Genomic DNA, 72,089 nt, shown 5'->3' with positions numbered 1-72,089 from the left:
ATTTCATTTGTAGCAAAATATATAATGTTACTATTTGCTCTGTTTTTAAAACAAGACTCTTCAAAGTTAATTTGCGCCAATTAGTATCAGTGGGAGGTGAATTAATTTTATTCAGGAACTACTTCTGTCATTTTATTGTTTGAAGTAATGCATCATATTTTATATCACATGAATAAAAAGTATACTTTGAATGAATTCAAAAATTTTTTATCAATGTAAGTATTGCAAGGGGCTTAACGTCCTATGGTAATGGTGAAAATTGCTGGTTATTTATGTCAGTAATTTTGATGCCCCAGTTTTTCTCAAGTTTCCACCACCTCAAGTAGGAAATCTAATGGTGAACCATCCCTCCCCCTCACTCCCTTATCACCCCCAACCAAACTCAAAGTCCCACCTTTTTCCCCTTTCAGTCTTCTCTTCCTAGGGACTGGGTCAGAGAACTGTGTCCGAACTTTCCACAAAAGAAATATTCTATGCCTGAACCTTTGCCCCCTGCTATTAGGACACATTTTCATTCATCAAGTGGCTTTGCACATTTCTGCTGCTATACAATATTTCACGAATACAGCAGATCACGACACGTCAGGAAACTGGGGACTTTCAATATCAGTATTCCTCGTCCTTTCAGCTTCTGCCCTTTGCAAAGACAGAAGAAACAGGTACGATCTTGGGTGAGCGAGGTACTAGTTTCTAAATGCATGTTCCTGAAAATGCATCAATAATTGCCCATCACGCTGGTCAGATTCCAAACACAGTGAAATCTAGTATTGATAACTAATTGATGGTCACCATTTTCACCATTTAGTTAACCCAGGTATAGGAAAAATGTGGTTAAAGTAGACAGAGTACCAAAAAAAAACTGACAATGTTGCCAGGACTAGAGTGCCCAGGTTACGGGGAGAGGTTGGCCATCAATTCCTGGAATGGAGGAGAATGAGAGACATCCTTAAAATCATGAGACAATTATTGGCCACCATTCTCTGATATCCTATCTGTAATTTCTTTTCAAATCAATTAACAGCTATTTCTTCCTTCTCTATCCCTAGAAAACTCTTCTGGCACTATTATCTTGAGAGAAATTTGTGCTTCTCTATATCAATGGCAACCATATCTTCAGTGACCAAGGCCTAAACTCTGGAACATGCTGCCCAAACATTTCTGCCTCCCTGTATCTCCAAATGCAAAAGCCTACCTCTCCAACTGAACTTTTGGTCAGTTATCCTAATATTTATATATGTGGTTTGGAGTCAATTTTAGTTTTTGTAGTTTCCCTGTGAAGCCCTTTTGGATGCTTTATTGTATTAAAGGCATTAGATAAATGAAGTTTGTTGTCTGAAACCCTATTATCCACAGATAGCAAACTTGAATCTAAAGACAGAAATCATGTGCTTGAAGTCCCAGTTAATTGAATGTTTAACGGTATGTCTATCACCTTGCTCTGGACTCATATTCTCTACTAGGTGAAACTCAGACCTGAAGTCTCATTCTGTACCAATACTACTTGGGATTTACAGTATTGACAATAAAGACTAGTTTAAAACAAAGCTAAACCAAGAATTCAGATGCAGACAGATCAGTGTATAAGGCACAGACAGATCACTCTAAACTCAGCTCAGCACTCACAATTCCAACCATTCCCTCAGGTCAAGACTCAATAATACACTTCAAATGGAACAACTGAAATTACGAAAAATCAACAAGCCAATTAGACTGATCCACTCTTCTGTGACACCATTCAGTTAGATCTTCTTTATAAATAGTATTTTTATTCCTTTTAAACTGAGATTGCAGTCTCTTTTTCCATGTTCATTTGCAGTGAAGCATCCTGTGGTCACTGCTCTTAGCTGAAGACCCTTCTTACTGCATCTTTATCCATAGATAGGTTACTTTGTCAAACAGTTAGGAAGACCGTTTTCTCCAAATGTCTAAACAAAGTTTCCTTAACCTGTAGCTCTTCTTTCTGTCGAACCCACTTCCTAATGCCGTTTCTGGCTCTGCCAAAAAAAATTAGCCCCATACTGATTCTATTCCTTAAGCTCCTCCATTTGCGCCCTTAGTCTCCACTCTTCCTCACTCTCTAACATTCATCTTTCTCCCATTCACGTGAAATCTTCAATTCCTGCTCTGCTGTCACTCAAGTCCCCTGTTAGGAACTATTTCACTTTACTTCTCAGCCATACACATTTCCCCACCTATACCTCAATTCCCTCCAGTCCATTTCAATATCTTCTAGAATACTGCTATATCTTTGTTCCATATGCATCCCCCATCTCCTCACCAATGCCCCACTAAACCCCAATCATGTTTCTGGTTACCACTCAGAAAGCTCCAGCACTCTGCAGTGACAGAAGTTGATATCACTGAACCAGATGTCTGCCCTTATTGGACCTATAACAGCGAAGAATGAGAAGAATTTGAGTCAGAAGAAGTTCTGCAGCAAGAAAATTAAAGATCAAAGTTCTCCCCAGTTTCTGGTCTCCATTTCCTAGAATGGCCTTTCTTTCTAGGAAACTTCCAAAGAAACTAGGAGTTTAGCAGTCTCCCACTGAACAGAGACCAGAGTAGGATATCCTTCAGAGTGATAGTCTGCAAATGCCTGGTGCCCTAATTTACACTGATTCCAGACCCTGTGCCTCTGAATGCATATCTATCATTAGGTACCTAGGAAGAAATAATGGAAAGGAAGTTATCATATTGGAGTGCTTATTCACTTATTTTTTAAGGAGTCTTAGTAATTCCCAGATACACTTTAAATGTATTGTCAATTTTTCTCTTTATTCCTTTCAGGTTTGGATATATACAGATACAAGAACGGTGCTCTTTTGACAATAGTCAAAATGGGAGTTGTTGAACCAATCTTGGGATAAGTGGTGACAGAATTGAAAAGCTGATTGTTAGCAGCCACCCATTTGCTTTTAAGTGCCCAAATCATAAACCCAAACTTGGCCATTTTGAATGAGTCTATTTGCTGTCGTGTGTGTGGTTAAAATATGTTTTAAGCTGACACATCCTGACAGCAGAGTTAAGCGGCAGATTGTCTGCAATTATTTTCCACTCTACACACTTTAAGGCATTGTTACAAGGTGTGAATGAAACAATTACTAAAAGCATAGTAGATAACTGGCCGGTGATTTCAAACTGTGATGATAGATATCGGCAACAATATATTAGCCCTAAAAGCAAAAAAAAATGTAGCTGCTGGAAATCTGAAACAAAACAAAATGCTAGCAATTTTCAGCAGATTAAATCGCTTTCATGGAGAGAGAAACAGAATCAATTTTTCAAATTAAATAGCATTATGTAAGTGTAAGATCTGGAAAAATGTGCAAATCAACATGTCCTAAGTGTGTAGAAGGAAAAATTATAGCAATGGAAATGTCACAAGTTCTGATGCAAATAGGAAAAGCTGGTTATCCAAAATTGTTGAATTCAATATTGGGTTTGTAAAGGCTGTCTTATACCTTGCTGGAAAATAAAATGTTGTTCCACAAGCTTATGCTGGGCTACATTGGCATAGATGAAAAGGACAAAGGCTTTTAAGAATGAGTGTGACAGCAAACTGGAAGCTCAGGGTTATTATTTTGATTGAATGAAGGTACTCTGCAAAGTGGCACCCAATGTGCATTTGGTGTATCAGGATGGGCAAGATAAAGGAAGCAAGGTCAGAGGATTTTGGTTATTTGGATTTTCAGAAGGCTTTTGACAAGGTACTACATAAGAGGCTGCTGAACAAAGTAAGTGCTTATGATATTGCAGGAAAGGCTTGAGCATGGGCAGAAGGTTGGTTGATTGGCAGGAGGTGAAGAGTCGAAATAAAGGGGGCCTATTCTGGTTAGCTGCCGGAGACAAGTGGTGATCCGCAGCTGTCAGAATTGGGACCACTTCTTTTCACGTTATATGTCAGTGATTTGGTGGCTTTGTGGCCAGGTTTGCAGATGATACAAAGATAGGTGCAGGGGCAGGTAGTGTTGAGGAAGCAGGGAGTCTGCAGCAGGACTTGGACAGATTGGGAGAATGGACAAAGAAGTGACAAATAGACAACTAGTAGGGAAGTGTATGGCCGTGCACTTTGGCAGAAGGAATAAAGGATTAGACTATCTTCTAACTGGGGAGAAAGTTCAAAAATCAGATGAACAAAGGAACTTGGGAGTCTTTGTGAAGGATTCCCTAAAGATTACATGCAGGTTGAGTCAGTGGTAAGGAAGGCAAACGCAATGTTATCATTCATTTTGAGAGGACTAGAACATAAGAGCAAGGATGTCATGCTGAGGCTTTATAAGGTATTGGTTCACTAGCAACTTTTATGAGTGTTGCTTTATAAGGTATTGGTCAGAATGTCAAATCTGTGAACAGTTTTGGATTCCTTGTCTGAGAAATGATGCACTGGCATTGCAGAGGGTCCAGAGGAAATTCACAAGAATTATACCAGAAATGAAAGGGTTATTGAATGAGGAGTATTTGATGGCTCTGGGCCTGTACTTACTGGACTTTAGAAGAATAAGAATGGATCTCATCAAAAACCATTGAATATTGAAAGGCCGAGACAGAGTGGATGTGGAGAAGATGTTTCCAATAGTGGGAGAGTCTAGGACCAGAGGGAACAGCCTCAGAATAAAACGATATCCCTTTAGATCCGAGATAAGAAGGTATTTCTTTAGCCAGAGGGTGGTGAATCTGTGAAATTCATTGCCACAGACAGATGTGGAGGCCAAGTCATTGAGTATATTTAAAGCAGAGGTTAATAGGTTCTTGATTAGTCAGGGCAAAGGTTACAGGGAGAAGGCTTGAGAGGGATAATAACTCTGCCGCGATGGAATGGCGGAGTGGACTCGATAGGCCAAGTGGCCCTAAATCTGCTCCTATGTCTATGGTCTCCATTTTTGAGCAGACCAGTTCATGATAACTGTAAATACACGACAGTGCAAAACTCTTGTGCATGTGTGAAAAGCATCTGTAAAGTGAAGACACTTTCAGAAATAATGAAATGAAAAGATTCTAATTATCAAAAAAAACTATAAAGAGCAGAAAACAGTAAAAAATAACTATCTCAAATCTTTACTTGGTGCAACCATCCTTTGCCTTTAAAATTGCATCAGTTCTTTTAGGTACGCTGTCGAGTAGATTTATCAGAAAATCAGCTGGTAGGTTGTTCCAAGCACCTTAGAGAACTTGCCACAGTTCTTCCGCAGACTTCGGTTGTCTCGTTTGCTTCTGTCTCTCTAGGTAATCCCTGATCAGGGCTCTGTGGAGGCTAAGCCATCTGAAACCACATAAAAAATCTAGGGTACCAAAGATTTTTGCACAGTACTGTAGCATGTTTCTATGTTGTGGACCATAAGACCGTAAGACACAGGAGCAGGATCAGATCGTTTCCTTATTCATGTCCGCTCCACCATTTAACCATGGCTAATTTAATTTCTCTCTCAAACCCATTCTCCTGTCTTCTCCCATGACCTTTGATGCCCTCACTAATCAAGAACCTACCAATATCCACTTTAAATATACCCAATGTCCTAGCCTTCACAGCTGCCTGTGGCAATGAATTCCACAGTGTCACCATGCTCTGGCTAAAGTTCCTTCTCATCTCTGTTCTAAATAGATACATTTCTATTCAGAGGCTGTGCCCTCTGGTCCTGGACTTTCTTGCTATTGAATGCATTCTCTCCAAGTTCACTCCATCCAGGTCTTCCAACCTTTGGTAGGTTTCAATGGGATGTCCCCTCACGTTTGGAGATCTATATATTGTTTTCAGGTGTTTACACTTATCTAGGTTTATGGACATCATTACCAATATCAGAACTTACATTATAAATTGATTTAATTGATTGAATTTAAACTCTTCAGCTGCCATAATGGAATTCAGACACATTGCCACATCATGAGTTCAGGCCTTCTGGATTACTAATCAAATAACAGGGTCACCTTTCTACTGTAACCTATAAATAGGAACTCAAAATGATGTCAGCAGTGATTAGAGCAAGCTTGTAAACCGAGTGCAGATAAAACAGATCTATTGAACACTCTGCACACCATGCTGCAGGATACCTGGAACTACTCTGGACACTTTGTTACACCATCGGAGCCATCAAGACAAAACAGAATATTAAAACCATTGCCAAATCAACCACCTCCAGTAAATTAAAGCACAAAATCATCGAAGTTCTATAACATTCACACTAATGGCTTAGAAAAGAGATACTGTGAGCAGCAGTTCCACAATACAGACCGTAGAGCTAATTGAAAAATGATGCCTGAAGGAGGCAACTCCTAGAAGACAAATTAGACATTGAGCTGAAGATAGGCCTTTGATTGCAGCCGAATTTCTTGTAGCTACCCCAGGCGAGATAAAAATCTTTAAAAAATAATTGAGTTGATCTCCTCTGTTTTTTTCACTGATAAGAACCTAGACGTATGTTGACTATATTAAATTTGTTGGTTATATTTCCTGCAGTTCTACTAGCCACCTGTCTGTACTGCACTGAATTCTATTTTTATAGGAAATGGAAAAAAACAATTGAATTTGGCATCACAATTCAAATTGTGTCTTTTTGCAGAGTTTTGTTTTGTACCACAAAAAAAGTAATGTTGTGCAGCCTGCTGAGTTGAACCCACTTCTATAATTGCTACCCATGGTCCCTTCATTTAAAGTTCAAAGTAAATTTATTATCAAAGTACATATATGCCACCATATACGCCACCATATACAACACTGAGATGCATTTTCTTGAGGGCATTCTCAATAAATCCAATAACCATAACAGAATCAATTAAAGACCGCACTAACTGGGTGTATGACCAGTGTGCAAGAGACAACAATCTGTACTAATACAAAAAGAAAGATATAAAAGTCAATCAATCAATCAACAATAAATATCAAGAACATGGGATGAAGAGTCCTTGAAAGTGAATCCATAGGTTGTGAAAACATTTTAATGATGAGGCAAGTGAAGTTACCCTCTTTGGTCCAAGAGCCTGATGGTTGAGGGATAATAACTGTTCCTGAAACTGGTGGTGTGAGTCCTGAGGCTCCTGTACTTTCTTCCTGAATGCAGCAGTGAGAAGAGAGCATGACCTGGGTTCATGGGGGCCCTGATGATGGATGCTGCTTTCCTATGCTCTGTGTAGATGTACTCAATGGTGAGGGCTTTGCCCATGATAGGCTGGGCCGTATCCACTACATTTTATAGGACTTTCCATTTGTGGGCATTGGTGTTTCCATACCAGGCTGTGATGCAGCCAATCAATATACACTCCACCACTCATCTCTAGGAGTTTGACAAAGTTTTAGATGTCACGCCGAATCTTGCAATTTCCTAAGAAAGTAGAGGCATTGCTATGCTTTTTTTCATAATTGCACTTACACGCTCGGTCCAGGACACGTCCTCTGAAATGATAACACCAAGGAATTTAAATTGCTGATCCACTCCATCTCTGATCCTCCAATAAGGACTGACTCAGAGACCTCTGCTTTCCTCCTGAGATCAATAATGAGCTCTTTGGTCTTGCTGTCTTTGAGTAAAAGGTGTTGTTATGGCACCGTTCAGCCAGATTTTCAATCTCCCTCCTATATGCAGACTTATCACCACCTTCGATTCGGCAAACTTGAATATGGCATTGGAGATGTGCTTGGTCACACAGGCATATGTATAAAACAAGTAAGCATTCCCATGCTGACCTGATACAGAGGGAAATCTCATGAGACAAATGTACCTGGATTCCATAGGTATGAGGCAACTCAATGAGGAATGCTCGCCTGTGAAACTGTACTGGAAATGTTGACAGTTGCAAAGGCCCCATGTCCAATCTTAACATTCATCAAAGCTGTAAATTTTAATAGCTTGTAAATGCCCCTGAGCATCATCGTGGTACTACCTCAAACATCAAGTATATTGGTTATCACCAGAACCACAGCTGATCCAACCATCACCTGCATTCCCCAACCCACTACAGTTTATCCAATCCACAAGCACCAGTGGAGCCCCAATCAACACTTGCTATCCAGTGCCACCGTTTAACCCTGTGTTTGATTTCCATCAGACCATTTAATCTCCTTTAGCGAAGGGCACCATCTGCTTTACCTCAAAATCTAACAGTTTCTGACCATCATTATATCCAACCTCACCCTCCATCTCATCCCAGACATTTTAGAGCCCCTATACATAGTAGAACATAATAGAATGATCTCAACTATTAACCCAGTTTATCCGACACCCTACCACCTCTAAAACCATCCACCAATTCACGCCTGCTCATTGATCCAGTCAACTCATGTTTCAGAAGCATGCAACATGATTTTGGGTCCCTTTGCCCACATTTTCTCCACAATCGTAGCTCTTCCCCCAGTTCATATATTCTCATTAACTGAGCTCCACTTTGAGAAGGAGATTTGCCACTCAAACACCCACGCTGGTCCCTCTATCCCCTACTGCTCTGTCAACAAAGCTGCCTGTGTAGGTTGAGCCTCACCAAAAAAATATCTCATCAAGTGCTGCAGCTAAGATATACAGGAAATTCATGAAACATTGCCTGATATCTAAACTTGGGAAAACCAGTCAAATTGGTTTCTTGAATGGCCTGGTGATTTTAAGTTTGGATCAAAAGAAGCAGTTAAACAATTCCATCTGGAACATTCTGAATTCTGCTTCTGTTTCTGCTACTATTGATCATTCACGATGTATCAAAAGTGGAATTATTCTGAAACTTCTGGTTATCCAATCATTAATTGATCATTCCATGTTTTAAAATGATGATAAGCTATCTCATATTTGAATCACAAACAGGAGAGAATCTGCAGATGCTGGAAAATCAACAACACACGCAAAATGCTGGAGGAACTCAGCAGGCCAGGCAGCATCTATGGAAAAGAGTACAGTCGACGTTTCAGGCTGAGACCCTTCAGCAGGACGTCGACTGTACTTTTTTCCATAGCTGCTGCCTGGCCTATTGAGTTCTTCCAGCATTTCGTGTGTGTTGCTTGATATTTGGATATTAAACTATGGAATTTCTCTAAAGGATACTTAATTATTCAACACATATTAAGATAACAACATGTGTACATAGATTTATTATATTTTGATAATGTAATTATTGAAATCTCTGTGCAAGGTCCTCCTATTTGTTTCTAAATGTAATTTTTTCTTGATCTTGCTTATGATAATACTTTTGTTTCAGTCAGACCCATTATAAATTGCTTTGGATTTTCCATTCCTCACGTAGTGTGACATTGCAGCCCCCTTCAACTATGCAATGTGTTCTTCCTGTCTTTTGAATGGAGTCAGAGATATTGAAAAGAACAGCACAGAAACAAGTACTTCAGCCCATCTAGTCCATGCCGAACCATTTAAACTGTCTACTCCCATTGACTTGCACTGGAAACATAGCCCCCATACCCATGTACCATCCACGTGCCAATCCAAACTTCTCTTAACCATTGAAATCGAGCTCACATGCACCACTTGTATTGGCAGCTCATTCCGCACTCTCATGGCCCTCTGAGTGAAAAATAGATTAGTAGAATGCTCAATTTCTTTGTCTTTTGATATGGTCTTCCAAAATGCCTACCACTTCCTTTCATGAGTGTCTGCAGCCAGGTAAGAGAAAGGTCCATTTACGAAGGCTGTACATTGAGAAGGTGTCAAAATGGTTGTTGTGATGCGTCTAGTGTGGTAGAGTAGTGGGGAGTGCTTGTCGCTCTGACTTTCAGCTTCCATCGCTGCCCAGCAGTCCTGCAAAAAGGAGAACTAAGTCTCTCCCTGCCAGTATACAACCTCTTCAACGGCAAGCCTCATGTATTGCCTCCTCACTAGCGACACAAAAACTGAACTCCGCTCAGACTTAGGCTGAGCTACAGAGGACGGGAGGAGGTCTGGCTCCTGTACATGTAGCACGCAGGTCCACCGGTGTGTGGACACAGTCTGGTGCTTGTGAACCAGATCCCCAGTTATGGATAAATAGCCCTACTGCCTTGTGGGCAACCTCGGGAGAGACGAAGGCTACGGAGTAAACCCAGACGGCAAATCTGGAGTGGAGCCCATAAGGCAACTGGATGTCATTGAACATCCTTCCGGCAGCTCCTGCAGCCAAGCTGGTGCCAAATGTATTGCTTCATAAGCTTTCCTTTGGTCTACATTGGTCAGGCCAAGAGGGGAATCTTGATGGCTGGGCATCTCAGGGTCTCCATACCTTCCACCCAGCCTTGTGATAATGATCATTATCCCCCATTGTTGTTCAAGACAGGTGGATGCCGGCCGCCACTACATTAATATTAATGAAACTACTGAACAACTGACTCCACCTCAGAACTGTTACATCCAAATTAAAGCTGATTTTGGCAAGTTAAAACCACTGTACCCTCTCCCCAAACTTGTTTTTTATGATGTATTTGGTTACATGCATCAATTAACCTTTAGCAATTTAATAGACAATTAATTATCCTTAAATTAGCATTTCCCATAAATGATATGGGATTTGGGTTCTGGACCTCAAGCCTTAAAGCAGCAGATATTTCAGATGCAATATTCATTTGATAATTTTCTCCCTACCACACCAGAATCCTGTTTTTAATCTGATTATATTATTTCCCTTCTCCCTTGAGGGATGAAGTTTTCATTAGAAAAGCACTGGCAAATGAAATTTTATCCACTGCCAAGTGAGCAGTACTTAAACAGCTGTTTTTCACCCATTGTCCATGCCTACACCATTGGCTCACAACATCTGGAGTGGCAAGGATCAGCATCTAAAGTAAGGTGCAACATTTTCCCTGTCCTAGTGCAGATTGCAACCTTTTTCAGATGCTTGTGCAAATCTCATCTGAAGCAACACTTTGTGTTTGGAATTGATTTACATATTAAAGCAGACCTCAGGAACTGATTTCTTGATACCGATAAAATGAAATTTCCATCACATGTTCTTTCTCTATTCTGTTCACACTTATCTGCAGGCCCCACTCCCAAACCTTCCCACCTCATCTTTTCCCTCCTCTACCTGTCTCTTCCTTTCCTCCTTTCTGTGGGTGGAAGAATATTGACTGATAATGATACGAAATGAGCAACTTTAGACCAGTAGTGCATGTTCACCTTTCCTGACATGTGTTACTGGTCAAATAACTTGTTTCGCACTACTGCATAAGAATGGATAAAAAGAGTCCAGGAAAAAGAGGCAGGCAATGAGGCAAATATGCAGGAAGGTGATTCTTCATTATCCATAATACCAATTAAAAATGAATAATAAATAGCAAATCCCTGGCAAAACTCATCACTATGAGTGATAACAACTTAAGACCAAAAAACCATTAGACATAGATGCAGAATTAGGCTATTTGACCATCAACTCTGCTCTGCCATTTTATCATGGCTGATCTATTTTCCTCTCAGCTCCAATCTCCTGCCTTTTCACCATATCCCTTCATGCCTGACCAATCAACCACTGCCTTAAATATACATACGAACAAGGCCACCACCGCTGCCTGTGGCAAAGAATTCCACAGACTCACCACTCTCTGGCTAAAGACATCTTTGCTCATCATTCCAAAAGGATACCTCTCTATTCTGAGGTTGTGTCCTCTGATCTTAGACTCTCCCACCATCAGAGACATCCTCTCCACATCCACTTTATCAAGGCCTTTCACCATTTGACAGGTTTCAATGAGGTCACCCCTCATTGTTTTGAATTCCAGTGTATACAGGCCCAAAGCCATCAAACGCTCTTTTTATGACAAAACATTCAAACCTGGAAACATTTTCGTGACCCTCCTTTAAATCTTCTCCAGTTTCAGCACATCCTTTCTAAGATAAGAAGCCCAAAACTGCTCACAATACTCCAAGTGAGGCCTCATCAGTGCTTTATAAAGTCTCAACTTTACATTCTTGCTTTTAAATTCTAGTCCTCTTGAAATGAATACTAAGATTGCATTTGCCTTCCTTAACCTTTAGGAATCCTGTACTAGGATTCCCAGGTTCCTTTGCACCTCAGTTTTTAGTATTTTCTCTCCATTTAGAAAATAGTCAACTCTTTCATTTCCTCTACCAAAGTGCATGACATACACTTCCTGATACTGTATTCCATCTGCCAATGAGACTACACGTCTCATTACACGTCTCATTAGCGGGACAGAAGCATGGTCGCATTGTTTATTCCAGGGACCAGCTGCTTGCGCTTATGCCGGCCGGTTTAGCGAGAAGAGCGGCAGACACCCCTGCTGAAATCTGGAGGAAAACACACAGAGGATGCAGAGGGGGATCACAAAGTCGAGGAAAGAGGACTGGGTTGAGACAACAGAGACTTATGGAGAAGAGGATTTCGGTGGGTAATAAAATGGATGCGTTCACGGCACTAGCCAGGCGTCAGAGAACATTTCAGGAGTGCAATGTTATGTGTTTCACAGGAACGGGGCTGCACGAGGACATATCCGATCAAAACTTTTCCATGGACGGCTTCCAGACCGTTCGGGCTGACCGGAAGTGCACTGAGAGCGGTAAGCGTAAAGGAGTTGGGTGCTTACTGTTCTGGTTATCAACAGGTGGTGCAATCTGGGTCATATTACGATCAAGGAACGGTTTTGTAGACCGGATATCGAACTTTTTACTGTTGAACTTCGGCCATATTCCATCGAGATACAACACTGGGCAGCACGGGAGGTCGTTCCTGCCTGTGGCCATCGAACTTTGCAGCTCCTACCATGGAGGGTCAGACACCCTGAGCCAATAGACTGGTCCTGGACTTACTTTCCATCTGGCATTGTTTTGCATTTTGTTGTTTGATTGTTTGTGGTTTTTGTATTGCTATATTTATGCTCTATTCTTGGTTGGTGCGGCTGTAACGAAATCCAATTTCCCTCGGGATCAATAAAGTATATCTAACTATCTATCTATCTATCTATTTCTTGGCCCATTTTCCTAATCTGTCTCTGTCCTTCTGTAGTCTTTCTACTTCCCCAAAACTACCTGCATTTCCACCTACCGTTGTATCATCTCCAAACTTTGCAATAATGCCATCCATTTCTTCATCAAAAATCACAAAAACACAATGTAAAAAGAATAAATCCCTGTGGAACACCAGCTGTCACTGGCAGCCAAACATTCTCACAATTTACATCCTGCCAGTCAGCCACTGTTTTATCCATGCTAGAATCTTTCCTGTAATACCATTGGCACGTAACTTGTTAAGCAGCCTCATGTGTGGCACCTTGACAAAGGGCTTCTGAAAATCCAAATACACAACATCAACTGATTTTCTTTTGTCTATCCTACTCATTATTTCTTCAAAGAATTCCAACAGATCTATCAGGCAAGAGTTTTCTTGGGGAAATCATGCTGACTATGATCTACTTTTTCATGTGCCCCCAAGTACTTCGAAACCACATCCATAACAATTGACTCCAACATTTTCCAAACCACTGAGGTCAGACTAACTAGCCTATAATTTATTTTCTTCTGCCTCTCTCCCTTCTTGAAGAGTAGAGTGAGATTTGCAGCTAGCCAGTCTTCCAGAACCATTCCAGGATCCGGTGATGTTTGAAAGATCATTGGTAATACCTCCACAATCTCTTCAGCCACCTCTTTCAGAATGCAGGGGTATGCACCAACTGATCCATGTGACTTATCTCCATTCAGACCTTTCAGTTTTCCAAGAACCTTCTCTCTAGTTATGACTTCTGACCCCCAGAAATTCCATCATATTGCTAGTGTCTTCCACAGCGAAGACTGATGCGAAATACTTACTCAGTTCATCTGCTATTTCCTTATCCCCCCCATTACTATCTCTCCAGCAGTCTGATATCCACTCTCACCTCTCTTTTACACTTTATGTATCTGAAGAAACTTCTGGTATCCTTTTTGGTATTACTGGCTAGCTTACTTTTGTATTCCACCTTTACCTTCCTAATGACTTCTTTAGTTGCCTGCTGTTGGCTTTTAAAAGCTTCCCAACCCTCTAACTTGCCACTGTTTTTCTTCTCTCTATTATATGCCCTCTCTTTGGCTTTTATGTTGGTTTTGACTTCTCTTGTTAGCCATGATTGTGTCATCTTGCCCTTATGATACTTATTCCTCTTTAGGATGCCTATACCCTGCGCCTTCTGAATTGCTTCCAGAAATTCCAGCCCATAAACCATACATAAAATGCTGGAGAAACTTATCAAACCAGGCAGCATCTATGGAAAGGAGTAAACAGACATGCTTCTATGTGCTATTGTGAGTGGTAGGCAAGAAAAGCAAACTAGAATTCCCAAAGTGACATATTTCTTCAGTTATCATTCTTCCTTTTCCCATCACCAGAGTGTTTCTTTTCACTTAACCCATAAAAGCTACAACCAAACCAATTGATATGCAATGTAAATCAAAACCAGAGAATAACTGAAGTTTTCTCTGAGTGTTCCTTCTCTATGACATCATCTGCTCTAATTGGTCTAACCAATGCATGATGCCAATCTGATGAATTAATCCCAATTTGCAGTGGAATTGGCTTCTGATTGAATAGAGTAAATTTAGCAATTAATTGGCCAGACCTCAGGCTGCAACATCTTGCCTTGAGGGGCAGCAGAATGGATTAACTGGCTAACAGACAACTGTAAGGCCAAAAATTGCAATTGGTGAGAGTACAAATGGTTCTTCCTATTGATATTCCACACAAGCCTTGCCACTCATAAGGGTTGGTGTGTCGGATAGCTTAGCAATCAGCTGGAGGATACGTTGGCACGACACTGTTGGTAGCTGCCAACAGTGGACTTCAGAGCTCTGATAACAGGAGTCTGAATTTCCAGGCAGTGGCTTAGACAGTATGACATTGTATGAGAGAAGACAAAAATCTAATGCAATTGCCATGTATCAGCTGGCTGCTAACTTGTGCTGCAAGAACAATGGCTGAGATAAAGCTGGTGAATGTTTCCATGCTAGAAATGACAGGCTTTCTGCTCCCCACAGTAAGTTGTACAGAGTTGAAACTAAATTCTGATGTCCCCAGACATCTCATTCACATTCCATGCAATTCTGTGCACTTAATCACGCCTGCCAATGAAAATCTCCATCACAGAGCAGAAGAGAACTGCCAACAGAAAAGGGATCTGGGAACTCAGGTCCATAATACATTGAATGTGGTATCACAGGTAGATAGGGTCGTTAAAAAAGCTTTTGGCAAATTGGCCTTCATAAATCAATGTACTGAGTGTTGTTATGTTGAAGTTTTATAAGACATTGGTGAAGCCTAATTTGGAGTATTGTGTGCAGCTTTGGTCACCTACGTACAGCAAAGAAGTCAACAAACTTAAAAGAGTGCAGAAAAAATTTACAAGGAGGTTGCCGAGTCTGGGGGGCCTGAATTATAAGGAAAGATTGAACAAGTTAGGACTGTATTCTCGAGAATGTGGAAGATTAACATGAGATTTGATAGAGGTGTGCAAAATTATGAGGGTTATAGATAGGATAAATGCAAGCAGGCTTTTTCCACTGAGGTTTGGTGAGTCTATAACCAAAGTTTATTTGTTAAGGGTAAAGGATGAGAAGTTTGAGGGAAACATGAGGGGAAACTACCTCACTCAGAGGGCTGTGAGAGTGTGGAATGAGCTGCCAGCACAAGTAGTGCATGCAAGCCCAATTTCAACGCATAAGAGAAGTTTGGATAGGGACATGGATGGTAGGGATATGGGGGGCCATGGTCTCAATGCAGGTCAATAGGAATAGGTAGTTTAAATGATTTCTGCATGGAGAAGATGGGCTGAAGGGCCTACTTCTGTGCTGTACTTCTCTATGACTCTATGGGTCTATAAGAGATAAAAGAACATGAGAAATAGAACCAGTAAACTTTACAACTTAAATTATGGCACATTTAATAATAGCTGCAACTCACTTCTCTTTCCCTTCTCCATGATCCTTAATACACCCAAGTTCAAAACGTTTGTCAGATTCAAACACGAAGAATTTCAATGACCTAAACCTCTACAACTCTTTCAGGAAGAGAATTCCAAAGATTCGGGAACCTCTGGGAAGAGAAATCTACTCATCTCCATCCTAAAGGATACCCACAAATTCTAGATTCTCAAATAAGGGGAAGATCTTCCCACCATTACCCTTGTTATACTTGCTTAGAATTTTATTTAGCCATTCCTCATTTTATGAATGGGTTGCTTTCCTGGAAAATGTTTTATGAAGCAAGATTTTGTCAAATAAAAGCATGTGATTAATGCTGGAGAAGGTGCAGAAAAGGTACATAAGAATGATGCCTGAAGTTATAATAAGAGATGAATCATCTGAGAGAATCTTCCCTGGAGTGAAAAAGGCTGAAGGATGACTTTATAGAGGTTTATAAAACTATAAGCAACATACATAGAGCAGGTAGTCTTAGTCTATGTCCCAGTGTGGGGGATTCTAAAACCAATGAATTCCATTTGTTCAACGCAAAATGGGGAAAATTTAAAGGGAATCCGAGAGGTAAATCTATCTCATAGGATGGTTGGTGTATGGACAAACTGTCTGGGTAGGTGGTAGAGACAGGCACATTTGCAAAGCTTAGAACCTTTGGACAAAATAGGACAGGTTTGGAAGGATATTGTCCAAACACAGGCAAATGGGATCAGTGTGCATCTTTTTTCAACATAGATATGTTGGGTCAAAAGGCCTGTTTCTGCATTGTATATCTCTATGAATGGGGGCATAATTTTAAGATGAAAGTATAGGGTGGTTGTCAGAGGTATGTACTTTACACAGAGGATGGTGGGTGCAAGGAACACCCTGCCAGGGGTGGTTGTAGAGGTAGATACATTGGGGACATTTAAGAAACTCTTAGATAGGCACTTGGATGGCAGAAAAATGGAGGACTATGTAGAAGGAAAGGTTAGATTGATGTTAGAGTAGGTTAAGTAACAGCAAAACATTGTGGGCCCAAGTGCCTGTACTTTGCTGTAATGTTCTACGTTCATTGTTCTAATGTATGGATCTATGATGAATGTAAAAAATTATTTCAGGTTTTTTGGTATAATGCATTCAAATGGGTGGAGAATGGCTGCTCTATTCATTAACATGAAAAGTAAATATATGATTGGCATACATGGAGTTCATAGAATTAATGATGTTATGAAGAATATGTATAAACTAACTATTTGTAAATAGTATGTTTTAATAAAAACAGCACAAGTTTCACAAGCTCAACCTGCCCAACCTTTCCTCATAGTTCAATCCCTCCAGGAACAGCTTTATTATCACCGGCACGTGTCGTGAAATTTATTAATTTAGCAGCAGCAGTTCAATGCAATACATAATATAGAAGAAGAAAAAAATAATAAATAAATATACATACATTACAATATACAGATATTGAATAAATTAAAAACCGTGCCTGTCTGAGACACCACACCTTGAAGATGTTCTGGGTACTTTGTAGGTTAGTACCCAAGATGGAGCCAACTAAATTTACAACCCACTGCAGCTTCTTTCGGTCTGTATAGTAGACCTCCCACCCTTCCCCCATACCAGACAGTGATGCAGCCTGTCAGAATGCTCTCCACAGTACATCTATAGAAGTTTTTGAGTGTATTTGTTGTCATACCAAATCTCTTCAATCTCGTAATGAAGTATAGATGCTGTCTTGCCTTCTTTATAACTGCATTGATATGTTGGGACCAGGTTAAGTCCTCAGAGATCTTCACACCTAGGAACTTGAAAATGCTCACTCTCTCCACTTCTGATCCCTCTATGAGGTTTGGTATGTGTCCTTTCATCTTACCCTTCCTAAAGTCCACAATCAGCTCTTTCACCTTACTGATGTTGAGTGCAAGGTTGTTGCTGTGGCACCACTCCACTAGTTGGTATCTCTCACTCCTGTACACCCTCTCGTCTCCATCTGAGATTCTACCAACAATGTTTGTATCATCAGCAAATTTATAGATGATATTTGAGCTATGCCTAACCACACAGTCATAGGTATAGAGAGAGTAGAGCAGTGGGCTAAGCACACACCCTTGAGGTGCACCAGTGTTGATCGTCAGCGAGGAGGAGATATTATCAGTTCATTCCAAAGAGGAAGAATGATTCTGAGGAGTAAGGGGCGACCGTGGATGACAAGGGAAGTCAAGGACAGTATAAAAATAAAAGAGAGGAAGTATAACATAGCAAGGATGAGCGGGGAATCCAGAGGATTGGGAGACCTCATAAGGAGCAACAGAAGATAACTAAAAAGGCAATACTGGGGGAAGAGATGAGGTACGAAGGTAAGCTAGCCAAGAATATAAAGGAGGATAGTAAAAGCTTTTTTAGGTATGTGAAGAGGAAAAAATTATTTAAGACCAAAATTGGGCGCTTGAAGACAGAAACGGGTGAAATTATTATGGGGAACAAGGAAATGGCAGACGAGCTGAACAGGTACTTTGGATCTGTCTTCACTAGGGAAGACACAAACAATCTCCCAGATGTAATAGTGGCCAGAGGACCTAGGGTAATGGAGGAGCTGAAGGAAATTCGCATTAGGCAGAAAATGGTGTTGGGTAAACTGATGGGACTGAAGGCTGATAAATCCCCAGAGCCTGATGGTCTGCATCCCAGGGTACTTAAGGAGGTGGCTCTAGAAATCGTGGATGCATTGGCAATCATTTTCCAATGTTCTATAGATTCAAGATCAGTTCCTGCGGATTGGAGGGTAGTTAATGTTATCCCACCTTTCAAGAAAGAAGGGAGAGAGGAAACAGGCAATTATAGACCAGTTAATCTGACATGAGTGGTGGAGAAGATGCTGGAGTCAATTATAAAAGATGAAATAGCAGCATACTTGGATAGCAGTAGCAGGATAGGTCCGAGTCAGCATGGATTTACGAAGGAGAAATCATGCTTGACTAATCTTCTGGAATTTTTTGAGGGTGTAACTGTGAAAATGGACATGGGAAAGCTAGTGAGTGTGTGTAGCTAGACTTTCAGAAAGCCTTTGATAAGGTCCCACATAGGAGATTAGTGGGCAAAATTAGAGCACATGGTATTGGGGGTAGGGTACTGACATGCATAGAAAATTGGTTGGCAGACAGGAAACAAAGAGTAGGGATTAATGGGTCCTTTTCAGAATGGCGGGCAGTGACTAGTGGGGTACCGCAAGGCTCGGTGTTGGGACGGCAGCTAGTTACAGTATACATTAATGATTTAGATGAAGGGATTAAAAGTAACATTAGCAAATTTGCAGATGACACAAAGCTGGGTGACAGTGTGAAATGTGAGGAGGATGTTATGAGAATGCAGGGTGACTTGGACAGGTTGGGAGAGTGGGCAGCTGCATGGCAGATGCAGTTTAATGTGGATAAATGTGAGGTTATCCACTTTGGTGGCAAGAACAGCAAGGCAGATTACTATCTGAATGGTGTCAAGTTAGGAAAAGGGGAAGTACAACGAGATCTGAGTGTCCTTGTTCATCAGTCACTGAAAGCAAGCATACAGGTACAGCAGGCAGTGAAGAAAACTAATAGCATGTTGGCCTCCCTAACAAGGGGAGTTGAGTATAGGAGCAAAGAGGTCCTTCTGCAGTTGTACAAGGCCCTGGTGAGACCCCACCTGGAGTACTGTGTGCAGTTTTGGTCTCCGAATTTGGGGAAAGACATTGTTGCTATTGAGGGAGTGCAGTGTAGGTTCACGAGGTTAATTCCAGGAATGGCGGGAATGTCATATGTTGAAAGCTTGGAGCGACTGGGCTTGTATACACTGTATTTTAGAAGGATGAGAGGGGATCTGATTGAAACATATAAGATTATTAAGGGATTGGACACGCTAGAGGCAGGAAACGTGTTCCTGATGTTCGGGGAGTCCAGAACCAGAGGCCACAGTTTAAGAATAAGGGGTAGACCATGTAGAACGGAGTTCAGGAAAAACTTTTTCACACAGAGGGTTGTGGATCTGTGGAATGCTCTGCCTCAGAAGGCAGTGGAGGCCAATTCTCTGAATGCTTTCAAGAAAAAGTTAGATAGAGCTCTTAAAGATAGCGGAGTCAAGGGATATGGGGAGAAGGCAGAAACAGGGTACTGATTGTGGATGATCAGTTATGATCACAGTGAATGGTGGTGCTGGCTTGAAGGGCTGAATGGCCTACTCCTGCACCTATCGTCTATTGTCTATTATCACCAATCTGCACAGATTGTGGTCTTCCAGTTAGGAAGTTGAGGATCTAACTGGAGAGGGAGATACAGAGGCCCAGGTTCTGTAACTTCTCAATCAGGATTGTGGGAATGATGGTGTTAAATGCTGAGCTATAGTCGATGAACAACATCCTGACATAGGTGTTTGTGTTGTCCAGGTGGTCGAAGGCCATGTGAAGAGCCATTGAGATTACATCTGCCGTTGACATATTGCGGCAATAGACAAACTGCAGTGGGTTCAGGTCCTTACTGAGGCAGAAGTTCTGTCTAGTCATCACCAACCTCTCAAAGCATTTCATCACTGTAGATGTGAGTGCTACTGGACGATAGTCCTTAAAGCCAGCTCACATTACTCTTCTTAGTCACTGATATAATTGTTGCCTTTTTGAAGCAAGTGGGAACTTCCACCCGTAGCAGTGAGAGGATGAAAATGTCCTTGAATACTTCTGCCAGTTGGTTGGCACAAGTTTTTGGAGCTTTACCAGAGCTTTACCTCTGGGGCCTTCTGCCATGCAAGGGTTCACCCTCTTTAAAGGCAGCCTAACATTGGCCTCTGAGACCGAGATCACAGGGTCACCAGAGACTGCAGGGATCTTCACAGCTGTAGTTATATTGTCCCTTTCAAAGTGGGCATAGAAGGTATTGAATTCATCTGTAGTGAAGCATTGCTGCCATTTATGCTATTGGCTTTCACTCTGTAGGAAGTAATGTCTTGCATCCCTGCCAGAGTTGTCGTACACCCGATGTCACCTCCAACCTCATTCAATATTGTCTCTTCACCCTTGATATAGTCCTCCACAAATCATACCTGGTTTTCTGGTACAGACCTGGGTTGCCAGACTTGAATGCCACATATCTAGCCTTCAGCAGATGATGTACCTCCTGGTTCATCCACGGCTTTTGTTTTCGGAATGTACAGCAAATCTTTGTAGACACAGTCTCATCCACACAGGCCTTAATGAAGTCGGTAACAACTGCAGCATACTCATCCAGATTCAAAGATGAATCCCTGAATACAGACCAGTCCACCGATTCAAAGCAATCCTGTAAGCACTCCTGTGTTTCTCTTGTCCACATGTTCTTGGTCCTCACTGCTGGTGCTGCAGTCTTCAGTCTCCGGCTATACTCAGGGAGTAGAAGTACAGCCAGGTGATCAGACTTCCCGAAGTGAGGGCGTGTAATAGCACAGTAGGCATTCTTGATGTTGGTGTAACAATGGTCCAGTGTGTTGTTTCCTCTGGTATTGCAAGATGGTAATTGCTTAGTGATTTTTTCAGACCGGCCTGGTTAAAATTCCCCAAAACAATGGTGAAGGCATTAAGGTGTGCTGTTTCGTGCATGTTGATCCCATTGCTCAGATCATCTAAAGCCTGACTGACATTAGCTTGAGGTGGAATGTATACGGCTACCAAAATTACCCTGGAAATCACCCTTGGTATGTAAAATAGAGCCATCATGGTAACGAACGCAGTGAACATTTGCTTAACTTCCACCAGTTCAGTAATGCCTCTCCTTCAACTAAACTATGCAATGGTACGTCACACTTCAAATGCTGGTATCACTAAAACCTAATCCTGTTGTAGCATGATTTTCTTATTTTTGTACTCATTTCCTGTTGCTATAAAAGAGGGAGCATTTGTTTTTCTAATTGCATGTCCTTGCATGCTCACTTATTGTGTTTCATTTATAAGCAGTTCCTCTGTACAACAATGTTCAGTTGTCTATTGAACGAATGTTCATCTTTTCTTCCGTTTACGTGCATACATATGTAGAATTCCAATACATTTTCTGAAGTTTTAATACACACTTCAGGTTCTTTGCCTGCTCAAGTTACTTCCTTTTTGTATCATAACATAGATTATAAACTGATGAAATCCCAACATTAATCCCTGTAGCACCCCATTAAAAACTGCTGACCAACCAGAAACTGACACCTTTATACTGACTCACACGGCCAGTAACCGATCCTCTATCTGTACTAATACTTAATGGGGATACTTTTAGCTGTTGTCTTGTGCAATAACCTTTTAATGTGGCACCTTACGGAGTGACTTTTGGAAGACTAGGTAGCTAAATACATAATTCACAAAAAGCTAATAAGCAGGTAGAAAAAGTAATTAGAGCAGCCAGCGGATTGTTATTATTTATTGTGAGGAGAATTCAGTATAAAAGTTAGGTGACTGTGTTTCAGTTGTAAAGTACATTGGCGAGATCGCACCTAGGGTTTTAAGTGCACTTCTACTGTCCTCAGTTAAGAAAGGATGTTAATGCATTGGAAGTAGTAAATGGAGTCACCAGATTGTCTTACGAGAAGTGTTGGATATGAAAAGCTTGTATCGTGTAGTAAAAAAAAGGTAAGGGGGAATTGATTCATACATATTAGATTTTGAGGTGTTTATAGAATGAATATGGAGAGGATACTTCCTCTTATTGGAAAATGTAGAGCTTATGATTACAGTTTTAAAATTGGTGGTTACCCAGTTAAGTCTCTTGGACTGCTGTGTGTCTTTGGAACTCTCTTACTCAAAGGCACAGTTTTGAATATTTTAAAGCAAAAATAAATAGACCCTTAATAAATATGGGACAGAAAAGTTACTATGGGTGGATGGGAATGCAGATTTGACTTTACAATCAAATCGCAATTTTGTTGATTGGTGGAACAACTTTGAGGGACAGAGTGGCCTGCTCCTGCTCCTAATTCAAACATTCATAAATCCATTGGTCCCTCTTTATTCACTTTCATTATTCTGTCCTCAAAGATAATTCTTTCATGATGAGCTGTGCAATCTTGCCATCTGAATAAAGCTTCTACCAGAGTAACTGTAGTCCATTCATTCTTAGTGACCCATGAAGACCCTGCCTCTGAACTCTGCTTAATTCCATTGGTATCTGAGCTTGTGGATGTGGCTATCAAAAGCAGAGTTACTGGACCTTCTCCTTCTCCTCTATCTCTTAGTTTTGGATCTCCCCCTTCCCTTTGTTTTCCATCATCTTCTCTTTCTCTACCCTTCTTCTCCTGTCCCTTCTGATGGATCTACTCTTTAGCCAGAAGGTGTAGGAGCAGAATGAGGCCAATTGGCTTATAAAATCTGCTCTGCCATTCAGTCATGGCTGTTGTATTTTCCCTCTCAACCCTATTCTCCTGTCTTCTCCCCGTAACCTTTAACGCCCTTACCAATCAAAAAACTATAAACCTCCACTTTAAGTACACCCTATGACTTGACCTCTACTGCTGTCTGTGGCAATGAACTCCACAAATTTGTTGCTAAAGGAATTCCTCCTCAACCCTATTCTAACTGGAGTGACCAGATTGTCTTATGAGAAATGTTGGATACGGTAAGCATGTACCGTGTGGTATAAAAAAGTAATGGGGAATTGATTCATACATATAAGGCGGTGCGAATTCAAGATGGCGTTAAACAGCGACTCCTTCATTTGCATCTTCAGAAAGAGCTTTATTTCTATCTTTGATAGCTCTTTTTTTCCCTTTTCGGGGTGTTGGAGTTTTTTTGAAGACCGTGACATGGAGTTGCCCTCTGATTTCGATTCGTTGCGGGAATGGGACCCACTCTCAGGGCCTCATGACCACCCACTTTTTGATTCCCCAAGGACGCAGCCTGGAACACGAGGGTGCCTTCAGGGTTCCGGGATTTTGTGGCTGTGGGGATGTGCTGATTCTACACGGGTGCCCCTGACTGAAGCGTCGCAGGAGAACACGGAACTTCGGGAGCAGCGGGTTAGCTGCCGCGGGTTGTGTGTCCGGACAGCTGCGCCTTTTTGGCGCTGACTCTCTGGGCGCAGAGCTCGGAAAAAGTGACACAACAGACTTATCAGTGAGTTGTTTGCTGTGTCTCCCCTCTCACTGCAAAATGGGGACACCTCTTTTTCTCTTGTTAGGGAGAGAAAGAGAGAGCCTGTGGTATGTTGAATGACCGGGTGAGTGAGTAGTTTTTGGGGTACTGCAAGTCTGTGTCTTTATTGATGCTTTGCTGCATGCTTGAGTGCTTGGAGGGGGGTGCAGATGCTTTTTTTGCTGTTGGGGGTTGGGGAGGGTCATTGCCTTGCTACTGCTTGTGCGTGAGAGGGGGAATCGGGAGGGGGCTTTGGGGTTTTAACATTTTAACTGTTATTCATTCTTTGGGGCACCCCTCTGTTTCCATGTATGTCTTGAGGAAAAATAATTTCAGGATGTATATTATATGCATTTCTCTGACTTTAAATGTTCTTATTGAAACCTATTGAAATAGAAATTCTTCTGTTCTGAGGCTGTGCCCTCTGGTTCTAGACTTTCCAGCTATTGGAAACATTTTATCCACATCTAGTCTTTCTAGGCCTTTCAATATTTTGGTAGGTTTCAATAAGACCACCTTCTCATTCTTCTAAACATCAGGGAGTACGGGCACAGAGCCATCAAGCACTCCTCATAGATCAGCCCTTTCTCGTGAACCTCCTCTGGACCCTCTCCAATAAAGTCACATCTTTTCTTTGACAAAGGGCTCAGAATTGCTCACAATATTCCAAGTGCAGTCTGACCAATGCCTTATAAATCCTCAGAATCAAATCCTTGCTTTTATATTTTAGTCCTCTTGAAATAAATGCTAACATTGCAATTGCCTTCCTTACCACTATCTCAACCTGCATTCTAATCTTAGGGAATCCTGCACAAGGGCTCCCAAATCCCTTTGAACCTCTGATTTCTGAATTTTCTCCTTGTTTGCAAAATAGTCTATGACTTTTATTCCTTCTATCAAACTTCTTTTATCACTTCTTCGTCCATTTTCCCAATCTGACTCAGTCCTTCTGTAGACTCCCTGCATCCTCAACACTACAAGCCCCTCCACTTATCTTGGCATCATCTGCAAACATGGCCATAAATCCATCAATTCTGTCATCTAGGCCATTGATACATAATGTGAAGATTAGTGGTCCCAACACCCACCCCTGCGGGTAACACAAGTCACCAAAAGCCAACCAGTAAAGGCCTCCTTTATTCCTACTCTTTGTCTCATGTCTGTCAGCCAATCTTCTATCAATGCTCATATTTTTCCTGTAAAATCATGGACCCTTATCTTGTTTATCAGCTTTATCTGTGGCAACTTAACAGAAGCCTTCTGAAAATACGAGTAAATGTCTCCGAATGATTCCCCTTTATCTATCCCTCCTGTTATTACCTCAAAGAATTTCAATAGATTTGTCAGGCAAGATGTATTGAAACAATGGAAAAAACAATTGTTTCCTTAAGGAAACAATGCCAATTTTGTACTATTGGATCACGTGATTCCAAGTGCCCCAAAACCTCATCGTTAATAACGAACTCTAACATCTTGTCAATCACTGAAGTCAGACTAACGGACTTGTAATTTCCAATCTTTTGACTCCCTCCCTTTTTAAAGAATTGAGTAACATTTGCAATTGTTCAGTCCTCAAGAACCTAGTGATTCTTGAAACATCACTACTAATGCCTCACAATCCCTTCAACTACCTCTTTCAGATGGTGTGTAGTCCGTCTGGTCCAGGTGACTTATCTACCTTCAGTCCCTTCAGCTTGGCAAGCACCTTTGCTTTAGTAGGAGTAACTATAATCATTTCTGCCCCTGGCATGCTGCTGGTGTCTTTCACAGTAAAAACTGATGTAAAATACTTACTCAGTGTGTCTGTCATTTCTTTGTTCATCATTACTACCTCTCTAGTGACATTTTCCAGCTGTCTGATGTTCACTTGTCTCTCTTTTACTTATTATATATCTGAAAAGACTTCTTTTGTACTACAGGCTAGCTTGCATTCATATTTTATCTGTTTTATCAACTCATTACTTTTTTAGTTGCCTTCTGTGGATTTTTAAAAGCTTCACAATCCTCTAGCTTCCCATTAATATTTGGTATATTGTATGCACTCTCTTTTGCTTTTATACTCTTTTCCTTTTTCCCTTGTCAGCCACAGTTGCCTCATCCTTCCTTTAGAATGTTTCTTACTCTTTGGGATGAACTGATCCTGTGTCTTCCGAATTACTCCCAGAAACTCCAGCCATTGCTGCTCTACCATAATCTCTGCCAGTTTTTCCTTTATCCAATCAGCTTTGGCCAGCTCCACTCCCATGCCTCTGGAGTTACCTTTACTCAACTGTAATACTGATACACCTGATCTTAGCTTCACCATCTCAAACTGCAGAGTGAATCCTATCATATTATGATAACTGTCTCGTTAAACTCTCTAATTAAATCTGGTTCATTATACAGCATCCAACACTAGGCCTTTGCCCTAGTGGGCTCGACCATGACCTGCTCTAAAAGCCAACCAGCACCAAATTGTTTTTCCCAATCATCTACATATTGAAATCACCCATGACTATCATGACATTGCCCTAGTTACATGCCTTTTCTATCTCCCATTGTAATTTATATCCCACATCCTGACTACAATTTGGAGGCCTGTAGATAATTCCCATCAGGGTCATTTTACTCTTACAATTCCTCAACTCTACCACAAGGATTCTGCATCTTCTGATCCTATGCCAGTTCTTCCAAGGAGTTGATTTCATTTTTTATCATCAAAACCACCTCATCCCGCATGCCCATCTGCCCATTCTTTTGATGTAATACGTATCCTTGGATGTTAAGCTCCCAGCTGTGATCTTCTTTCAACTGCAACTCTATGATGTCCACAACACCATACCTGTGTTACCAGATCATCTACCTATTTCATACACTGCCCAACAGGACTGAAATTGGCCGGATATATTCATATTTAACATCTTCAGTCCTGTATTCACCACCCTTCTCTTCAAATCTGTTTCCATGTTGCCTGAAGTTAAATTCATCTCCTATTCTAAACTTCTTGTCTTACTTTTTTTAATCCTATTGTACCTCCTCCTACACTCTCCCTTCCTACTTTTCCAATCTTTTGAACCCACCCCCTCCCACTACTAAATAGTAGCCCTACCACAGCCCTAGTTATGCGGTTGCCAGGACCCTGCTCCCTGCATGATTTTGTTGGAGCCCATTTCATTGGAACAGCTCCCTCTTTCTCCAATAATGGTGCTAATGTTCTACAAACTCAAACCCACTTCTCCATCTCCAAACTTTGAGTCACACATTCAGCTCGCTGATCTTGTTAACCCTGTGCCAATTTGTGCATGGCTCAGATAACAATCCAGAGATTATTACCTCTTTGGTTCTGTGTTTGAATTTGGCCCCTAATTGCTTAAATTTTCTCAGCCGAACCTCTTTCCTTATTTTTCCTACATTGTTGGTACCTATTTTAATCATGACAACTGGACCTATCTTCTCCCACTCTAAATTCCTCTGCAGTTCACACAGATCACGGGCACAGGGCTTCGAGACTCTTACTTGGTGTAATAGAGAATTGTGTCTATCTGCCTGAATACATAATCCCCAATTATGGTTACATTGTCTTCTCCCCCCACCCCCAACCCCAACCCCTGTTGAATAGGACCCTAAAAACATTGCCATGGTCTGGTTTCTTATCCTTCCTACAGCCACACACACCCCACATCTTCACAGGGAGCAACCATGTTAGACATCTTGAGCCAGCTCACATGCTGAGACTCCCCAGCACTGCCTTTTGGATCTTTTACCTGCCTCATTCACAGTCACACCCTCTTGTTCCTAGCCACAGACTGAATCTGAGGGGTGTCAAACACAGTGCCCAGATAACTCTACCCCTCCCTGATGCATCACAGTGTCTGAAGCTCAGATTCCAGATCATTAGCTTTGAGCCCAAGTTCTTCAAGTAGCCAACAGTTGCAGTTGTGGTCACCAGGAACCACAATAGGGTCCACCAGCTCCCATATCGTGCAGCTACAACACTTCACCTGATCCTGCATCCCTGCTTTATTTAACAAACATCATGGCTCTTTAAAACAAAAAAAAATACAAGTGCCCAAGTTAAGGGAGAGTGCATATTTAGCATCCGCACTGTGAAGGGAACGTGAAGAGGACTAGATAGGAAAGTATCTTCATCTTCAACAATCTCTAATTCTTCATTAGCCACTAGCTGTATGACTACTGAACTTGCACTCCACAGGTGACTCAGCTCTTAGGCTATTAGTGAGCACATTGGAATGTACCCGAATGATTTTCGTGGCATGGGCAAATAACCAGTGACGAATAGTGCACATTTATGTCTGAGTGTTGGATAACACCATTAGTTCATTTGCACATGTATAGCATTCATTACTATTTTTCACTAATCTTGGACATTTGCATGCAGTCACAAAATCTTTTCTGGGATCAAATCCTCAGAGCTCCATGCCTGGCTTTCACTTCCCCTGACCACTTTCTTTCACTGCCATTTAATTTCAGCCCATAGAGAATTCCTGGAATTGACAGGACCTCTTTCCAGGTCCCCATACTCGCGTCAGCCAACAGGAGGCCTACTTTTGGTTTTGTGCAGTGTTGTTCACCTTCCCAAGAAGACAATTAGTTCTTCGAGTGATCAGTTTGTATGGACACCTCCCCTTTAAAATATGTACACGCATCTTAGCACCCTGGCAATTCTGGACAATGTTTCTCACCCTCTGCATACCACCTAGGCTGGACAGAGGAGCACTTGTAGTAATAGTCTAAGACAACTGCTCTGCTCCAAACAGTGCTATATGAGGTTATTCTTACCCTCGGCCACTAGGCTCTAAAATGAGTCAACCAATAGCTGGGGAAGTTATGACCCCCTCCTGGTTGAGGTAACTTTCTTTTTTATTCTTTCTTACTTCTCTTCTAATATTTGTATATCTGTGCAGTTGTAATGCTACTGTGATACCGTAATTTCCTTTGGGATCAATAAAGTACTTATCCATCTATCTAGTTAGTACTGATTAATTTCAACAGGTGCATGGTGTTGTAATGTGAGCATTATTAAAAGTAAGTTAATACTAATTAGGATAATGGGGGGGATTTACTTCCGGTGTGCTTTGTATATAGTGTTCCTGCCATGCCGTACGGGTTGTGAAAGTCTCTGTATATACGTAACGGTTTTGACATTCAAGATAAAGTTGTTTCTTTGGGCATGAAGTTGTCGAGTGTGCCTTTTTCAAGATAGAAGTTACCACACATGGGACCACTGAAAATACACTTGCTAAATGTACACAAGTAAGCAACACATTGCAATCGGTGCTCCCCAAACCATCAATTTCTTCTTCAAGAACACACTCCCTGTATTAGAATTGATAGGCACAGATTCCTGACGTGGTTAGTAGGTTAATTGTCATTGTAAATTGTCCCATGATTAGGCTAGGTTAAAATGAGTGGGTTGTTGGGCAGCACGACTTGGTGGGCCGGAAGATCCTGTTCTGTGCCTTCCCTCTCAATTTTTTTTAAGAAGTTACTATTTTAGCATTTTTTATGATCTTGTAAATTTCAAGTCCTCTGTGTTCAGTGTAAGTAAAAATGTGTAATGCGTTAGGCAAATGGTTAAATCAAGCAGTCATCTCAAAAACAATTGATTTTTGACAGAATTCATCATTACAGTTTCTCGGTAATTTCTATCCCCCAGTCATCTTGGTAGCTCCCTATCCTTTTCATCCTATTTTCATGTTAACATCTATGTCCTTCATACCTCATTGCTTTTTTTTTATCATCTTCAGCAACAATTCCACAAGAAAATGATTTAATCAGCACGTCATCACAATCTGTTGATGCGGAGATTTGAATTACCTTTATTTTAAACAGTCTGCTTTCTAATTTCAGCAAACCATTCTGTCAGTGAAATACTAATAACTTGGCATCTTATGATGGTAAAATGGCTTCTGGAGATTAGCACTTAAAGAAAGTTATGCCTTGAGCTCATTGAGTGGTACTTGCTGAAAGTAATCTGGATCCCTGAATCAGAGTTTGTGTAAACTTGTTTAGTTTGGACAAATGACCAAAGATCCAATTTTGCATCTGAAATCTGTTAAAAGAGTTATCTGCCAGTACTGTCATGTTGGGCTGAATGCTGCTAACTGCAGTCTGTCAGTCCATTGGATCCCTTCATGAACTGGACCTCTGCACAGGACTCCAATGCAAGCTGGAGATGAAATACCAATATTTCCAGCCCCCCATTGCACTACTGGAACAACCACCAAAGGAAGGGAGCAAGGTTCTTGATGCACTTTGTATTCAGGACTCAGTTTTATGGCAGGAAGGTCTACCATTGGGAAGACAAGCCTACTTACTTGATAAGGATGAGCAAAGGGAACATGCTTACAAGACAAGGGGGTAGTCATTTAACATGGAGGTATGTAGGAATTTCTTGCGGAGGTTAATAAATTCCTGGGATTTTCTACTCCGGAAGATTGTGGAGGCAAGGTCAATAGAAGTAATGAAGAGAATTGTTTGATAGATTGGAGAATTGAGGGCTATGAGAAATGGGTAGAGCTGACAGCAGTGTGCATCAGCCATAGTCATATTGAATGGTACAGCAGGATTGAGAGGTGGCCTATTCCCACTTCTGCTTCGAGTGTCTCAGTGCTTTTCAAAAAGCAAATGTTAAAACATAATTGGCAACTGGTTGTATTGAATGTAATTTGTTGGTGTTGCAATAAAAAAATTAGTAATAAGAAAGGCAAATGTTGATTTGTGTTATTTAATTTTACTTTGTTTTTAATATTCATTAATATATTTTAGGCATTTCAAGTTATATCTTTTAATTCATTTTACTTTTTCATTAAATACTTCACGTGGAGCAGTGCAGGTTGAGCACCATGGACTCTTCACTTCCAATGAAGTTAGGTCCAACAGTTAGTATCCCAGGTTACCAGACTGAGCAGCAAGTCAGGTTCAGACACTCCAGACCTTTCCTTAAAGGTGATGGCAGCTTCAGACTATATCATTTAATTTGATCATGTTGGAGGTTTTCTATATTACAGAATGGAGTCATTATCTATTGTAAGCAATCCTAGGTGAAGCTTGTGGAAGTCAGATGAACAAGAAGGATACATTTTATTTTAAAATAGAAAACAATGGAATCAATGAGCAAATCCGACTGCTTCTGTGGCCGTTCCCTTCATAAGAAACATTTGTGATTCGTAGAGACACAAGTAAAGATTTCTGTCATTGTTTCCATCAAGAGAAACAAAGTTTATATTTCAAGTCAAAGACTCTTCATCAGAACTGTTAAGTTATTCCCAGGGCACCCCTGCACTCAGCCTTACAGAGGCATTCTTTATTTTGCTATCCATCCCTTGGTAACCTTCTTTGCATTTACAGCTCACTGGTTTTCTCAGCAGTTCTGCAAATGTCAGCAGTACATCTCTTTGAGGAGACGTAACAGCCACTAAATAATTCAATAACTACACATGAGTGTTCAACAAAGATCATGGGTCCAACTTATGTCAATAAGGAAGGATACCAAAGTGTAACTCCTGCATTTAAACTTTTCGAGTAACTCCTTCCACCCTCCCCACACCTACCACCGCCACCTTCTTATTCTGGCTTCTAGCCCCTTCCTTACCAGTCCTGATGAAGGGTCTCAGCCCAAAACATTGACTGTTTATTGCTTTCCAATTTTGCTGCCTGACCTGCTGAGTTCCTCCAGCATTGTGTGCGTATGAGAAAATAAGTTAGTGAATGGGAATTGTCTGAGTCAGCACACAATCAATAGGCTGAATGGCCTCCTTCTACTTCAAGAGAATTAAAATTACTTTTTTTTTTAATTGAGATATGCCACCTAGCGAACTCCCAATTTAATCCTAGCCTAATCATGGGACAATTTACAATGACCAATTGACTTACCAATCAGTACACCCTTGGACTGTGGGAGAAACGGGAGCACCCAGAGGAAGTCCACACGATCACAGGTAGAAAGTACAAACTCCTTACAGTCAGCAGTGAGTATTGAAACCGAGTCACCAGTACTGTAAAGCGTTGTGCTAATAACTATACTACCGTGCACCCTTCATTATGAAACCCAAGCCTAGACAAATTATCAGAGCCATAGATCTTATCCTTATCCCAGCATAAGCCACAACCACTGGATATCTGGATAGTCATCACTGCTGGAATGCAGTTTGAAATTGAAATTAGACTGTCGAAGGAATCCCAGACCATTCCTGTTTGGGAGGATAATACCCCAGTTTCTTTTACATTGCACTCAGGCAGGTTGTTAGAGTACACACCCAATTGTGCCAGCTCCGATGCTCTGGAGAATGGCTATCTGGCGCTGAAGATTCAGGCCCACTCCGCTGATTCAGTGCCACCAGGGCTGGATGTTTACAGAGCCCCTGAACTCAGGTTTGGTACTGAACTGCCAGCTCAAATTTGGTTCAGTCTGTGATTGCATTTAGCACTTCTGTCTCCTTTGAATTCTCGTTAGGTTTTCGTCTAGCATCAAATCAAGAATCCTGTTCACATCTCAGTCTCGAAACCATGCCTCATTTCTAGTCTCGGATACTCCAGCACCTGGGCCCTTGTGGGTGTCCCATCAATAACAGTAAGAGACGCATATGGCACTGATATTGATGATACATATTGAAAATAGATGAATATATACCCTCGTCCAAAAGGAATGATATACTTTGCACGTATTTATTAATTGCACTAAGAAATTGAGCACAATTCAAATTATAAATTTAAAATAGGATTCCTATTTGGATTGTAAAGCAAACATATGCCCTGGGATAACTGTTTTAAATCACATTAACTTCCAACGTTTTCATTTAAAAACTCCCATCAAGGCAGTGCTTGCTCACAAAGAGTAGATTTTGCTGTGTTCTCTTCTCAGGCAGTCCCCTGAGATCAGGCTGTCTGGAGCTGTAAGATTGGAGACCAGGCTACCCGGACCTGTGAGATCGGAGAGCAGTGTGGGACCTGCATGTTTTGCCACACATAAAGCAGGAGGAGCTTGAAAGGCTGGGGGTTAGTTTTAGAGGTGGTTCATTTTTTTTCACGTTTTTTTTTGAGGTGGTACATTTTTTAATTCATCCAGACTTATGAATGGTCTGGATGTGTGGTCTCAGATCACCCAGGACATGCCCTCTTTTCATTCTACCACCAGGAAGGAGGTACAGAAGCCTGAAGGCACACACTCAGCAATTCAGGGCCATCTTCTTCCTCTCTGCCATCCGATTTATGAATGGATATTGAAACTATAAACACTACCTCACTACTTTTTAATTTTTATTTTTGTACTACTTATTTAATGTAACTATTTAATAAATATACTTACTGTAATTTCCATATTTTCCATTATTATGTATTGCATTGTACTGCTGCTTCAAAGTCAACTGTGTCGGGCATTTTCATGCTTTACAAGGCGCAGATTGGAAGTCTGTGTGGGGCGCCACTCCTCACACAGACACTAGAGCAATGTGTGGTTAAGTGCCTTGCTCAAGGACACAAACACACTGCCACAGCTGAGGCTCGAACTGGCGACCTACAGATCACTAGACGAACGCCTTAACCACTTGGCCACATGCCCAACACAACATGAAAATGCCCAACACAGGCCTCTCATGGTCTGAGTCGACATTCCCTCCCTCCCTACAAAGGCAACAAATTTCATAACATACGCCTGTGATATTAAACCAGCTTCTGATTCTGTGTAGTAATCTCTTAACAGAATAGAGCTTGGAATAACATGACTGCTGTCAGGCGTGTGAATAAAGATGCCTGACTGAGTGTAATTAAGGTCTTTGTTCCAAGATCCAGAACACAGAACCAAACACAGGCCGTTGTTTGTTTGAAGAGTTGCTAGCCAAGCCTGGAGGTTAGGTCGCAAATGTTTCATCACCAGACAAGGTGACATCATCAGTGCGCAATTGAGTGTTGTTTCTGCCAAGTGTTTGCATTTATATTGATCAGACATGTTCTGATTGTTGGCTGTAGTGCTGGCCATTAGTCGCCGTTGGATCCTGGCCAACCAGTTAGATGAGAGACCTCTGCTGGCCTGTATACCTGGTCGATGTGTGCGTTGGTTCCTCGGGTATCCATGGCTCACCACTTGGTCGCAATCGTTCGTAAATTGTGTCTAACTCAACATGTTGGTTAGTAGAGCCTCCTGCTGTGAACCAAGTAAGTAAAGTTATCGTCTTTACTTACTTCAAGATTCAAGTTTATTTATCAGGTGTTCAGCAAAACATTTGCATTAACAACCAACACACCCAAAGGCAGTCTACAAGACTCGCCACACATTGTGGTGACAACATAATATGCAGAACAACACAGAACACAAGCAAGAAAACAACAGCAAAATCTAACCCCATTCCTCCCTCCCATCCCTGCACATACACAGGGTAGGCCTCGAGCCTCCATTCTTCCGCAGACACAGACTCAGACCTGCAAACACTGGGCTTCAACCTCCCCAGCAGGCTTAGAGATTTACAGGCCTCAACGTCTGGACTTCCAATCTGATTCTTGTCATTGATCCGAGGACATGCTGATCACCAAACACTAGGCCATGAACTCCAGAGTCACCACTGATGGGACCCTGAACAGTAGGCCTTAAACTCCGACTTCATCAATTTGTGAAACCGGGTGGGGGTGGGGGGAGACTGTGGTGATTGGAACTTGTTCCTCCTGCCGCACAGAACTCTGACTCCAGAACCTGCTGCCAACTCAATGACCCGGGGGGCCTCTCATCCATTCTCAGCCAGTCCAACGTTCAACATCTAACCACAAATGTCCCAAGTCTGCGTCACAGATTTTTGAACGTAGAGTGGAAACTCCGGCCTGACTTCTAATTCCCCCACATCCACATCTCTGTCCTTAACCCCTAACCCAACCCTTAACTTCCCTCTCTGCCCCTAAAGCAATCATTATGAAGCTAAAAATCAATTACAAATTAAACAATTAAACAATCAAAAAACAATTAAATCTGAGCAACACACACAATGTTCTGGAGAGCCAAGATCCTAACACCATGAAGCTCCATAAGATCAACATTTCCAGTCAAGGAGTCATAGGGAAGTAGAGCAATAGGCCCTTTGGCCCATCTAGTCCATGCTGTAAACATTCAAGCTACCTACTTCCAATGACCTGCACTGGGACCATAGTCCTCCATAGCCCTACTGTCCATGTACCTATCCAAACTTCTTTTAAACAATGAAATTGAGCTTGCATGCACCACTTGTTCTGGCAGCTCATTCCACACCCTCACGACCCTCTGAGTGAAGAAATTTCCCTTCATGTTCCCCTTAAGCTTCTCACCTTTCACCCTTAACCCATGACCTCTGGTTGTAGTCCCACCCAACCGTAGTAGAAAAAGCCTGCTTGCATTTACCCTATCTATACCCCTCATAATTTTGTATACCTCTATCTAATCTCCTCTCAATCTTCTACATTCTGAGCCAGTCTTGATGAAGGGTCTCGGCCTGAAACATTGACCTTTTATTCCCATCCATTGATGCTGCCTGATCTCCTGAGCCCCAGTACATTGTGTATATTGCTCCAGATTTCCAGCATCAGTAGTAGCTCTTGTGTCTACAATTAAATCTGTGTTGCAAATTAACACAGGTCCCAGCTCAGTACTATCTTAGAGAAAAGATGGTTAAGAAAGTTCGGCATCTCATCAAGAAAACAAACCTCTGCAGATGTACTTTTAAAGGTATTATCAACTGGTACAGCAATTTAAATGCACAGGATTAGAAGAAGCTGCAGATTCAGCCCAATACATTACAAGCAATTCCCTCACCACCATCTGTAATATCATCCTGAGGTTCTTGTGGACTTTGTGGAGATGGCAGTAGATCATGGATTTTATATTGGGCTCAACAAACTGCAATATAGTGAAAAATAATAGTAGAAAGAGAAAGAAAAGGACTGAGGGAATAAGTTTGGGCAGCAGGCTAAATCAAGCACAATTTGATCTATCTCAAACGGACATATATGAGGACAATCACTTCGGTTCTACTATGTTATACAGTACAACTAAACAATTTCACATCATGAAAAGCCATTATCTCTTGATCAATCAGGCTTTTTTTGACTTGTATTCTATCTAGATATGCACTCAAGGTGTTGATTCTTTTGTGTCAAGTGCCATTTCCTGGCGTTGGTCATCAAACTTTCTCTATTCTGGGAAAAAAAAACTCCAATCCGATTTTCAAGTATTCAGTATCTGTCTATCTGAGATCATTACAGAGTGCTCTATTCAAGGTCTTGCTTAGATGATTTGTATACTGTTTGCATTTTACTCTGGTTTTCTGAACACTACAAGTGGCTGCTGATTCCCTCCATTGTTGCCTTCCGCGTGAAAGAGCTGTAAAAGTTAGCAGGAAAGTGCCTTAGGAATAATTTTGATAAAATATAAATTCACAATGATGTTAACGTGGCAGCTACATCAGCTAAATTACTAAAAGTATTGGGATGTTCATGAATATTTTTTCATTTGGGTTTTGGAGGATTATTTAATGAGATAACATTTTAAATGACGTAAATCAGCTCCTGCATAAATTATAGACTGCAGGTATCACTGGAATTGCAATGTGTTCAAAAGCAAGCCTGCAACTGATTAAGAAGCAATTTAATTTATTAACATATTCTGAAGCTTGGTTCCTTGAACCATTATCATCACATGGCTGCCAGTGTAAGTGGTTGTATTACCAAGACGAGGGCTGTGTTTCAAAGATAGCTAATGATAAAAGAACATGATATGAGTGTGTTCAATCAAGGTTTGTCACAATGGCTGTATGAGGAAATGATTCATCTACACATATCTTTAAAAATAACCAACTTTCTTACGAAGCCAATTCTCTTAAGATGTTACATAACAATATTGTTAAACTGAAATACTTGCACTTTCTTAAATGATTAAAGGATTTATTCGTCTTCTGCTTTTGTGCTCATTATGTACAGTATTGAATTGGAGACAGCTCAAATGTGCACATTGCTGAGAAGAAACTAATCTGCATAACATCCTCATTTTCTATTTCATTGCCCAATTCATGAGGGTTGGCCCTTCAGCTGCGTTGCATTTCTATTTTGGAATCCACAGGGGTTTTCTAGAACCGGAACAGCGTGGGGGCAGATTTTATTTTACATTGGCTCGAAGTAATCACTGAGCAATGCACTCACTTCAAGTTTTTTTTTCACATCACAGAATGACATTGGTGCTCTGTACCTTGCAGGGAGGCTAACTAAATTGCTTCGAGACTAACCATGGAACCAAAGACTAGCTGTCATCATAATGTGAATACCCGTGAATGTCAACATATTGATCCATCTCTTTTGTGTTACAGCCATAGTTTTACTTTGGTGTTTTCATTTGAAGGTCCTCTTGAATGTGTATTCAGTATTTGCAATGATTCTGTAAAGTTGTGTAGACTGATGGTCCGAACAATATAACCTAATTTAACAGTATTTTTCAATTATGACAAAATCTTTTCCTCCCTAGCCTAGAGTTCATTATCAGCCAAGATCCTAACACCCTGAAGGTCTGTAATATCAACATTTCCAGTCAGTAAGTGATAGAGAAGTACATCACAGAAATAGGCCCTTTGGCCATCCAGTGCATGCTAAAAACATTTAAACTACCTACTTCCAATGACCTGCACCAGGACCGTAGTTCTTCATACCCTTACTATCCATGTGCCTGTCCAAACTTCTCTTAAATGTTGAAATCGAACTTGCATGCATCAGTTGTGCTAGCAGTTATTCCACACTCTCACCACCCTCTGAGTGAAGAAATTTCCCTTTGTGTTCTCCTTAAGCTTCTCACCTTTCGCCCTTAAGCCATGACCTCTGGTTGTAGTCCCATCCAACCTCAATGGAAAACGCCTGCTTGCATTTACCATATCAAAATTTTGAATACCTCTATCTAATCTCCTCTCAATGTTCTACGTTCTAAAAAATACAGTCCTAACCTATTCAGTCTTTCCTTATAACTCAGGTCCTCCAGACCAGACAACATTGTTGTAAAATTTCTTTGCACTCTTTCAACCTTATTTACATCATTCCTGTAGGTAGGTGACCAAGACTGTACACAATACTGCATATTAGGCCTCTCCAACATCTTATAGAACTTCAACATAACATCCCATCTCCTGTACTCAGTGCATTGATTTATGAAGGCCAATGTGCCAAAAGCTTTCTTTATGACCCTGTCTACCTGTGATGCCACTTTCAATGAATTATGTTTTTCCAGATGCCTTTGTTCTTCCACACTTCTCAGTGCCCTTCCATTCACTGTGTAAGACCTACCCTGGTTGGTTCTACTGAAGTGAAAAACCTCACACTTGTCTGCATTAAGTTCCGTCTTGCATTTTTTAGCCCATTTTTCCAGCTCATGCAGATACCTCTGCAAGCCATGATAGCCTTCCTCACTGTCCACTCCACCCCTAATCTTGGTGTCATCCGCAAATTTTCTGATACAGTCAACCATATTATCATCCAGATCATTGATACAGATGACAAACAACAAAGGACCCAGCACTAATCCCTGCAACACCCTACTAGTCACAGGCCTCTAATACCACACTCTGGCTTCTCCCACAAAGCCAATGTCTAATCCAATTTACTACTTCATTTTGAATGACTGAACCTTCTTGTCCAGCCTCCCATGCAGGATGTTGTCAAATGCCTTACTAAAGTACATGTAGACAACATCTTTGCCTTGCCTTCATCCACTGTCCTAGTAACTCCCTTGAAAATCTCTATAAGGTTAGTTAGAACGCAAACAACAGGAATTCTGCAGATGCTGGAAATTCAAGCAACACACATCAAAATTGCTGGTGAACGCAGCAGGCCAAGCAGCATCTGTAGGAAGAGGTGCAGTCGACGTTTCAGGCTGAGACCCTTTGTCAGGACTAACTGAAGGAAGAGTGAGTAAGGGATTTGAAAGTTGGAGGGGGAGGGGGAGATCCAAAATGATAGGAGAAGACAGGAGGGGGAGGGATAGAGCCAAGAGCTGGACAGGTGATAGGCAAAAGGGGATACGAGAGGATCATGAGACAGGAGGTCCGGGAAGAAAGACAAGGGTGGGGGGGGACCCAGAGGATGGGCAAGAGGTATATTCAGAGGGACAGAGGGAGAAAAAGGAGAGTGAGAGAAAGAATGTGTGCATAAAAATAAGTAACAGATGGGGTATGAGGGGGAGGTGGGGCTTTAGCAGAAGTTAGAGAAGTCAATGTTCATGCCGTCAGGTTGGAGGCTACCCAGACGGAATATAAGGTGTTGTTCCTCCAACCTGAGTGTGGCTTCATCTTTACAGTAGAGGAGGCAGTGGATAGACATGTCAGAATGGGAATGGGATGTGGAATTAAAATGTGTGGCCACTGGGAGATCCTGCTTAGTTAGTTAGACATGACCTACCACACACAAAGCCTTGCTGACTATCTTTAATCCATGTCGATCCAAATACTTATATATCCGGTCCCTTAGAATACCTTCCGATAATTTTCCCACAACTGATGTCAGACTTACCGGCTCATAATTTCCTGGTTTCTGTTTAGAGCCTTTTTTAAACAGTGGATCAACATTGGCTATCCTCCAGTCCTCTGGTATCTCTCCTGTCATTAAAGATGTTTTAAATATCTCAGTGAGGGCTCTGGCAATTTCTGCACCTGTGTCCTGTAGGGTCTGAGGTAACACCTTGCCAGGCCCTGGGGATTTATCTACCTTCAGGAATTACCCCAAGATAGCAAACAACTCCTCCTCTGTAATCTGTACAGGGTCCCTGAAGTTGAGGTCACTTTACCTCACTTCCATAGATTCAGTATCCAACTCCCGAGTAAATACAGATGCAAAGAATTAATTTAAGATCTCGCCCATCTGTTTTGGCTCCACACGTGGATTACCATTCTGGTCTTCCAGAGGATCAAATTCATCCCCAGCAATCCTTTTGCTCTTAACATACCTGTAGATTCCCTATGGATTGTCCTTTACCTTTTCTGCTAGAGCAAATTCATGCCTTCCCGATTTCTTTCTTAAGTGTTCTCTTACATTTTTATACACCAGGACCACCCCACTTGTTCCTACCTGCCTATACCTGCTATGCAACTCTTTTGTTCTCTTCACCAGGGGTTCAATATCTCTTGAAAAACAGGGTTCCCTAAATTTCTTATCTTTACCTTTTATTCTGATAGGCACATACAAGCTTTGCACCCTCAAAATTTCTTTTTTGAAGTCCTCCTACTATCAAAGTACACTTTTGCCAGAAAACCGCCTGTCCCAATCCACACTTGCCAGATCATTTCTGATACCATCAAAATTATCCTTTCTCCAATTTAGAATCACAACCTCCGGACCAGATCTATCTTTTTCCATATTTACTTTGAAACTAATGGCATTGTGGTCACTGGATGCAGAGTGTTCCCCTGCACAAACTCCTGTCACCTGCCCTGTCTCATTCCCTAATAGCAGATCTGGTATCGCATGCTCTCTCATTGGGACCTCTACGGTCTGATTAAGGAAACTCCTGAACACATTTGACGAACTATATTCCATCTAGATCTTTTACAGTATGGGATTCGTAATCAATAAGTGGCAAGTTAAGATCACACACTCAAACATCCTTATGTTTCTTGCAATAGTCAACAATCTATTTACATATTTATTCCTCTAAAGCCTTCAGACTGTTGGGTGGTCTGTAATACAGCCCCATTAATGTGGGTGTACCTTCCTTATTTCTTATTTCTACCCATAGTGCCTCACTAGTTGAGTTCTCCAGTCTAACTTAACAGAGCACTGACATAACATTTTCCCTGACTAGTAATGCCACCCTTCTCCTTTAATCCCCCCTGCTCTGTCACATCTAAAACAATGGAACCCCAGAATATTGAGCTGCCAGTCCTGCCCTTCTGTAACTAAGTCTCACCAATGGCTGCAGTGTCATAATTCTGGGTGTTGATCCATGCCATGAGCTCATCTGTCTTTCCTACAATACTTCTTGCATTGAAATATACACAGCTCAGGACACTAGTCGCACCATGCTCAGCCTTTTGATTCCTGACTTTGTCTGAGGTCTGACCAACATCTGTCTCCATAACCTCTCCACTACCTGTTCTGGCATTCTGGTTCCCATCCCCCTACAACTCTAGCTTAAACGCCACTGTGCAGCATTAACAAACCTTCTGCTAGGGTACTAGTTCCCCTCCAGTTCTGGTACAAACCATCCCTTCTGTACAGGTTTGGAAGAGAGCCCAATGATCCAAAAATCTTATGCCCTCCCTCCTATACCAATTCCTTAGCTACGTAGAAAACTATATAATCTTCCCAATTCTGGCTTCAGTAACACGTGGCATGGGTAGCAATCCTGAGATCATAATCCTGGATGTCCTGCCCTTTAACTAACTCCCTGAACTCCCTATGCAGAATTTCATCACTCATCTTACCCATGTCATTTGTATCCACATGGACCACAGCCACTGGCTGCTCACCCTCCCATTTAAGAATACTGAGGACTTCATCCAAGATGTCTTGGGGCTTGGCACCCAGGGAAGCTTTTTCTTGCCCATAGAATTCCCTGTCCATTCCCCTAACTAATGAATCCCCTTTCAACACAGTGTGCCTCATCTCCCCCCCTTCCCACTGAGTCAAAGAGCCAGACACTTGACCACTGTGACTGTCCTCTGTCAGGTCAACCCCCACACCCCCCAAATTATCCAAAGTGATATACTTTGGTTGTTGAGGGGGATAGCCACAGGGGTACTCTGCACAGGCTGCTTAACCCCAATCCCCTCTTGACAGTCACCCAGTTTCCTATGTCCTGCAGCCCTGGCCCAGAGTTCATCCAATTCCAGCTCCAACTCCTTAACGCAGATTGTTAGAAGATGCAGCTGGATGCACTTTTCACAGTTAGAGTCGTCAGGGACACTGGAGTTCTCCCTGCCTTCCCACATCCCACAAGAGGAGCATTCCACTATCTTGCCTGGGATCTCCACTGTCTTAGCTGAGCTGTTATTAAGGAAAAAAATATTTAACTTAAAGCTTTTCTTTTCTTTTCTTTCTCTGACTGAAGCCTCTCCTTGCAGAAGCCACAAAGAGCTAAAGCCTCAAGATCACCACTCAGATGATGGCCACTGTGCCTGCCTCTGCGTCCATTAATTTTCTCTTGCTAATCAGTCTAGTCTCAAATGTGGATTGGTCGCTGGTCAAAGCTCTGTCACACTGCCTCGACCCACTGCTGCCTTTTCCTACTTGGGCAGTGGACCTGAGTGAAATCCAGTCCTCTCACACTTCTGATGTTGCAATTGGTCGCTGTCAAAGCTCTAGGGGAGCTGAAGATGAGGAAAAGGCTTTTTAAATCAATACACCATAGAAAGCATTCTATCCAGATGCATAACGGCGTGGTATGGCAACTGCCTTGCACATCACCACAAGGAACTGCAGAGCTGTGGACACAGCTCAGCACATCACGGAAACAATCACGGAATTCTCTAGAGATGCTGGCTCTGCTTCTTGCTACCTCAGTAAAGCATCCAGCATAACCAAAGTCCCCACCCAACCTGAACATGCTCTTTACTCCCCTCTCCTATCGGTCAAAGATACAAAAGCCTGAAAGCATGTAACACCAGGCTCCGTGACAGCTTTCATCCCACTGTTATCAGGCTCTTGAGCAGGCCTCTTGTACAATAAGAACTCATGACCTTATTATATACCTCAGCATGATCTACATTTTATTGTCTACGTTTATTTTATTTGTTTAGAGGTACAGTGCCGAACAGACCCTTCTGGCTCGGCAATCCTCCTATTTAACACTAAACTAATCACGCGACAATTTATGATGTCCAAATAACCTCCTAAATGGTACATCTTTGGACTGTGGGAGGAAACTGGAGCATCCGGAAGAAACCCAATGGTCATGAGGAGAACTCTTTCCAGACAGTGCTGGAATTGAACTTCCGACACCCTGAAAGTAATAGTATCGCTATAACCACTATGCTACCGCAGTACCCGATACTTCCTCTGTAGCCCTTACACTTTATTCAGCATTGATTTGTTTTAACCTGTCTAATGATTTTGATCTGTCTGGACAGTAAGAAAGCCAAGCTTTTCCCTATACCTTGGTAGATGTGACAATAGTAAACCAGTACCAATAGCAAGGTTGTGGTTTACTGTATCTCAGGAATACCGGAGAATTAACGTGTCAGCCTGAAATACCTTACTTCCCAACCCTGCATTCACCAGGTTTATAAAACTATTTTCAACTGAGGTCTGTTTGGCCTCAAACTTCCAAATCCTTTCTGTTTTAGGGCATGAAAAATTATTACTTATCTCTCATTACAATTTGGCTCCATGTGCCTCTCTCTTTTCCTCTGCATCTGTCTGTCTCCATTGATTTCATTCAGTCTCATTGTCAAATAGAATAGTTACATTTGCACATTTCGTTATAGAACTAAAATGGTAATTTTCACATCTTCCCTTATACCTGTGTGAGACACACTATTCTGATCATGGAAAATATACATAGCATGTTTAACAGCGTAATAAATTTGATTTCTCCTTTTGGTAAACAAATCCCCACCACCTTCCTCTATTCCCTAGGCTAACACTTTACTTCTTCTCACCTGCCTATAACTTCCCCCTGGGTCCCCTCCTCCTATCCTTCTTCTCCAGCTCTTTACTTACCCCGCCTAACTGGCTTCGCCTATCACCTTCCAGCTAGCCTCCTTCCCCTCCTGCTACCCTTTGATTCTTGCATCTTCCCCCTTCCTCTCAGTCCTGAAGAAAGGTCTCAGCCCAAAATGTCATTTCCACGGATGTTGCCTGGTCTGCTGAGTTCCTCCAGGATTGTGTGTGTGTGTGTGTATGTGTGTGTGTGTGTGTGTGTGTGTGTGTGTGTGTGTGTGTGTGTGTGTGTGTGTGTGTGTGTGTGTGTGTGTGTGTGTGTGTGTGTGTTGATTCAAATCCATTTTTAATTTTCTCCAAAGCATAGAGAAAATGCTCTATTCTCCAGAACTGCTGCTAAGAAGTTCTTGGGAGCTGCTGTGGCTCCATTGCTGTAACATTATCAGAAAATCTAGTGTTATTCTAGCTGGAGCTGCTTGTCACCAAAGCTGATTCTGTGGTGGACCTAACAATGCCTACGTCTGCCGCACACACATCCTCGAGCTATCAGTCAACGTTCTGCTGGCAAGCTAAACTCTTACCTCTTTCTACTTTAAAATCCTTTCTGAATGTATGATTTTTCACGAGCCCTTCATTGTATGTTAATCATATTAAACAAAAACATAAGTCCCTCCTTTACTTACCCCATGTCCCCGTGACCTTAATCACCTTGCGCAGGGAAGACATTTTGGGACAGTTACTCTGCGTTTGGATTGGTTGATCTGCTGCTTCCCTGAACACTGATCCTGCTGCTTCTTCACATTTATTATTTTATCAGCTGCACATGGGAAATCTGCTGATACGCTTCTCCAGATGCCGAGTCAGCCTTTGTGCGTACATAACACTGCTGTTGCTACTTAATAATTAACAGTTCATCCATCTAGTGATAAAAGGGTATTAGGAAACTTCACAATATTAATTGGATTACATTCATCTCAAATTCCGCATAAAGTCCACCTTCTGTGTGCATTTTCTTCCGTTGCTGCACTTCTCCGAGTGTGGTGAGACAAGATATGGAGAAGGACTCACACCCACAAAGCAAGCTTCACACTTTACAGAGCTGGCCCATCCGGGGGTATCATTTATTTCTAGTCTGCTTTGCCTGTGTGTTTTGATACAACTGAATGGCGTGTTAGGTCATTTCTGGGGATGGAGAAGACCGGCTGATTTTCTTGCACCAAGGAATTAAGTGAGCGAGAGGGAGACGTGAGAGACTGAAGATGCTGGAAACTGAAGCAATATTATCACGAGGCACAAGAGGAACTCAGCAGGTCAGGCAGCATCTGTGGAGGGAAGTGGATAGTCAACATTTCAGGTTGAGATCCTTCAAGGGGAATGGAAAGAAAGGTGGAAGATAGCCAACATAAAGCAAGAGCTAGCAGGCGACAGGTGGATCCTGGTGAGAGGATAACAATCGAATGAGGGCACGAATGATGACAGAAGATGTGAAGGACAGCAGGAAGTGACAAAGGCCTGAAGATGATGGAATCTGATGGGAGAGGAAAGTGGAGATGGAATAAAGAGAGGGAAGTGGAGAGGGGGAGCCAGTGGAAATGATGATGGGCAGATGGATAGGGAGATGGTGGAAGAGAGAAAAAACATAGGGTGATGAGGCCATTGGATCAGGAGGAGAAAGAATAAAGAAATTAAAAAAGGGGAGAGGAGAAGGGACAGAGAGGGAATACCAGAAGATTGAGAATTTGATGTTCATGCTGCAAGGTTAGAGGCTGCTCAGGTTGAATATGAGGTATTATTCCTCGAAGTTCCATTTGGCCATGGCCTGGTAGTGGCGAAGGCCATCTATCTTGGGGTCAGAACGTGAAGTGGAATTGAAATGGCTGACCACTAGGAAATCCCAGCTGGCGCGGCAGTCAGAGTGGAAGTAGACAATGAAATTATCCCTGCCCCTAATTAAGTAAACCAGACTGATTTCAATCATAGTTAATAAAACCATATTTTTAATCCACAATGTTCAATTAACTTAATTTTAAATCTCCTGCAACCACAATGAGAGTTATTGGTCCAGTTTTCCGGATTACTAGTCTACTTACTCATTTTCTATACCACCATATACCATTAGAGCCACATACTAAATAGATAGTTCATTAAGCAGGTACTTCACTAAATAAGGGAAACTAATGAAATAAAAGGGAAAGAGATGATGTACAGATATTCTGTGATCCTTCTTCCTACCCACTCTCTGTCTACTAGCCTATGTCTGCTTATCTGACTTTACCTATCTTTTCATTTCTTCAGTGCTGCTTATGCTGAATTTCATCTGCCTGAAACATCACAACTGACTTATACACACAGATTGACTTGCTGTGTACTTTTACCTCTTCCCGTTCAGCTCAGTATTTATGATTTCAGTGTTTGCTGGTGCTCATTTGATCAGTGTAAAGGAAATTATTTTGCTGTCTGATTCAGAAGCATACTGCATCCAGCCCTTTGAATAAAAAAGTAGCTATCAAAATAAAAATCTCACTGCGTTTCTAATGCTTATCTCAGTTATTCCCAGTTTATGAATCTTGAGCTTTTAATAATTATTGCAATAAAATCTTTCTTTGGGAAAATAAGAAATCACTGATTAAAATCAGTAAGCTTCAACTTCTAAATGAGAGGGTTTTTTATCATAATAAAGTTTTTATTTTCAGTATTGAGAAGTTATTGTACTGTAGACCTTACTGTTCCCTATCACTGTAATTTCTTCCAGTATTACAACTTTCCCAAGCGCTCACAGTCTCCAACTTCGGCTTCTTGTACTCCCATCGTTCCAACATTGGTGACCAGACCACAGTCCTGACCCCTTTTAACAATCTGTTGATCATTTGCCCCAACATCTTTCGATGTGCTTTAGTTTGATAATGCATCTATTTTACACATAAAGTTACTTCATGTATTTCATACATAAGGGTACACATTATTGCTATTCTTATAATGCAACCCTGCCCTTCTGAATTATGCATGGATTTTAATAAAGTAGCATCGCTGGTTATTCTGTCTAATACTTGCATCCACTATTTGCTTTGATCTTCCTATGCTGTTGTTTTCATTAAGTGGCTCTTTATATATGGGAGTCATTTTATAGGATTGGTTCTTCTTGGATTTCCAGCTCATTTGCTTCAATCAGTTTTCATTTATTTACATTAACAATGCTTTTTTTTAAAATTGTGATAATTGACAATTAATTTCTTGATTTTCTTCCCAAAAGCACTGCCACAACTTTCTACTTCATTTCCTTAAGTCCCTTCATGTTTAGTAATGTCAAGTGTCATACTTCATGAAAAAAAGACTGGACATGAATACTGCTTCTTTATGCCTTAAAAGTTTAACACTTTACAATAAGAATCTTTAACTCACCTTAAGGTTAGACACTTCAACTCACCTACCTGGGCAATGCTATTACAGGTCAGAGCATGGAGATCAAAGTTCAGTGCTGACATCATCTGTAAGGAGTCTGCACATCCACCCCATGGAATTCCTTGGTTTCTCTAGATGCTCTGGTTTCTTCTCACAGTCCAAAGACATACCAGTTAGCAGATTAATTGCTTGTAAAATGTCCTATGATTAGGCTAGGGTTAAATTGGAGATTTCTGGGCAGCATGGCTCAGAGGACCAGAAGGGCCTATTATATGCTGTATCTCAAAACTCTTAAGAAAATGGAGAGCGTGCTTACAAGAATAGGCTGAGTGAACTTGGCCTCTTCTCTTTGGAGCAACAGAAGATGAGAGACGACCTGATAAAAGTGTACAAGATGATGAGAGGCATTGATCATGTGGATAGCCAGAGGATTTTTCCCAGGCTGAAATGGCAAACATGAGGGGGCACAGTTTTTTAAGGTGGTTGAAAGTAGGTACAAGGGGGAGGTCAGAGGTAAGTTTTTCGTACAGAGAGTGGTGGGTGTGTGGAATGCACTGCCAGCGAAGGTAATAGAGGCAGATAAAATAGGGTCTTTTTTAAGAGACTCTTCGATAGGTACATGAAGCTTAGAAAAATAGAGGGCTATGTGGTAGGGAAATTGTAGGCAATTTCTAGAGGAGGTTACATGGTCAGCACAACACTGTGGGCCGAAGGGCCTGTAATGTGCTGTAGATTTCTAGGTTCTTATTCTGTATAAAGCAGTTACATAATCAAATGATCTCAATTAATCTGGTATTCACAACTAGTTTTGGGAAGGCAGTTCCAGATGTTCACTGCTTTCTAGGTCAACATTTTCCCTGATTTTATTCCTAAATGGTTCAGGTATAATTTTAATATTTTACTCTTGTGTCCTGCACTTCCACATGAGGGGAAATGTTTTAAAAACAATTAGGTCACCCCTTATCTTTTCCGAATCCTGGTATAAATAGAACTTTTGCAAACCCCTTTCCTCACATTCAAGTATTGTATTTGCACAAGACCCCTCGGAAAATATCCCTTTCCAGAAGTGACATCCCAAAGCACAGTGATCTCAATCTGATCTGACAAATGTTATATAGGACTGAAACAAACCTCCATCCCTTTTGTTTTCTAGCCTCAGTGAGCCAAACATAATCTATTAGCCTTTTTGATTACAAAAAGCAATCTTTGGCATCTCTGTAATCTTATGTGCTGAGAGCTGTCATTTAGACAGATAATGGTGAATGTACGCTGTTCATATTAAGAGCAGATTTTCTTCTCGGTCTCTTATAGATCGCTCTTTTAACAGGGCAGGACCTCCAAAGGTCCTCTGCCCTTCACTTCTAACACTTGCCAATTTCCCAAGTTTATTGATGTCACATTTTCACTCTTGCTACGTAGCTGTGCATCTCAGGTGGGGGTACAAAATGATAGTGATGCTATTTAATCCTAACCTGTTTGTTTTAGAACCATGGGCACTGTGAATAGCCCACCACAGTGTTCTGTTCAAGGTCAAGTTTGTCATTGTCATAGGCATAGGCATACTGGACACTAAATGGCTCAGATTCCAAGAATATTAGATTTTTGTAACAACAGCACATTATGTTACAAGACGAAGATCAATATAAGGCAACATAATTTAACATAAAATTGTACATAATTTAATTATGTGCAAAATAAACATTGTCACGTTGGAGGAGCAACATCTCATATTTCATCAAGGTAGCCTCTAATCTGATGGCAAGAACATTGATTCCCCCTTCCCTGATAGAAACATAGAAACATAGAAAACCTACAGCACAATACAGGCCCTTCAGCCCATGTTGTGCCGAACATGTCCCTACCTTAGAAATTACTAGGCTTACCCACAGCCCACTATTTTTCTAAGCTCCATGTACCTATCCAAAAGTCTCTTAAAAGACCATATCGTATCCACCTCCACCACCACTGCCAGCAGCCCATTCCACACACTCGCCACGCTGAGTAAAATACTTACCCCTGACATCTCTATACCTACTCCCCAGCACCTTAAACCTGTGTCCTCTTGTGGCAACCATTTCAGCCCCGGGAAAAAGCCTCTGACTATCCACATGATCATTGCCTTCTCATTATCTTATACACCTCTATCAGGTCACCTCTCAACCTCCGTCACTCCAAGGAGAAAAGACTGAGTTCACTCAACCTGTTCTCATAAGGCATGCTCCCCAATCCAGGCAACATCCTTGTAAATCTCCTCTGCACCCTTTCTATGGCTTCCACATCCTTCCTGTAGTGAGGCGAGCAGAATTGAGCGCAGTACTCCAAGTGGGGTCTGACCAGGGTCCTATATAGCTGCAACATTACCTCTCGGCTCCTAAATTCAGTTCCACGGTTGATGTATGCCTTCTTAACCATAGAGTCAACCAGCACAGCTGTTTTGAGCGCCCTATGGACTCGGACCCCAAGATCCCTTTGATTCTCCACACTGCCAAGAGTCTTACCATTAATACTATATTCTGCCATCGCATCTGATCTTCTATTCCCCACTCTGATCTCTTACCTCTTCTCCTCGCTTGCCTATCATCCCCCACACCGCCTCCCCCAGTATTCCTCCTTCTTCCTTTTCTCCAAAGGTCCACTCTCCACTTCTATCAGATTCCTTCTTCTCCAGCCTTTCCCACCTACCTGGCTTCACCAATCACCCTCTAGCTTGTCCTCTTTCCCCTTTCCTCACCTTTTTTATTCTGGCATCATCCCCCTTCCTTTCCAGTCCTGATGAAGGGTCTTGGCCCAATTGATCATTTCTCTAGATGCTGCCTAATTAGCTGATTTCCAGCATCTGTAGAATCCCTTGTGTTTAAAATAAACATCTGGCAGGTCTGCACAGGCAGTCACCTTCCAGTCCCCACCCAGCTGACAGGAGTCATCTGCTCTTTGCCAGCAACTCATCACCTGCAGCCATCTTAAACCCAGCTCTCCACAGTCCTTGTTCATCGACCTAGCTGGCCTTAACCAATTGCTCCTAGCCTTCAGTTACCTTGTTGCATTGTTGTGTTAAGCATCTATTCTCTCTTGTTTTGTGACCCCTTGGGGCCACGATACTGCAAATGTTGTAGCTTATTATGAAATTGACAGCTCAATGCTAAATTTATTTTGTTGCTCTGTGTTTGGGTCAAGCCTCCTCGACGTTTCCTCACAACATCTCAATACAATGTTTAAATGATTGAGGGAGGAGAAGATGGTGACGCGACGCAACTCGCAGCGGTCACTCCGGTGGTGATGTCTGTTATTTGTCAAGTAGGATGCCGTGCACAATCCTGATTTGATGGGGACGGACATGAGAGCACGGAGGAACATCTGGTGAAACTTCTGAAATGCCTGCTTCGCTGCTGCTGCTACTGTGTTGTCCAGAATCTCGGCTTTGCTTGTTGCTTGGTGACTGGGATGGGGTCGAAGCGCTCAGCGGAGGATGGTGCTCAGAGAGGCTGCGTCGGAGGGGCCGGTCGGAGGCTCGAAGTTTTCGGACGGACTCAGAGTCCACTGCGGTCGGGTGCTTCCAATGCATCGGCAAGTTTGCGGCGCTTGGAGGTTCATGGCAGGGAGAGTTTCTCCCTTCTGCTGCGTGTGTGAGATGATGAGGCTATCGGGGCTTTGAGACTTTTTTTTACCATGCCCATTGTCTGCTCTTTATCAAATTATGGTATTGCTTTGCACTGTTGTAACTATATGTTACAATTATGTGGTTTTGTCAGTTTTAGTCTTGGTTTGTCCTGTGTTTTCTCGTGATATCATTCTGGAGGAACGCTGTATCATTTTTTAATGCCTGCATTTCTAAATGACAATAAACGAGAACTGAGTGTCCTCATAATCTAAAATAATATAAAATGATTATAATATATACCATGTAATCCAAGACAGTGTTACATTTTTCCAGTGTTATTTAAGAATCTATTGGCAGTAGGACAAAAACACTGTTATTAAAACCTGAGGTGTGGGTCATCTGTTATCATTTGACTGATAGGCCTACTTACATGCACTCACCTCCAGTCTCAGTGTTAAATTTGTGTCTTCCCATTGAATATTAGGGCTCAATGTTAGCGTGTCAGATTTTGTTTGAATTGTTGGTGTATGCTGCAAAATTATACTCAAAACGAAAAGTGAGCGCATTCTCAGGTGTCCTCGATGCGAAGAAACTTCAAGACAGTGGTGGGGGTGGGGGAGCTGATGCTCAACTGCGCTTCACCATTTAAGGTGCTGATTAGTCGCCGATCAAAGTGCAGAGAAAGACTGAGACATCGAGGCGGACGTAGAAGGCGAGTGAGAGTTTCCGTGCTGACTGCCTGCATTTTGATCGCTGACGGAGAAGGAATCAGTGAGCAGCTTGCTGTGGCAGGCAGGTAGGCCTCTCTGCCTCATACGGTCTGCCCCTCTTTCGATGAAAGTCGGTGATATCGGAGGATGGTCTGGTGGTTCTGCATTTATGGATTGGACTGTTGCGTTTATGGGCTGTGGACTTTTTCAGACTTAAGACTTTTATATTCTGTGTCCCTTTATCGCCTGCTCCTTTTCCATTCTGTTGTGCGAGGGGGAGGGTGTTGGGGGGTGGTTGATGTTCATGTTACAGTTCTGTTAGTTTTATGTGCGGGGAAAGGGTTATTTTTGGGGATATCGATGTTCCTGTTCCACTTTGTGTGGGGGGATGTGGTTTTTGGTGTGGTGGTTTTGGCACCGGGGGCGGGGGTGGGTTTGATGTTTCTCTCTGAGTGACTTTCATGTTCTTTCTTTGTTTCGTGGCTGTCTGAAGAAATACAAATTTCAGAGTTGTATATGGATACATGCTTTGATAATAAACGAAGCTTTGAAATTAGCATTCACAACCAGGCTGTATTACTGGAAGAACAAATGGACAACTTCTCTCTTTTTCCCAAGACTTCTCCCTGCTGTGCTGCTTTTGCCATTACTTTTACTATCTCTCCTGATCATTCCAGTTATCTGTCCATAGTTCCCTGCTAATCTTGTTCGTTCATAAGACTCATTCCTCTGTAACTAGGTACATTTCATTTCCTGACACTCTTTCACAGCTTCTGTTTGCAGAAATCAGTGTTGGATTTTGAATATGTTATTCCCTGATTGATTCACACAATGGCAGATGATTTCATTCGTGTCCTCAATGTGAGCCATTCATCTTACCATCGTGAACCTACTGATTCACTATTATATCAGGATATGTATTGTTTTACACTTAGAAAATACAGAAGCAATAAATTATGCAAGGCGGATTTTTATTCCATCGGGTGCTATCAATTCATAGATGATATTTAAACTCCCCCTCTGCTGAATAGAGTTAATGACTATTCTCTACTACTTGTTAATATTCTCTACCGGAGCTGCATTGGATACAGTGAATTCAGCAAAGGTCTGGGGGCAAGTTAAAAATATGGGCAAATTACGGTAACATTTTACAATTCCAGAAACATCTCTGCACTCAAGGAAACCTAAGAATTGGGATTTGCGAAGGATTTATTTGGATACATTACACCTAGAGGGAAATCATCACCTCCCACTGATTTCAAGGTGTGCAGGACATAAAATTCATGCTCCCTTCAATGTTGTTAGTTTCTGAGTGACTGGTTTCATTTACTGTTACCCATTTAGAGGCAATCTGTTTTCTTTTCTCTGGACCTTACCAAGCTCCTATGGATTGCAGGTAACATTCGACGTAACAGTGTACAGGTAATTGTTTTCATTAGAAAACACTTTGTTGTCAATTTAACACTGCATTGTTCAAGGGTTCGAGAAATACGTCCAAAAACCTATTTCTTTCTCGATGAATTTATGATTCTGCTGGATAGGTCTGATGTTTTCTCTGCTATGAACCACAGTTTCCTCCCTTGTTCTGCAGCCATTTGTAGGTAACAGTACAAATACATATACTCAATACATACCCAGAATTTCCCACTACCAATGCATTCACCCAAATTTCCCATGAGCAAGACATACACCCAGAATTTCCCATGACCAATACATACACCCAGAATTTCCCATCAGTACACACACCCAGAATTTCCCATGACCAATACATACACCCAGAATTTCCCATCAGTACACACACCCAGAATTTCCCATGACCAATACATACACCCAGAATTTCCCATGACCAGTACACACATCCAGAATTTCCCATGACCAATACATACACCCAGAATTTCCCCATGACCAATACATACACCCAGAATTTCCCATGACCAGTACACACATCCAGAATTTCCCATGACCAATACATACACCCAGAATTTCCCATGACCAATACATACACCCAGAATACCCCATGACCAATACATACACCCAGAATACCCCATGACCAATACAGACACCTAGAATTTACCATGACCAGTACATACACCCAGAATACCCCATGACCAATACACACACCCAGAATTTCCCCATGACCAATACATACACCCAGAATTTCCCATCAGTACACACACCCAGAATTTCCCATGACCAATACATACACCCAGAATTTCCCATGACCAATACATACACCCAGAGTACTCCATCACCAATACATACACCCAGAATACCCCATGACCAATACACACACCTAGAATTTACCATGACCAGTACATACACCCAGAATACCCCATGACCAATACATACACCCAGAATACCCCATGACCAATACACACACCCAGAATACCCCATGACCAATACATACACCCAGAATTTCCCATGACCAGTACACACATCCAGAATTTCCCATGACCAATACATACACCCAGAATTTTCCATGACCAATACATACACCCAGAATACCCCATGACCAATACACACACCTAGAATTTACCATGACCAGTACATACACCCAGAATACCCCATGACCAATACACACACCTAGAATTTACCATGACCAGTACATACACCCAGAATACCCCATGACCAATACATACACCCAGAATTTCCCATGACCAATACAAATGCTCAGAATACCCCATGACCAACACGTACACCCAGAATACCCCATGGACAATACATTCACCCAGAATTTCCCACTACCAATACATTCACCCAGAATTTCCCACTACCAATACATTTACCCAGAATTTCCTAGATCCAATCCAACACACAGCATTCTACTATTCTTTCATGCATAAGCTCCTTTATTCCCCCTTTATTCCCCCCCCCAATTTCTTAATCAGACTGTATCTGATTGATTTAATTCATGTCCCTTCATATGCTACCTTGTGTCATCCTAAAAATAGTGGATTTGTCCTTTGATGCATTTATCAAAATCATTAAGTGAAATTGTGATGAAATATGTTTTAACATAGATTTCCAACAAGGTAATGTATCTTATTGCACCTCTTGCAGAGGATAATTTTATTCTGATTGTAGGAATGCTACCAAATCACTATACACCTTCATATTTGCTCACCAATCATATATAATCATAAAACCCTATTTTTATATAATCCTTTAATCAAAGGCTTTCTCAAATCAAGGTACATTACCTAACAGTCTTGCATCTTCCATCATTTTTATCTCTGAAACTTGCTTTTAACCTCTGTTTCTCATTTGAAGTCTTCCAAACTAAAGTGTAAAAAATGTTCTTTCATTAACGCCACTCAATATATTACTGCAATAATTGGTGCTCAGAAGGGAGATGATCACTGGACGTGTCTATATCTCATCCTTCTATTTTGTTGGTCTATGTTCAAACATAAGAGCTGTGGGGATTGAAATGTGGTGATTTGATTCCTTCACATAGAGATTCCTTCCTACTGTTTCCCAGCATGGAATGTGTAATGTAAGTAATATAATCCTGTTATTAATTTCCACTTGCTATATCCTTGCTAACAACTCTCTTACACTTCGCTTTCCTTATGACATTATGTTTTATAATGCAGCACAACTGCATGCCAGAAGTATGCTATTAGCTTGAAAGCACTTTGAGACATTTTGAGGTCATAAAAATCCTCTATGTCTGTTGCTAGCATCTTACAGCATATACTTATCCACTCTATGATGTATTTCTTTAAGTCATGCAGTTCCTTCTGAACATCCCTTGGATCCTGTGGTAAGCTCAGGTTCTTTCATACATTGAAGTAAGTAATGAGTCATCAAGCCTGAACAAACCTTCATGAGATTTCATTCCAGTGAAAGCTGCTGTTATTTGTAGGATATTTGAGGAGTTATCATGCCTGGCTTTTATTAAGTACATATGCAGAAAGGCAAGCAGTTGCAACTCTGGCAGCCAATGGAACCAATAATATGAGTGGTTAGTGTTGACTTATACTTAGATATGAGAGTGGGAAAATTTTGCAAGATTGGAATTCTCACCATTGCATTCATGAGGATATCATCACTGGCTGTATGTCAATAATTCAGATGAGCATTGATGTTATGTGTGGCTGTGATTCTTCCCATGTTTAATTGCAGACTCAAACAGCACAGAAAGAGACATACATCGAAATTAGATTGGATCCTTTGGTTGCTGTACTATGAGTGCCAAAGTGGGACTCATGGTTTGCCCACAGAATCTTATGCTAAACTGGGACCCATGTGTCAGGGACCTTCACCGAACTGTATCCTTATCTAGTGGATGTCCTGAAGCTATTACACTCATCACCTGGGATGTCATCAAAGTCTAAAGAAACTTTCACCACAGAAAATCTGTTTAGAAGACTGCCATGAACCTGAGGAAGAGCTCTGGAGAAGGGACTCCTGTGTCCTTCAATATTACAATACCCTGCTTGATTGTGCCCCATGCCGTGAGTGTTCCCATTCCTCCGTTTATTTATTTATCTGTCTATTTATTTAGTGATACAGCACGGAGTAGGCCCTTCAAGTCACACTACCCCCGCAACCCCACAATACTAATTAACCCTAATCTAATCGCAGGTCACAGAACAACATACAATGACCAATTAATCCACCCAGTGCGACTTTGGACTGTGGGAGGAAAGTGCTGCACCTGGGGAAAATCCACATGATCCATTGGGAGATTCAGAGACACTTTACAGAACAGCACCGGAATTGAACTAGGAACTACTCAAGAGGGTTGAAAGGTTCAAGTTTCTAGGAGCAAACAGTTCCCGCAGCTTCTCCAGGTCCAACTATGCAGACGCTATGATTAATAGGTCACACCAACACTTCTACTTGAAATTTGGCATGATCCCTGGCCCTCGTCAATTTTTACAGGGGCACCATGGGAAGTTTCTCCTCCCAATGCATCATGGTTTGATATGGCGACTACTCTGTCAGAGACTGCAAGAGACAGCAAAGAATTGTGGACACAGCTCAATACAACATGGAACCCAATCACCCCTCCATAGACTGTCTACATTTCTCATTAGTTTGGTAAAGCAGACAACATAAGCAAAGACTTCACCCATCCTGGACATTCTGTCTTCTTCCTCCTTCCGTCAAGCAGAGAAGATACAAAACCCTTGAAAGTATGTACCACCAGGTGTCACAACCATACACTCTTCCGCAAGTTCTTTTCTCTCTCTCTCTCTCTCAATCTCTCTTGTACGATCAATAACTCTAACGATCCAAAGCAGATTCAAAATCCTGGACTCTACTGCCATCAGTGTAGATTCCAACAAACTCAGACACCTCCAAAGTGTCGATTGCACAACCTCCAACTCCAACTTCAGCCTTGACCTCTGGGACGGGTCTTCACACGCTGCTGCTGGAACCGCCGTCTCCACTTCCCCCACCACCAGTCTGCAATCCCGTCTCCGTCAGGTTACACCACCACCTCTTGGGCCTCAGGTACTCCATCTTCTTCTCACCCCACCATCCCTGCACAACCCAAACCTCCCTTCAGACATGACCAACCATCTTCTCCCTCTGATCCCAGCTCTCATCCTTGCTGGGTCTTTATCATTCCCTCCGACCTTCCTTTCTCCGAGGCAGAACATTCTGTCCTCAGGAAGGGCTTCACCTTTGTCCCCCTACATCCTCACCTCAGTGAGTTCCACGCCCACCACGACGCTGAGCTCTTCTTCCGCCGCATCTGTCTCCGAGCCTGTTTCTTTAGCAAGGACTCTCCACCCCACACTAATGACCTCTTCTCCTCTTCTTGGACACCCCTCCCTGGTCTTCTGCCTACTTTGGACCTTTTTATTGCCAACTACTGATGGGACATCAACTGTCTCGACTTCAACACACCTCTTTCCAATTCCAACCTCACCCCCTCTGAACGCTCAGCTCTCCATTCCCTCTGTACCAATCCTAACATCACCATCAAACCCAGTCATAAAGGGGGTGCTGTAGTAGTCTGGCATACTGACCTTTTCCTTGCTGAGGCCCAGCGCCAACTCTGAGACACCTCCTCTTACTTATTCTTCGAATAGGGGGATTCCACAAAGAAACTCCAGGCCATTGACTTCCTCAGCATTGCCAACCTTATTAACTCTGAGGATCTCCCATCCACTGCCACCAATCTCATAGTTCCCACACCCCGCACCTCTTGTTTCTATCTCCTACCCAAGATCCACAAACCTGCTTGTCCAGCTAGACCATTGTTTCAGTTTGTTCCTGCCCCACTGAACTCATATCTGCATACTTCGATTCTGTTTTATCTCCCACCCCCCAACCAAGTTCAGTCCCTTCCTACCTACATCCATGACACTTCTCACGCTCTGGATCTTTTCAATGATTTAAAGTTACCTGGCCACCTTCATCTTATTTTTACTATGGATATCCAGTCCTTATACACCTCCATCCCTCACCAAGAAGGCCTCAAAGCACTCTGATTCTTTCTGGACACCAGATCCATCCAGTTCCACTCCACCACCACTCTTCTCTGTCTAGCAGAACTTGTCCTCGCTCTTAATAATTTCTCCTTTGGCTCCTTCCACTTCCTTCAAACAAAATGTGTAGCCATGGGCACTCGCATGGGTCCCAACTATGCCTGCCTTTTTGTCAGCTATGTGGAACAGTCCATGTTCCAAGCCTACACTGGTGGCCATCCTGCACTTTTCCTATGCTACATTAACAACTGCATTGGTGCTGCTTCCTGCACCCATGCGGAAATCGTTGACTTCATCCGTTTTGCCTCCAACTTCCACACAGCCCTCAAGTTTATCCGGTCCATTTTCGATACCTCTCTCCCCTTTCTTGATCTGTCTCTATCTCTGGTGACAGCTTATCTACTGATGTCTATTATAAACCCGCAGACTCTCACAGCTACCTGGACTATGTCTCCTCCCACCCTGTTACATGGAAAAACGCCTCCCGTTCTCTCAATTCCTCATCTACACTGCATCTGCTCTCAGGATGAGGATTTTCATTCCAAACTGAAGGAGATGTTCTCCTTTTTCAAAGAAAGGGGCTTCACTTCCTCCACCATCAATGCTGCCCTCAGCTGCATCTCTTCCATTTCATGCATGTCTGCTCTCACCCCATCCTCCCAACACACTACCAGGGATAGGGTTCCTCTTGTCTTCGTCTAGCACCCCATCAGCCTCCGCATCCAGCACATAATTCTCTAGAACTTCTACCATCTCCAACGGGATCCCACCACCAAGCACATCTTTTCCTCCCCACTACTTTCTGCTTTCCGCAGGGATCGCTCCCACGCAACTCCCTTGTCCATTCATCTCTCCCCACTGATCTTCCTCCTGCCACTTATCCTTGCAAGCAGAACAAGTGCTACACCTGCCCCTACACCTCCTCTCTCAGTACCATTCAGGACCCCAAATAGTCCTTCCCAGTGAGGCGACATTTCACCTGTGAGTCCATTGGGGTATATACTGTGTCCGGTGCTCCTGGTGTGGCCTCCTGTATATCGGTGAGACCCGACGTAGATTGGAAGACCATTTCACCGAGCTCCTATGCTCCATCCACCAGGACAAACAGGATCTCCCAGTGGCCACCCGTTTTAATTCCACATCCCATTCCCATTCTGATTTGTCTTATCCATGGCCTTCTCTACTGTAAAGATGAAGCCACACTCAGGTTGGAGGGGCAACACCTTATATTCCGTCTGGGTAGCCACCAACCTGATGGCACCAATGTCGATTTCTCGAACTTTTGGTAATGCCCACTCTCCCTTCGCCATTCCCCATCCCCTTTTCCCTCTCTCACCTTATCTTCTTGCCTGCCCATCGCCTCTCTCTGGTGCTCCACCCATTTTTCTTTCTCCTATGACTTTCTGTCCTCTCCTATCAGACTCCCCTTTCTTCAGTCCTGCATCCCTTTCACCAATCAACTTTCCAGTTCTTTATTTTACCCTTCCCCCTCCCAGTTTCACCTAGCACCTTGTGCTTGTCTCTCCCCCTCCCCCACCTAACTCTACCCCTCAGCATTTTTTCTCCAGTCCTGCTGAAGGGTCTCGACCCAAAATATGTACTTTCCATAGATGCTGCCTGGCCTGCTGAGATCCTCCAAGGTTTTGTGTGTGTTGATAAGAATAGTTATATTTTTTCTGCAATACATTTGAATATAAATATTAAATCTAATATTGACTCTTGGGTAATACCACTGCAGTTCCTCCCAGCCTAACACATAAATATTATTCAACCCATGGGCTTCAATTTGGATAAAATATCTACTTTATGGCTGAAAGTCTGTGAGCTTAAAAGAGCTGCAGATTCTTCAACTGGTCAAATTATAGCAGCTTTGTTACCTGCACTTGGTTATACTTAAGCCTTCACTCTGCTGGCCTGAGCTTAAGGCTTCTAGACTTACTGAACTGAGGCATATAACTAAGGACAACAGATGTCCAGTTCATGTTGAACCAACTGAATATTCATTTCTGTATCTGTCTCCTTCTGTTGAAGTTCTTCAATATAATGATGAGTTTTCAGTTATGGTTATCTCACCAACCTCCTTTCTTGCAGTGAAATAAAGACATACTCTCTGAGTTTTTTTTTCAAAGCTTTAACCTTTTATTCTTTAATTGAATTGCCTCTTACTTTCTTAGATTTCATAATATACTTTCATCTCTGTTCTAAAAGGTATCTTTAACAAATTCTGAATTGTCTTCTTCTTTTTCCAATTAAAATCACTTAGCATAAAAGCCATAATCCCATTTCTTGTTACTTTATGAATTCTTATTTTTTTAAGATCAAGGTATACATTTTCAGAGCCTTTCTGAATCCCTTGCATATTCCTCAGTTTTTCCTGTCATTGATTTGGTCTGATCACAATCATTGCATCATTACACAGATCCATGGTATCCATTTGAGTGGAAGGTGGAAGACTGCAAACATTACTTACCACTTGCCAAACTGAAAATGTTTATTTACTAATATATTTTGCCCTCCAACCACAGCCGTAAGATAATACCTGTTTGGAACCATTAGAAAAGATCCCATAGAGTCTTTAAAGCATATTTACAGAGTGTCTATAATGCAATAAAACATTGCAAGAGCTACATTGGAGTTTTATGACGCTAAGTGGCCAAAGGACATAATAAAGAAAAGAAATGGGTATTAAAGAATATCTTAAAAGAGAAAAGGCTTGTGGTTTAGAGAGAGAAATCCAAAGCTTTGGGCTCGGGCAGCTGAAGAATGTTAATTGTCGTCTGAGTTTTGCCAGGAGAATATACCAAATAACCAAATTGTCAACATAGAACATAAAACTCTACAGTACAGTTCAGACCTGTGATGCAGAGCACTTGGTAAACACACTCCTTACATACACACACACATACACACACACACACACACACATTGTGCAGGGCATCATATTCTAATTCAAGTGTAGCCTTAAGTCAACTTTGTAGGTAATTAAAGAAGGTATGCCCGGAGCCTAATAAAATGGGGCTTTTCATCCTCATTAGAAAAGCGAGATGTGTTTTCCGGTAGATACCTTTTTGTAAATATTAGCAGTTTTCTCTTCACTAACTTTCGTAAGTTTTTTTTAATGCACCTAATAAACACCCTTGTGCTAAAATGCTTTTGTGACTCCAGCCATTTTTCCTTTTCATTTTATCTAACAAGGCCCTTCGACCAATGACATTGTGCCGACCTTTTAACCTACTCTAAGACCAATCTAACCCTTCCCTCCTACATAGTCCTCCTCTTTTCCTATCATCTATGCTTTGGTGTCTTTTTGGTTAGGAAAATACCACTGCATACAAGCACAAACTATTGTAAACTTTGGCGTAACTGTTTTGTGTGTATCTACCTGATCTCTGATTGCACTAGGGTTTACTAAGAACACTCAACTAACAAATGGACAAACAAAATAATTAGTTGATAAGTTTCTTTATATGAGCTACTGTATCTTGGACATAATAGGCCGCAATCTCTATTAGGCTTGGCATCATGTGTATGACTTACATACACATAGTACATTCTGACTCATAAAACAAACTTCTCCACGATTTTCCCTAGACAGAGCACACCTGATCAACAGTATCTGAATCTATCTGCACTGAAGAAATGTTTTATTTACTACTGTTGTTGCCATTACAAATATTGTATCGCTTATGTTGTTAACAAGAGGTTAACCACTACCAGTGTGTGGCTGATTTGTTTAAAAAAAATTGTGTGAGACTTTGTACTCTACATCCTATCTGCTGTCAGCAACAAGAGAATTTTATATTTTATATCAAGCAGTATTACATTTCAAAAAATTGGGAGTTTATTCCCACTAAGCTGTTGATCACATACCTATAAAATGCCATTTATAAATTTGCTGATGATACAACCATTGTTGTCAGAATTTAAGATGATGACCACTAAAGGTGAAGAAGAGTTCAGAATCAGGAAACATCCAGGCATAGTGAGTAAGGAGTAAGGAGTAAGGAAAAACTACCTGATTTTGGGGGATAAGACAAGAATTGGAACACATAGTAGCCACACAATTGGCCAAAGAACTCAAGCGACCTGTCTATGCATTGTAGCAAGCTCACGGTCAGAAAGAGCAGTGTAGCAGGTTCATTTGTGGCTTGCAAAAAGGAACTAGATAAAACTTGAAGGGGGGAAAAGCAAGAACTACAGAGAAAAAAAAAGACAGGAAATGGAACCAATTGGATTTATGTTACAATAAGTTGGCCTGGGGTAAATGGGCTGAGTAATCTCCTACTGTGCAACAATGATTCTATAATGCTATGGAATTAATTTATTGTGCTATTTTATTTTTAGCGTATGCCTTTAGATATTTTGCATTTTAGCCGCTGCTTTGTTGTACGCACTTCCTCTTTTTCTTCTCCACTTAGCTACAATAGGAAAATAAAGATTAATTTTGTCTGGGGCACCAGTGAGAGAGCAGTAGCCTAGGGCTAATAGACCACTGTGTATTTGTAGTTCTTTCAGAAGGATATTGAAAATTCATGAGAATGGTGTTCTGTTCCATTGAGGAATGTACCCATAAATATGAAACTGCTTCCCGATTCAATTATCATCTATCATTATTTGTTCTCCTGTGGTCAAACAGACACTGTCATTGAGACCCACTCTTTCCTCCTTGATTCTATTGAATAACCTACAGGAGAGTCAGCACTTTCTACAGGTTAAGGCTGCATTTCATTCCAAATAATGTAATGTGCAAGCTATCATCATTCCTTATACAATGAAATACAAAGGTTCGGTGGCGATCAAATAATGGAATTCATATAAAAATTCATGGGATAAAGTCTTTCAAAGGTACAAAAGTGAATGACAATAGGACAGTGAGATTAAAAAAATACTGGAAAATCGCTTCTCTTAGTTCACCCACTATTCTAAGTAGACAGAAGAAACTGTGTGCTGGAATTACATATTAATACATGCAAATCACTGAATTGCTTCAGGTAACTTCAGTCCAAATTTGCTCAGGTGGTACTTTGCGAGAATACACCTTAAAGCACCGACTGTAGATTATGTTGCTTGTTATGTGCTTGTTAAGCACCAATTGGAGGCAAACAGGGAAATTAGTTGCAACTTCATTCTCAAATGCCCGCACTTTTGATAAAAGATATTAAATCAATGGCTGGCGCTGAGAGTATCAAAGTAAAACCATTCATTCTTTTACAGAGAATTCTGCAATGAATTGGCCACGTTGGTCCTGTAGCCAGTATGCTGCTGTTAATTGTGACAGAAAAGAAAGCAAAGATAATGTCGTAGAATTGGTCTGATTTTACTCAGCACTGTATGCGACTGCAAGCCTCAGGAAATCAATGGAAAAGGAAATTATGCACATACAAAACCCTTATACAAACACATTCAACTCCTAACAATTTTTCATTCTCTCAGTCTTTTATTCTCTCTTGTTTTCAAATATGCTGTATATGTTCCTGAAAGTAAAAGGACATTTTTTAAAAAAACAATATAGTTAGCATCACTTCTATAGTTAGCACCAATTCATGAAACACTCCTTAGCTTCCTGCTTGTAACCCTCTTCAATAGATTTCAGGATGGGGTTGGATTCCTTCAGCTAAATATTATAGAGTGCCACTGACCATCTCCTGGTTACAATCTGTTACCTGGCTGCAGTTTTTTATTCAAGGTAATGCCAGGTACACAACTTTAAAAATAAATTGAGCTCAGGCCCATGGTCATGAGATGATGTCTTTGGAAGGAAATACTCTTTCAGCAATTTCCAAAACTGCAGGTGCAAATGTTTTGGTTGATTATCTGGCTTTTTAATTTTTATGTGTGTTCATTACCTTTGCATAGGTTGCAGAATGTGCTCACTTCTTTGCCAGTCCCAAAGTGTGAGTTACTGTTTTTTCTTTCTTCCTATCTGCATATTTCTGCTGCAACATTCATTTCATTTTATTTCAGAAACTGCTAACACTTCTTGTTTTGCTCCAAAAATCTTATCTTTATCACTAAATCCACTCTTCAGCCAATCTGATTCACTCTAATGATATTCAATTGGTGACAGTACTGGATTCAGCAAAGGCTGCTGGACTGGACATTGTTCTGAATATAGCACCGAAGAACAGAAATTTGATGAAAACACGATGGCTAAGCGTGCAGGACAGAGACTGGGTACCTGTTTCACCTGAAGCGTTTCTGTATTGACACACATTAGGAGTGCAATGGAATGCTGCTCGCTTTCCTGGAGGAAACATAAGAAACAGTCCAGGACAAAACAGCCCCGTCCATCACGGGTAAAGCCCTCCCCACCATTGAGCTCATTTACAGGAACCGTTACTGCAGGAAAGCAGCATCCATCATTAGGGACCTCTCTTCTCACTGCGGCCATTGGGAAGAAGGCATAGGTGTTAGGGATCTGGAGCAGCAGCATCTGGACCTTCGACTTATACAGGAGACTGAGGAGATAATCGATCAGAGTTACAGGGAAGTAGTCTCCCTGACTTTGCAGGAGGTGAGTAGCTGGGTGACTGTCAGGAGAAACGGAAATGTCAATAGGCAGTTAGCGCACTGCACCTCTGTGGCCATCCCCCATAATAAGAAGTACTGTATACTGTACTCAGGTGATGTTATGTCTTAGTTTGGAAAAAATTAGAAGTCGAACTTTTGATCCTCGATTTGACTTTGAGAAAAGGTGGGGTTCTTTTGCCCATTATTATCATTTGATTTGAGTTAATTAAGATGGTCCCCTTCTGATTCGTGGGTAAATGGATTTGGTTGGCCGTTTGATGTCTTTTTTTTAATGGAAGCTTGTATGGTGTATAGCTCCGGGTTGTGCTCCAAATGGGGTTTTTTCTCTCGTTTTTTTTGTTAGCAGGAGTTCTTTTCTTCTTCTTCCTTTTTTCTCTTTTTTCCAAACAGATAGCTTTAACATTTTAAACGCAAACAACAGGAATTCTGCAGATGCTGGAAATTCAAGCAACATACATCAAAGTTGCTGGTGAACGCAGCAGGCCAGGCAGCATCTATAGGAAGAGGTGCAGTCGACGTTTCAGGCCGAGACCCTTCGTCAGGACTAACTGAAGGAAGAGTGAGTAAGGGATTTGAAAGCTGGAGGGGGAGGGGGAGATCCAAAATGATAGGAGAAGACAGGAGGGGGAGGGATAGAGCCGAGAGCTGGACAGGTGATAGGCAAAAGGGGATATGAGAGGATCATGGGATAGGAGGTCCGGGAAGAAAGACGGGGGGGGGGTGACCCAGAGGATGGGCAAGAGGTATATTCAGAGGGACAGAGGGAGAAAAAGGAGAGTGAGAGAATTCTGACATGTCTATCCACGGCTACACATTTTAATTCCACATCCCATTCCCATTCTGACATGTCTATCCATGGCCTCCTCTACTGTAAAGATGAAGCCACACTCAGGTTGGAGGAACAACACCTTATATTCCGTCTGGGTAGCCTCCAACCTGATGGCATGAACATCGACTTCTCTAACTTCCGCTAAGGCCCCACCTCCCCCTCGTACCCCATCTGTTACTCATTTTTATGCACACATTCTTTCTCTCACTCTCCTTTTTCTCCCTCTGTCCCTCTGAATATACCTCTTGCCCATCCTCTGGGTCACCCCCCCCCTTGTCTTTCTTCCCGGACCTCCTGTCCCATGATCCTCTCGTATCCCCTTTTGCCTATCACCTGTCCAGCTCTCGGCTCTATCCCTCCCCCTCCTGTCTTCTCCTATCATTTTGCATCTCCCCCTCCCCCTCCAGCTTTCAAATCCCTTACTCACTCTTCCTTCAGTTAGTCCTGACGAAGGGTCTCGGCCTGAAACGTCGACTGCACCTCTTCCTACAGATGCTGCTTGGCCTGCTGCGTTCACCAGCAACTTTGATGTATGTAGCTTTAACATTTTGGTTTTTTTTTGTTGTTATTATTATTGATATACTGTTTAGCTTGGTCAATAGTTTGACTCTTATTATACATGTTGATATATTGACTTGACTATTTTCATGTATTTTTTTTTGTTGTCGATTTTCAATAATAATTAATAAAAAGATTTAAAAATAGAGAAGTATACTGTTTTGGATAATATCGTGGGGGATGACCTTTGGGGCAATGCCACGGAGACCAGGTTACTGGCACTGAGCAGGGGTCGGTGGTCAGAAGGGAAAGAGGGAGGAGAGGGGAGTGGTAGTGACAGGGGACTCAATAGTCAGGGGAACAGACAGGACACTCTGTGGATGTGAATGGAATATCCGGATGATACGTTACCTCCCAGGTTCCAGGGTCAGGAACATCTCGGATCGCATTTTGGAGGGGGACGGAGAGCAGTTGAATGTCTTAGTATATCTTGGTACCAGTGACATAGGAAGGAAAAGCAAAGAGGCCCTGAGGAGAGAATTTAGAGGGCTAGGTAGAAAGCTGAGAAGCAGGACCTCCAGGGTAGTAGTTTCTGGATTGCTGCCTGTGCCACACCTCAGTGAGGGTAGAAACGGGATGATTTGGCAGATTAGTGCATGGCTGAGAAGCTGGTGTAAGGGGCAGACCTTCAGGTTCTTGGATCATTGGGAGCACTTCTGGAGGAGGTACGACCTGTACAAAAGTGATGGGTTGCACCTGAACCCAAAGTCACTAATATTCTCGCAGGCAGCTTTGTTAGGGAGGGTTTAACCTAATTTTGCAGGGGGCTGGGAACTGGAATGAAATGAGTCAGGATAGGATGGATGGTTAAAAAAAGCAAAGATAGCATGCATTCAGACTGTCAGGAAGAGTAGGCAGACAATAGGACAAAATTGCAGCCAGCAGGGTGAGTATCAGTGCATTAGGGATGCAGAGTAAAAAGGGTAGCAAAAACAGCACTCAAAGTGTTATATCTCAATGCACAGAGTATAAGAAATAAGGTAGATGACCTTGTCGCACTCCTACAGATTGTCAGGTATGATGTTGTGGCCATTACTGATTGTGGTTGAAGGAAGGTTGCAGTTAGGAGCTGAATGTCCAAGGTTACACGTTGTATCGGAAGGACAGGGAGGTAGGCAGAAGGGGTGGCGTGGCTCTGCTGGTAAAGAATGGCAACAAAAAAGAATGGCTTCTTCTTCAAGGAGAGGTGTCTCAGAAATGCAGCATCCATTATTAAAGACCTCCAGCACCCAGGACATGCCCTTTTCTCACTGTTACCATCAGGTAGGAGATACAGAAGCCTGAAGGCACACACTCAGCGATTCAGGAACGGCCTCTTCCCCTCTGCTACCCAAATCCTAAATGTACATTGAACCTGTGAACGCTACCTCACTTTTTAAATATATATTATTTCTGTTTTTTGCACGATTTTTAATCTATTCAATACATGTATACAGTAATTGATTTACTTATTTATTTATCATTTTTTTCTTCTATATCATGTATTGAATCGAACTGCTGCTGCTAATTTAACAAATTTCACGACACATGCTGGTGATAATAAACCTGATTCTGATTCTAAAGATATGACAGTTTAGTAATGGATCTCAGTAGAGTGAGTTTGTTGAATGTCTATGAGATGGCTCTTTAGAGCAGTTTGCTGTTGAGCCTACTAGGGGATCAGCTATACTGGATTGGGTGTTCTGTAATGAATTGGAGGTGATTAGGGAGTTTAAGGTAAAAGAACCCTTAGGAGGCAGGGATTACAATATGACAAGGAAAAAATGGTAGGAAAAGGGAACCGTGGCTGACAAAACACGTGAGGCATCTTGTCAAGAGGAAGAAGGAAGCATATGTTAGATATGAGAAGCAGGAAGCAGGAGGGTCTCATGAGAAATATAGGGTATCCAGGAAGGAGCTTAGGAAAGGACTTAGGAGAGCTCAAAGGGGGCATGAGAAGACCTTGGCATGTAGGATTAAGGAGAACCCCAGGGCATTCTATGCATATGTGAAGAACAGAAGGATGACAAGACTGAAGGTGGGGCCGCCAAAGGACAAAGAAGGCAACATGTGCCTGGAGGCAGAGGAGGTTGGGGAGGTCCTAAATGAATACTTTGCTTCAGTATTCAGAAGTGAAAAGGACCTTGATCAGGGTGAGGTCGAAATAGAACAGGCCTGTGTGCTGGACAATGTGGAGATTAAGGAAGAAGAAGTGTTGGATCTTCTTAAAAACATCAAGGTTGATAAGTCCCCAGGGCCGGACGTGATATACCCCAGGTTGCTGTGGGAAGTGAGAGAAGAGAGTGCTGGAGCAGTAGCTATGATCTTTGCATTCTCTTTGGCTACAGGGGAGATGCCGGAGGATTGGAGAATGGTAAATATAGTTCCCTTGTTTAAAAAAGGTAACAGGGGTAATCCTGGGAACTATAGACCGGTGAGTCTTACGTTAGTGGTCTGCAAACAATTGGAAAGGATTCTTAGGGATAGGATCTATGAGCATTTGGAGAAGTACAGTCTACTCAAGTATAGTCAACATGACTTTGTGAAGGGAAGGTCGTGCCTCACGAGCCCAATTGAGTTTTTTGAAGAGGTAACAAAAGAAATTGATGAGGATAGGGCAGTAGATGTGGTCTACATGGATTTTAGCAAGGCATTGACAAGGTCCCCCACGAGAGACTCATCCAGAAAGTCATGAGGGATGGGATCAGTGGAACCTTGGCTGTTTGGATAAAAAATTGACTTACAGGAAGAAAGCAGAGGGTAGTAGTGGAAGGAAAGTATTCTGCCTGGAGGTCAGTGACTAGTGGAGTGCCACAAGGATCTGTCCTGGGACCTCTGCTCTTTGTGATTTTTATAAATGACCTGGATGAAGAGGTGGAAGGATGGGTGAGTAAGTTTGCGGATGACACGAAGATTGGAGGAGTTGTGGATGGAGCTGTAGGTTGTCGAAGGTTACAAGAGGATATAGACAGGATGCAGAGTTGGGCAGAAAAGTGGCAGATGGAGTTCAATCTGGATAAGTGTGAGGTGATGCGTTTTGGAAGGACAAACCAGAAGGTTGAGAACAGGGTTAATGGTGTGGAGAAATAGAAGGACCTTGGGGTTCAAATCCATACATCCCTCAAGGTCGCTGCACAGGTTGATAGGATAGTTAAGAAGGCCTATAGGATGCTAGGCTTCATTAATAGGGGGGATTGAGTTCAAGAGTAGAGAGGTCACGTTGCAACTCTACAAATCTCTGGTGAGACCACACTTAGAGTATTGTGTTCAGTTCTGGTCCACTCATTATAGGAAGGATGTAGAAGCTATGGAGAGGGTGCAGAGGAGATTTACCAGGATGTTGCTTGGATTGGAAAACAAGTCTTATGAGGCAAGGTTAGCAGAACTGGGACTTTTCTCTTTGGAGTGTAGAAGGATGAGAGGGGACTTGATAGAGATCTACAAGATTATGAGAGGCATGGATAGGGTGGATAGCGAGTACCTGTTTCCCAGGGCACGAATAGCAAACACCAGAGGGCATATGTATGTACAAAGTTAAGGGGAGACATTGGGGGCAAGTTTTTTACACAGAGGTTTGTGAGTGCCTGGAATGACTTGCCAGGGATGGTGGTGGAGGCTAAAACATTAGGGGTATTTAAGACTCTCTTGGACAGGCACATGGATGAAAGAAAAATCGAGGGTTACGGGGTAGTGTGGGTTTAGTACTTTTTTTAGGAATATATGGATCAGCACAACATCGAGGGCTAACGGGCCTGTACTGTGCTGTAGTATTCTAGTGTCTAGAGGAGTTAGCCAAAGTAAATTGGAAGGAGATGCTAGCAGGGTTGACAGTACAACAGCAATGACGTGTGTTACTAGGAAAAATTAAGAAGGTGCAGGATAGATGTATTCCAAAAACAAAGGAATACTCAAATGGTAAAATAGTACAACCGTGGCTGACAAAGGAAGTCAAAGCTAATGTAAAAGCTAAAGGGAGGGCACACAACAAAGCAAAAAATAACAGGAAAATAGAGGATTAGGAAGCTTTTAAAAACCTACTGAGAGCAACTAAAAGAATCATTAAGAGGGAAAACATGAAATATGAAAGCAAGCTAACAAACAGCATCAAAGTGGATAGCAAAAGCTTCTTCAAGTATATACAAAGTAAAAGAGAGATGAGAATGGATATAGGACCACTAGAAAATGAGGTCAGAGAAATAATAATGGGGAAGAAGGAGATGGCAGATGAACTAAATGAATATTTTGCATCAGTCTTTACTGCGGAAGGCACTAGCAGCATGCCAGATGTTGAAAGGTATTAGGGAAGAGAAGTGAGTGCAGTTACTATTACAAAGGAGAAGGTGCTCAAAAAGCTGAAAGACCTAAGGGTACATAAGTCACCCAGACCGGACAAATGGCACCTTAGGGTTCTGAAAGAGGTAGCGGTGAGGATTGTGGAGGCATTAGTAATGATCTTTCAAAACTCATTGGACTCTGGCATGGTGCAGAGGACTGGAAAATTGCAAATGTCACTCCACTCTTTAATAAAGAAGGAAGGCAGCAGAAAGGAAATTATAAAGCAGTTAGCCTGACCTCAGTGGTTGGGAAGATGACAGGGTCAATTGTTAAGGATGAGGTGAAGGAGTCCTTGGTGACATAGGACAAGATAGGACAAAGTCAGCATAGTTTCCTTAAGGGAAAATCTTGCCTAGCAAACTTGCTGGAATTCCTTGATATTACACAAAGGGTAGATAAAGGGGATGCAGTAGATTTTGAATATTTGGACTTTCAGAAGGCCTTTGGCAAGGAGCCACACATGAAGCTGCTTACTAAGTTAAGAGCCCATTGTGTTACAGGAAAGTTAATAATATGATTCGAGCATTGGCTGATTGGTAGGAGACAGTGAGTGGGAATAAAGGATTATTTCTGGTTGGCTGCCAGTGAATAGTGGTCCTCCACAGGGGTTGGTGTTGGGACCACTTCTTTTTATGCTGCATATCAATAATTTAGATAATGGAATAGATGGCTTTGTTGCCAAGTTTGAAGATTGGTGGAGGGGCTAACAATATTGAGGAAACAGGTATGCTGCAGAAGGACTTAGACAGATTAGGGAATGGGCAAGAAAGTGTCAACTGAAATACAATGTTGGAAAATATGTGGTCATGCACTTTGATAGTAGAAATAAATGTGCAGAATATTTTCTAAAAGGGAAGAAAATCCAGAAATCTGAGATGCAAAAGGACTTGGGAGTCCTTATGCAGAACATCTTAAAGGTTGTCTTGCAGTTTGAGTTGGTGATGAGGAAGGCAACTGCAATGTTAGCATTCATTTCAAGAGGTCTAGAATACAAGAGCAAGGATGTGATGCCAAGGCATTATAAGGCCCTGGTGAGGCCTCACACTGAGTATTGTGAACAGGTTTGGGCTCCACATCTATAAAAAGATGTTCTGGCACTGGAGAGGGTTCAGAGGAGATTCACAGAGGAGGCTCCGGCCATATTATTAGCCAAGGGAAATCTCGCATGCAATTGTGGTTGTTGTGTACATCCCTCCCTCTACCAACACGACGTCGGCGTGTAACAACATTTACACCGTCATAGCCAGATTACAAACCCAGCACCCGAGTGCCCTTATTACCATCTCGAGTGACTTCAACCAGATTACCATGGCTAGAACACTGCCCAACTTCACGCAGTAGGTGAGCTGTACCACCAGAGGGGAGAGGACTCTGGATTTGATGTACGCTAACGTTAAGGATGCATACAGCTCCTCTCCCCTCCCCCCACTGGGAAGGTCAGATCACAACCTGGTGCATCTAAAACCCTGCTACGTGCCTGTGGTGAAGAGTAAACCTGCAACCTCGAGGACAGTGAGGAAATGGTCGGAGGAGGCTTATGAGGCACTCCAGGGTTGTTTTGAGGTGACAGATTGGCAGGCACTCTGTGAGCCACATGGAGAGGATATTGATGGACTCACAGAGTGCATCACTGATTACATCAACTTCTGTGTGGACTGCAATGTTCCGACAAGAACTGTCCTTTGTTATTCAAATAACAAGCCATGGGTAACAAAGGACATTAAGGACATCCTGAACACGAAAAAGAGGGTGTTTAGAGATGGAAACAGGGAGGAGCTGAGGGCAATACAAAGCGACCTGAAAGCCAGGATCAGGGAGGCTAAAGACAGGTACAGGAGGAAGCTTGAGTGGAAACTCCAGCAGAACAACATGAGAGAGGTCTGGAGGGGGATGAGGACCAATCACTGGCTTCTGGCAAACTTGCAACAGAAGAGCGGAAGGCAGTGTGGACAGGGCCAATGAACTTAACCTGTTCTTTAACAGATTTGACATTGTGGCCCCTGCCCATCCCCCACATGAGCCATCTGTTGCTGGCCCCCAACCAACACATATTCCACTCTCCGCTCCTACCCCTCCTCACAGGCCCCCACCCTGCTCTCATGACTATACCCCTTCCCCACATGAAACCACCGCGGACTTCACAGCTGAACAGGTGAGAAGACAGCTGAAAT

Source organism: Mobula hypostoma, chromosome 16 (assembly GCF_963921235.1).
Source record: "Mobula hypostoma chromosome 16, sMobHyp1.1, whole genome shotgun sequence".
NCBI classification, from domain to species: Eukaryota; Metazoa; Chordata; class Chondrichthyes; order Myliobatiformes; family Myliobatidae; genus Mobula; species Mobula hypostoma.
The sequence above is the reverse complement of the archived record's forward strand: the minus strand, read 5'-3'. Positions refer to the sequence as shown.